The following is a 72089-nucleotide window of genomic DNA, read 5'->3' as shown; positions in this document are numbered from 1 at the left end:
TTCTGTTACAAACATTGGGATGCAGGTGCCCTTTGGATAATTACATTTGTATCTTTGGGGTAAATACCTAGTAGTGTAATTGCTGGGTTGTAGGGTAGCTATGTTTTTAAGTTTGTGAGGAACCTCCATGCTGTTTTCCAGAGTGACTGTACCAGCTTTCATTCTCACCAGCAGTGTAACAGATTTCCCCTTTCTCCACATCCTCACTAATATTTGTTGTTTCCTGACTTAATTTTAGCCATTCTGACTGGTGTAAGGTGGCATCTCATTGTGGTTTTGATTTGCATTTCCCTGATGCCCAGTGATTTGAGCATTTTTTATGTGTCTGTTGGCCATTTGTATGTCTTCTTTGGGGAAATGTCTGTTCATGTCTTCTGTCCATTTCTTGACTGGATTATTTGGTCTTTCGGTGTTGAGTTTGGTAAATTCTTTATGGATTTTGCCAAACTTTATAGATTTTTGGATACTACTTAGCTTTATCTGGTAAAATATTTGCAAATATCTTCTTCCATTCTGTAGGTTGTCTTTTGGTCTTGCCAATTGTTTCTTTTGTTTTGTTTTGCAAAAACTTTTTATCTTGATCAAGTCCCGAAAGTTCATTTTTGCCTTTGTTTTCCTTGGCTTTGTAGATGTGTCTAGCCAGAACCAAAGAGGTTGCTGCCTGTGTTCTCCTCTAGGATTTTGATGGACTCTTGTCTCACATTTAGGTCTTTCATCCATTTTGAGTTTACTTTTGTATATGGTGTAAGAAAATGGTCCAATTTCAATCTTCTCCACGTGGCTGTTCAATTTTCCCAATACCGTCTGGCTGAGGGTTTTTTCAATTTTGTTAATTTTTTTAAAAGAACCAGCTCCTGATTTGTTGATCTTTCCTATTGTTTTGTGTTTTTAGACTCTATTTCACTTATTTCTGTTCTAATCTTTATTATTTCCTTCCTTCTACTGGCTTTGGGTGTTGTTTATGTTTCTTTTTCTAGCTCCTTTATGTGTAAGGTTAGATTGTTTATTTGAATTTTTTCTTGTTTCCCAAGGTAAACCTGTATTGCCATGAACTCTCTTAGAATAGCTATTGCTGTATCTGAAAGATTTTGGACTGTTGTGTTTTTATTTTCACTTGTCTCCATGTATTTTTTAAATTTCTTTTTGATTTCTTGGTTGACACATTTGTTGTTTAGTAGCATGTTATTTAGCTTCTATGTATTTGCATTCTTTCCAGATTTTTTTCTTATGATTGATCTCTAGTTTTTATGCTATTATAATTGGGAAAAAAGGTCTGATATGATTTCTTTTTCTCTTTTAATTTATTGAGACTTGTTTTGTGACCTAACCTGTGATGTATACAGGAAAGTGTTCCATGTGCACTTGAAAAGAATGTGTATTCCACTGTTAACAATGTTCTGTATATATGGTTGGCCCATGTTGTCTAACGTGTCATTCAAAGTAACTGTTTCTTGTAGATTTTCTGTCTAAAGATCTATATATTAATGTAAGAGAGGTGTTAAAGTACCCCACTATTACTGTATTGCTGTTAATTTCTTCCTCCATGTCTGTTAACAGTTGCCTTATGTATTTAGGTGCTCCCATGTCAGGTGCATAGAATTGGCAATTGTTATATCCTCTTCTTGGATTGTTCCCCTTATCATTATGTGGTATTCTTCTTTCTCTCTTGTTACAGACTTTGTTTTCAAGTCTATTTTATCCAATGTAAGTATTGCTACCCCAGTTTTCTTTTCACTTCAATTTGCATAGTACATGTTTTTTCATCCCTTTACTTTCAGTCTGCATGTATGATTAGATTTTTTTAACATCTTCAAGTGTTTTTCAATCAATCTCTATAAGCAAGTAGTTCCTTTAAATTCAGAGACTTTATAATCCAAATTACTTTTTGTTTTAAGAAAGAAGCAAAGATCCATTTTTTTTTTTAGAAAATATGTTGTACTCATACAATAGAGGAAATCTCATTAAAATTTCCAAGAACCTAGGTAATTTTATAAGAGTTTATTGGTGGGTTTCCCCTACTTTATTATGTGATGTTATCTATAATATATTTCTAGTCATATTGTGGATGGGCTTAGGGTTAACTTTAACATATATTATCAAATGGTGGTTAACATATGAAGATTTTCTTCCATATTAATTTGACTCATTTCTGTACATTTTCTGAAAATTCCCTAATACCTTAAAAACAAGGAGAAATTTCGTATCTTAGAATTCACACCAAGATTATAAGGAGGTAAAAAGCTAAAGAAAAACCAGAAGTCATTCCTCTCATTCCATATCCATTCACATTCCAACAGTTAATGTTCATTTATACAATTGTTTTAAAAACAATAAAAGATTTTTGTAATTAATCGAATACCAGTATTTGCTTATTTTTTATATTCCTATATTGCAAATAACAAATTTACATGTATAGCTAATCTCCAAATGTTTAAAAATGTCTTCCACTGATACAAAAGAACCACTACAACTATAAATAGAACATTATAAAAAGCTAAGTAGTTTACTGTTGTAAAGGGATTTTTTAAAATTATGACATCATAAGAAAAACTAACAATATTGAATATAGAGCACAAGATAAGAAGCATTGAGTGTTCTATCAATAATTGGGAACAATTTTAAATGTCATTTGTATCCCAGATGCTTAAAGATCTGAGAATAATCAAGACAAACAAATATAAAAAGAGAAATAGATTCTATGATTGTCACTACTTCAAAAAGTGGGTATTTTCTGCCATCTAATAGAAACCAAATGATTGTAAAAACTAACTTTTCAGTACTTTTATTTGTAATGAGGGCCAGGAGAAACAGATTTGTTCTGTGAAATTGCCAATTATTGAGTTGGATAAAATTTAAGGAGAATTTGATTGTGCATAAGAACATTGTATCAGGATTTGGACAGATTTAAGTTGAGATGCTTATTAGATACTGAAATACTGATCTAGTAGGCACTTTGAAAAATGAGTCTGGAATTCAAGGGAAAGTTTCAGTAAAAATATAATAGAGAATTGTTAATGTATTTAAAGTGTTTAAAGCTTTGAGAATGGATGAGCTAGAAAAGAGGAGAGGGCCTAGAATTGTGCTCTAAGATACTCTAACATTTAGAAATCATAGACATGAGGACAATCTAAGAAGAGAAATGTAAGGAGTAACTAGCGAGGAAGGAAAAATTGAGTATAATGTCTTGAAAACTAGGAAAAACATATGGCTTCAAGAAGGAAAGTGTGACTAACTATATGAAATACTATACAGAGGTGAAGTTATATGAGAAATCAGAAATTATCCATTAAATGTAATAATTTCCGGGTGATTGTTATCCTTGACAAAATCTCATTTTCAATCAACTTTGTGAAAATGGCTCACTGGAGCCATTCATTCCAAAAAGAAAAAGAATATGAGAAAAATAATTATATGGACTTCTCTTTCAGAGATTTTCTTATTAAGAAGTATAGAGAAATAGCTTATTTGCTAAAAAGGACTCTGTTATTGATGTGGTTTTATTTATGTTTTAAGGTAGATAAATTATAGCTTAATGATGCTGTAGATAATAAGATAAAATGCTGAAACAATACCTGTGCAGTTTTCAATACATTTCCTTTACAGTCACTCACAAATCTTGACAATTTTGTTTTAGTATTCTTTTGTAGGTGTAAAGTTTTGAAAAGTTTTGAAGATGGATAAAGCTGACACGTAGAGAAATAAAAATTTCCCCCAAAAGGTACAAAATGGACAAATGATAAAGTTGAGAGAATAGAAAGAATATATCAGTAACTTAGTAAATTGAAAAAAGAGAGATCTCTGTGTGTATGTGTATGTCTCTGCATGTGTGCATGTAAGAGAGAAACTAAAGGGTATGACTGGGTGTCATTAGTAATTAAAATCAAAATGGTAAAAAAAATGGTGACTATAAATAAATGTCTGCACAATTGGATATACAGTTGAATATAAGTGAAATTAAATCACTGTTTTGTATAACATTTTTTAAAAAGAAAAACACTACTAAGATTAAAATTATTTTCAGATTTTTGGGGCACCTGGGTGGGCTCAATCAGTTAACTTTCTGCCTTCAGCTAAAGTTGTGATTTCAGGGTCCTGGGATCAGCCACATATTGGGCTCCCTGCTCAGCAGGGTGTCTGCCTCTCCCTCTCCTTCTGCCCCTGCCCCCCCAGTTCACACTGTCTCTCTCAAGTAAACAAATAAAAAAAATCTTTTAAAAAATTTCACATTTTAATTTTTTTGCAAAAATTAAAATGTGTAAATTTTTGTCTAATGAAACATTTTATTGAATTATTTTTAATTCATATTTCCTTAATGCTTAGGGGAATTTTGCATCCTCTTTATGCCTTTTTTTTTTTTTTTTAAGAGAAGAGTGCACCTGAGTAGGTGCAGAGGGAGAAGGAGAGAGAATCTTAAGCAACTCCATGCTCAGCACAGAGCCCAGGCATGGTTCAGTCTCATGACCCTGAGATCATGACCCTGAAATCAAGAGTAGCCACACTTAACCAAATGAGCTATCTAAGCACACCTACATCCATTTTATGTCTTATAATTTGTGAGTTCGTTACCAAGTCTTTTTACTTTGTTAAACTCTTACAGAATTTATTTATTTTAATGTGGTCAAATTAATTAATTTCACTTTGTGCTTTATGCTTTTTGAGTCTTGTTTAAGAAATAACATGCTGCTGTGATTTCCTGAAGATATTTAAATTTATTTTTTAAACAAATTGTTTAAGATTATGCTTGTGTCATTTAATACTTCAAGATAATTGCAGTGTAATGCTAATTTGATAATCAATATTGTAAATATGGCAAGTAAGGATAACATTTTTGTACATCTGACAGTTCAATTGATGTTTTTCAATTGAAGATTGAATTACAGTTAAGATTACAATTGAAGATTACAATTAAAAGCAATGTACCAATTTCAATATCTGCAAGGCAGAGATTTTTCTAATAAATGGGGGAGTAAAACGGAAGATAAAACAGATATTTATTCCTGTAATCTAGTATTGAAGACAGTACCATCTTCCATTGCAATCATCCCAAATTCTAAAATGTGAATTCCTTTCTTAATGATTTACTTAAATCTGAGTCAGAGATTTTGTCACAAAATTTAATAAGTCCTCAAACTGACTCCTACTCCTTTTTTCTGCATCTTCAGTCCATTAAGTAATAATGTATATTTTTATATGTATATATACATACTTAATATATTTGGACAAAATAAACAAAAATACTTACATGTACATATATCTAGATAATGTATGTGTTCTTCTTGACTATATAACTATGACACTGTTATTTTTAACTGCCTATGTGTTTAGCTCTAGCTAAAATCATGGATGCCAGAAGACTATTTTTTTATTTGTGGTCAGTGCTGCAGTTTGCAGAACCTGGCACTGTGACTGCCTATTAAGCCCCAGGTCAGCTCAAAGCCTGAGTTGAACAAAGCTACCTCCTCTGTTTGTTGCACAGCAGGCTGATCCATGTAATGTCTTCACTAGTTACAACTTTGCTGGGTTGTTGAAGTTCTGTTTGGAACAAGCTTTGAAAACTTGTCTTTGCCTGCTGATTTATATCCTCACTTGGTTCAAAGGGGTGATTGGTGTCTATGGCATAGGCAGTACATTTTTATCCACAGAATCAGAATTGTCAATACGCTTGAGTGAAATATTTTGATTGGACCAGTTAGAGCTTTAGAATGTGTTGGACATATTGATTCATATATACATGCTGTCTGTTACAATATATCTCTTGTATTCTCCTCCTGCATTGTTCACTCGTTCTGTAAATAAGGGAGTTCAGAAATAAGCATTCTTATTTCATTTATGAGAATTGAAATGAATTCCAGTAGCTGGAGTCATCAGCCCTGCTGGCAATTTTTGGATCAGAAAGATTCCTTTGTGTGGTGGACAAATAACGTAACTTCTCTTTACCCAGGTGCTCAATCTGCCAAGTGGATGAAATACGATGTTAATATTAAAGAACAATATTTCTAAAATGGGAGGCACAGGATTCTGACTCATTTTATCTAATGACTTCATTCATTTTGGTGGTTTCATAATCAGATTTTAACTAAGTAGTAATATGTTTGAAAGTACTCACTCCAAAAGTAAAAATTTGGATTTACAAAAAGGACACATAAAATGATTAATGGGAGGTGATTATTTACTACAGGAGCTAGCTATATGATATTTAGATATTATTTTTGACTAGTGTTTTTAAGATATTAATTGGTTTACAAAATTAAAATTGTATAAAGTATGAAAATTATTAAAATAGGTATAAACATCACTAACTTTTAGAAATACATATGTATTAATTTAATTTAGAAAATATTGACAGAGCTTATTGGAACATTAGCAAATATGTATGTTCCTGACAAATAACATATACATAAGGTGAAATTAAATTCTATAAATAGTTGCAAAATTGTGCTATAGTTGATTGCCACAGCTTGAGTAATGCCATACAAAGTTTTTGTGAGCAATATAAGATTTCATGAAGGGCACTGAGTTTTAAACACATTAAAATCTTTATTCTTGGGTGCCTCGTGGCTCAGTGGGTTAAAGCCTCTGCCTTCAGCTCAGGTTAAGATCCCAGAGTCCTGGGATCGAGTCCCGCATCGGGCTCTCTGCTCAGCAGGGAGTCTGCTTCTCCATCTCTCTCTGCCTGCCTCTCTGCCTATTTGTGATCTCTGTCTGTCAAATAGATAAATAAAGTCTTTTAAAAAATGCTTTAAAATCTTTATTCTTGGTGCGTGAATATTTTCTCTTCTCAAACTAGATATTTCAGGCCATTTTATAAAGACCACTGCAATCTCAGTAATATTACACATGATATAAGGTCATGGAAATCTAGGATAATTCAAAATCATCAAATATGATAAAAACATATATTGTGTCATGTTGTCTACTACCCAATGCTAAGGACTGTGCAGAACCAGTAGAGCTGAAACAGTCCATATATTCTAGTTCACCCTTCCAGCCAACATACAGGAAACATATAGGTCAATATATAGGAAAATGTAAGAATCCAGACACATAATCAATAATAAATGAATGCTACTCTCTTTTGAGTCTTCAGATACATCATTTGTAGGGCACTGATATCCTTGGTTATTTTAATTCAAGGTACTGATAGTATTGAGAACTGTGTATATCTTAGCTAACTATGTTTGCACATTTATTTAAAGAGAGATTATTTTCTTGATGACTGACCATAAGCATTGGTAAAATCTGTACCCATGAAAGAGACTTTCAATAATTAACACATATTAAAGTGGAATTAGACATTTCCCTGATGAGCAGGGATCAGATAGTATATTGAACAATCATATATATATATATATATATATATATATATATTCTCTTAGGAAGTAAGTTTATATGTCAAAATCTAACTATTCTCAGAACTGGCAGAAAAGAACGACAATGCCAATTGTTTCACAGTTCACTTCTTTCTTGGGTGCTATAGCTGCATTGCACCTTGTCAACATTTCCAGAATAATTAAGTTGTTTTAAAATTATTGTCTGGTCTTTCTTCTCTCACTAGAAAAGTAAGAACATTGTAGTTAGAGAAAAATAGAGGATTCAAACTGAAACAGGCTTTACACAATACCTATGTAACTGAAGCAATGTATAAATGAGAATTTGAAACAGAAAACCTTAAATTAACTTCTCTGAAGTTACTTGTTAGAACTACTTTGATGTTGCTAGTTAGAAGGGGAGTAAGATCAAATTGCTTTTCACTTTAACTCACTTCAGCAAATGATACAGTGCTCATTCTCTCTTTACTTTTGGTTCACTAGTGCTAAGGATTAGAAAATAAATTCTCAAAAGGTTACATATTGACTTTGTAGGTTTTAACACTGATTTCTTTTTTTTTTTAAGATTTTATTTATTTATTTGACAGACAGAGATTACAAGCAGGCAGAGAGACAGTCAGAGAGAGGAGGAAGCAGACTCCCCACTGAGCAGAGAGCCCGATGTGGGGCTCGATCCCAGGACCCTGGGATCATGACCTGAGCTGAAGGCAGAGGCTTTAACCCACTGAGCCACCCAGGCGCCCCTGATTTCTTGTTTTAAAGTCTATCCCAACCAAAGTTTTTATGAATTCCCATGGAGCGGATGGTTTTGTTTCATAGTTTTTTAAGGCATAAAATTTGGGTATATTTTGTGTGTTTGTACCTTTTCCTGTAGCACATGAATGGATCTCATAAAATTGTCAAAAGAAAAAAATGACCTAAAACATTAAATTTCATAAACGTTTCACTAAAATAAAGTGATAGATACATAACAAAGTTAATATGTATACATATAGGTAGCCAGAATGATTAATATAAAAATTACCTGATTTTTAATAAACATACATGGTAAGATTATATATTTGGATTGTAACTGAAGATGTATTTTTGTTAGTTACTTTATTTTTATGATCATAAGACCTCTACTATTTTTTTTTTTAATTAACCAGGGGTTATAGTACAATTGCTTAGCTTATCATGCAAGTTTCCACCGCAGTTGGCCCTTACCAACTGTTTATTTCCTGGGGCTACTGTAACAAATTAACACAAATTTGATGGCTTAAAATAACAAAAATGTATTCTCTTATAGTTATGGAAGGCTGAAGTCCAAAACTAGTTCCACTTGGCTAAAGTCAAGGTGACAGCAGGGCTCTGCCCTCCTCCTGTCCCCACAGATGCTGTAGAGAATTCATTCCTTGTGTTTTTCACCTTCTGATGGCTATGGCCATTCCTTAGCTTGTGGCTGCAGCACCACAATTTCTACCTTGGTGGCCACATTATCAGCTCCTGTGTGTGTCAAAAAAAAATTTTTTTTTCTCTTTGCCTCCCTCTTTTGACGATATACGTGATTGCATTTAGAGAACACCAAGATTATCTGGTAAAATCTCAAGATCCTTAACTTGATCACATCTGCAAAGACCTTTTTGTCCACATAAGGTAATATTTATAGATTTCAAGAATTAGGGCATACGTATATTTTGGGGTGTCATTATTAAGCCTAATAAACTGACTCTCCTTTGCTAGTATTTACTTTCTCACCAAGAGTACCTTACAGCTCAGCTATAGGCAGGAAACCACTTAGTTTTTCAACACATCAACCTCTCTCCCTCTTCAGTGCCTTTGCACTTGTTATTCCATCTGTCTTCAATGCTTTTCCTTACAGCTCTTGACTTACTTCATTGTTTAATATCCTTCAGTCTAATTCAGGTTAAAATAAACAAACAAACAAACAAAAAAACAAAAACAAAACAACAGCAAAATATTCCTTGCTCTAGCTATAATAGAATTGATTTTGGCCCTTGTTCTCTGTACATATTTTTGTATTTCATAACTTTGTATTTTAGGTGTTTATTTGCTCTGTTTTTCTATATGCACAAAGAATATAAAACTCCCATTTTTTTATCTGGTAGTTCACTTAGTTCCTGACACATAGGAGAGCAATAGATTGCATTGTTGTGTAAATAGAGTTGACTTCATTAGTAGAAACAGTAATTTAAACCAGTGTTCTGTCACTAGGGGAGTAAGCTGAAATGCAATAAGAAAACTGGAATCACTAAATTACCTATTCATAAGGACTGGATTTTCTGTTATTACTATAGGTATTAATAGCAAACTTTTCCAAAATTAAAATGAATAGCATAAAGAGAGTTTAAATGTATTCCATGTTTGGATCATACTATTTTCTAGCTCGTAAAAAGGTATTAATTCCTTATTAGAAAACTGATTATTTAAAATGAAGTCTGTAATATGTCCTAAAGAGGAATAGGCCTTTCATACATTTTTAGAAAAAAAGTTTTTACACGTTCCTTAATCTATGAAAAGCAAAACCTCATAGGGCCATTTTATAGCACTTCATTCTAAAACTGCATAGTAACTGATCAGATGTTTACTTAATTCAATTCATAATCCAGAAAATGTACTCTGGACTAAGTAGTACGCTAGAAAAGGAGGATATACAGAACATACATAAAATGTGATCAGTATGAATAAATTTGAGGGGAAGAAACCAGTTTTAAAATAACAGGCGCTGTGGCCCTTGGGTGGCTCAGTCGGTTAGCAACAGGCTCTTGATTTCGGCTCAGATCATGATTTCAGGGTCATGGGATTGGGTTCCACTTCTGGCTCCTTGTGGGGTGTGGAGCCTGCTTAAGAAGATTCCCTCTCCCTCTCCATCTGTCCAGTCCCCCTGCCAGCTCCCCACCACCCATGTTCATGCTCTCTCGAAAAATAAATAAATAACAGATTGCATGAAGCAATGTTTTTTTTAAAAATAAATGCAGTTTAATCTCATCCTGGCCTATTTGGTAAATAAGATGTAACTAACTAGAATTAACAGAGACAAAGGAATATTGGTGCTTAAATGTTATTTGTTAATATACAATAAAGGCCTCAAAAATACTGCTTTATTTCAAATTAGATCCTATATGAAATGTTGTTTATACTATTAAGGTGCTCAGGAAGCATTTATGTAATGCAACGTAAGTTTCATTACATTATCATGAATTATGCATTTGTGGCTCCAATTACATATGTTTTTACTAAGTAGACGATTGAGGCAGATATGTTAAAGACATCTTAAAATCAAGTTTTGTAAGGAAACATTAATACTAAAGGTTCAGAAATAGGTTCAGGATGATACATTTTACTATAAAAATGTGGAAAAGTTAATAAATTGTAGTAGAACTAATTCTTATTCTTGTTAGCATACAGTATTTCTTAATTTAAATTTTACTGATTTTATTAGCCGGTTCATTAAATGCAAATTTTCACTTGTAACAACCAAAATGAATTAGTAACTTGTTCATTTTTTTATACTGTGAATTCATATAAAATCTCTGCAAAAAATCTGCCTGCTTGGTGCCTTCAGCATTAATATGTCTCATCACAAATACTCAGAATATGCTTTGAGTTTCCACTGGGAAAATAAACATCTCATATTTCAAGATTTTCTATCAAATGCTTGGTGTCCTTACGTTAACAATATATTTAAACCTGATAAGCATTTGACTAATGTATTTCAGTGTAAGATGTATAAAATTTTTAATATGTTTCTACTATTTTGTAACTGAAGTTGAGATGTTTTCTCCAAACCCTAAAAAGATAAAAACCTGCTTTTCCTTTGGAGTTGAAGTACCACAGAGTTGAATTCTCTATGATAAAAGCCAAGACACAAGCTCACATGTGGCTCTCAGACAGCACAAGTTTTTCTTATTTTCTTGTTTATCAGGCTGTGTTCATTTCACTTTAAAATTCTCCAAGCTATGGATCATCTCTCTGCTTTTTCAGGAGACTATTCCACCATCTAATACAGTTCACTAGCTATGTTAAAAGTCCAGCTTTACTGGCTGGAAATCAGAGTAGAGTGGAATTTCCTTCTAACAGAAGGGCCATTTGACTCATTTTATTATTTTTATTACTGAACACCATGGTGAACTAGCCAGTTGACTGTGCATTGAAAGACATGGGCCTGCCCTAAGGACTCACATCTCAGCAAATGATCCCTTTCCTCTGCCTGACTTGCACAGCAAAGGACAGAGAATGCAATCATCTTGATCAATGAACCTGAGTAAAAGCAGAACAGGCAGGACACTAATCAAATAAGTGGATCTGCTGAGGCTAATCCTTCAACCCCAAACTTTGATTCTCAGGGGCCCACAGGAGATAAGCAGAGAAAAGAACGCTAGACAATATGCTGTACTTGCATGCCTCAGATAGGCACTCTGCAGTGACATTTCCATTTAGTCACCTTGAGAATAAAATGTAGTGTCACAAACCTAGAACTGCATATTCGGCTTCGGCTGCACTTCCACATATAATTTTGCTATTGTCTGCAGCCTTTAGGTTTTGAAATATCATACTTGTAGTTACAAGTATCATCATAGGAGAGAAACAAGTAGAAAACCAATTTGAAAATAATCCGTCTTTATACAGTTCCTCCTATATTATTCTGCATAGATTGTTACAATTAAATGCAAAGAATTACTCTGGGCAAAGAATTGGAATTAAGATTCAAAATGGGACACTCAAAGTTATGTCACCTTGAGAAAAAACATTTTACCTCCCAGCACTTCAAATGTAACTGTAAAACAATAATAACTATTTGAATGGATTGTTGTAAAGTATATTTGGAATAATGTACTTAAAAATTCCATAGACTACAGTTAACATACACTGTATTAAAATTTGCTCTGTCACGGCCAGTGCGACAAATCGACCAGGAAAACGTGAGGGTAAGAGGATGGTGAAAAGAAATTAAGAGACAAAGAGATGGGGGCAGGAGGGACACTGAGGATGATGTCCAACAGTGCCGATTTTATTCCACATCTTACAAGCATTTATAAGGCAGATCACAATAGAAGGAGTAACCTCAAGTTCCTATAACAAGTTTTACATTAACTACAAACAAATCTCTGTGATGCCAGGTAGTCACGGCTAATGCCATTAGCTACTATTGATACAAGAAGTTACAATCAACCAGGGAGTGGATTATGGGAGGCACAGGAACAACAAGACCAACTAATACAATCAACCAGGGAGTAGATGTGGGAAGTCAGGTAGGCGAGAGCAGGACACATAGCACAGACCCTTTCTCAGTGCTACTCAACCGGACTTAAAGGGAGACACAAGTCAGGGCCTGGTTTGGTCCTTGTCTCAAGCCTTATCGTGGCCTCCAACATTGCTCTTAACATTAAAAATAATTTCTAAAATTCCAATCCTAATTGGAAGTGTTATGGACTTCTATATAGTGTTTGGAGCACACAAAAAAAATGACTTATTTTGTAAAAATCAAGTAAATTTGCACTTCACTGATGAGGTCATTTTCATGAAAGGCCAGAGTAGGCAAATTATTTAATGGAAAGTGGGGAATATTCTGCCAGATAGTATGAATAGTTTTTAAGTATTAAATATTAAAGCATTTATTTGAAATTCCTTTCCAACACTAGTCTAAACCTTTTTGTTTCATCCTTCTTTTCACTGGTACCAGGTTCTCAGCTTTAAACTAGAAATTGTCTTTTAAAAATGTTTAGTGAAATCACTAGCATATTGAATCCTTAAAATATTAGTGTATTCATGTAAAAGTAAAGAATGGTTCTCATGGGTCAGTTTTATACCTGGAAAGGGAGCTAATGAATGGACCTCAATGATAACACATAATGGGGAATATCTGAGAAGCAAGAGCATGTCAAAGAGAAAGAGAAGTTTGAGAAGTGGAGCCACAACGAGATCTCTTCACAGGAATATGTGCTGAGGTGTCATGTAATTATGTCTAAGGAATACACACACACATACATACAAGTACACATACATACCCCTTCCATGAGATTAAGCATGGGGTGTGTAATGCAGAGGAGTCAGTATTGAGCAGAGAGCTCTAACAGCTAAGGTCAAGAGGAGTACACAAAAGTTCAGTGGCATAGGAAATATTTGTCTCCACTTTCTCTCCTTGCCACCCTCAGGCACTGAAAGAGTCAGTCCTTGAAGGAGAAAGGAAAAATGTATTTTACAGTCAAGATCTCCACCCATCAACTCCATATATTGAGCATGTGTGAGGCCCTCATCTCAAGTACAAAATTTAAGATGAGAGTTAAAAACCTTAATAGTCAACATAAATGATACGTTACTGTACTTTTAATCCTACATTAATTCAAAAAATCATGATGAAGAAAATAAGAAAATTTTAAATGAAGACCCATTCAGTTAGAGTCCCAGATTAAAGGCCATGATGTTGGGGTGGGGATTAAATACATCCAGACTATCCAAAGGTATTGGAGCACATGTAACTGCCATTAATGTACTTTTTAAAGTATTTAATACTAATTAAATACACGTTAAAAAACACTCTGTCAGAGGAAAATACTTTATGATAAATAAAGTTTACTTTAATTTCATTCAATTCAATAGTCCATTGAGCATTTTAGCAAGGAAAGAGGGAAGCAGGGAGGATGGACCTGCTGTCTTAATTTTAGCAGCTTCATTTCTGGAGTTGATCCACAAGACTTCCTTCAATCTCACAAATGAGATTTTCTTTTTGCTCCCTTCTATATTGTCATCTGTTATTTTTATTACCAGTGTGAAGCTGTTTGAGAGGCTATCATCAACATTTTTAAAAGAAATGGTTCTCCTTTTTGCTCATCTAATATTCATACATAATTATATTTTATTTATTTAATAACAGTGCTAGGAGAAAGCTGTTTCATTGTTTTTTTCTACATACTTTAGCCCAGCTGATATCTGTTAAGATTTATTGGCTTAATTAATTATAGCATGGACATCATGAAATTCTTTGGAGTCACAAGGAAGCTTGATTTCCTTTGGAACTCTGATAAGCATGGAAAACTAAATATTATGAGAGTAACATGTGGATGTATGTGTATATATATAAACATAACTAAATATATACCATGTAACTCTATAATGATATATATGGTCAAAAATTCTAAAATATGGCTTATGCCAAAGGCTAAGTTTTTCTTTTTCATTCTAATCAGTTTCTTGCAGAATGTTTGCAATGTGCTAGCAGGTTGTACAAAATACAGATAAAGCTAAGCTCTTTCAAGAACTCCCATCACATGACTCTGTGAAGTCTTTTGTCAGTAAGCCAACCTTCAATTAATCACAATGTCTGAGAGTCCTCTAACACCTGACATATCATTTCCAGGTCTGACAACTGTAAAGACAACCCTGGAGGGCAATTCCCATCCTCTATTTCAATACTTCTGAAGCCCTGACCAAAAAAAGTAGGTGATAGATACAAAGACCTTTCAGGCTAAGGTTCTTGCTCTTCTGCTTCCTGTGCTGGAAAACTATTTTTATATGACTACCAATTAACGTAGATGAGTAGATACTTAATTATCAGGAGTGAAAAGAATGAAATCATCTTCTTTTCCTTAGGGAAAAGAGGACTTTTCTTCCCCAATGCAACAAGTTGTATATGCTTCATTTCTCTGATTTCTGCTAAAAAGATGAGCCATGAATCTTGAATATACTCCCAGTTAAATAAGCAAAACCGTAATTTTAAGTCATGCCTTTCTTTAAAAGGAAGTTTCCAGTTAATATTCTTATTTAACTATAAAGATCCAGAATAGAAGTAGAAGGTAGGACTGTAGTCATCCCACTGGATTCAAGATTTGACCTGACCCATATCTATGAGAAAGCACAAGAATAAGAAAATAAGAATTAGCACTCTTCCTTTCTGTTTTGTTTTGTTTTGTTTTGAGTAAGAAATTTGCAATTATATTAATTTTTAATGGTGATCTTCTGCAACTATATTTCCTTGAGGACGACATTTAATGACAGTGAATTGTATTAAAAATCCCACCAACCGGGCGCCTGGGTGGCTCAGTGGGTTAAGCCGCTGCCTTCGGCTCAGGTCATGATCTCAGGGTCCTGGGATCGAGCCCCACATCGGGCTCTCTGCTCATCAGGGAGCCTGCTTCCTCCTCTCTCTCTCTGCCTGCCTCTCTGCCTGCTTGTGATTTCTCTGTCAAATAAATAAAAATTAAAAAAAAAAAATCCCACCAACCAAGCATACAACTACATTTTATAGTTATTTTATATAAGAAATAAATTTTATGATCTTTGTTCTTCTTAATGTGGTTATGAATCAATTGTAAATAAATGAAAAAAATATAGTAATACACAATCAAGTCATTTCTATGAAAATATAATTCTAAAATAATTTGTAAACCATTTTTCAGTTACTAAAGTAAACAAATGTACGAATGAAAGCAAATTTTTAATTTTTAATTTTTTTTTTTTTTTTTTTTTTTTTTTTTTTTTAGAGAAAGAGCATGGGGAGAGGGGTCAGGTCTCTGGTAGAGAAGGAAGAGGGAGAGGGAGACAGAATTCCAAGCAGTTTCCACACTCATCATGGAAGCCTGATTCAGGGCTCAATCTCACAACTCTAAGATCATGACCTGAACTGAAATCAAGAGTTGTGCACAACTGACTGAGCCATCCAGGTGCTCTGAAAGCAAAATTAAAAAATATATATATATTGGCATCAACATAAAATTACACAATATTCTTGGGACACCTGAGTGGCTCAGTCAGTTAAACATCTGCCTTTGGCTCAGGTCACGATCCCAGAGTCCTGGAATCGAGTTCCAAAGCAGGCTTCTTGCTTAGCAGGGAGCCTGCCTCCCCCTCTGCCTGCTGCTCCCCCTGCTTGTGCTCTCTCTCGGTCCCTTACAAATAAATAAAATCTCTAAGAAAATTACACAACATTCTTATACAAAGACTAATAAAAATAAACCACCATATAACCTAAATTTGACTTATTTTATCATCTCAAAAGTTTTCTAGGAATAGCTAATAAAGCCAGAAAGTTGTTAGATTTATTAAATATATGCATTGCGTTGATAAAATGTATGAGCACTAGTAAGAGAAAAGAAACCTATCCTTAAAACATACATGTGTTTTATGTGTCAGAGAAGATTTTTCTCCATTTCTTATACCAAGTACAACTAAAAACCCTGGATAAATGATATTTTCTCCCTCGATGCCACAAGTTATGTATGCTGCATCTCTCTTGTTTTCTGATTTCTTTCTGCTTCACGCATTCTAGATTTGGAACTGAGGAAACTGACAACCTAGAAATGCCAATGGGTATGCACAATAAAAGCCCCAACAAAAAGCCTATTCTGTCAGACAAAAGACCAGGAAAAACAGCATCTTAGCATGACAGAAAACTTTTAGAAAATAACTGCTCTGTGGCAGCCAAAGCCCAAACCAAAACAAACCTGTGGCTTCTCACTCATCTATACCTGAGAAGGTTAAGTGGTTGCTAGGCTGTAATAAGGTCCCCAACATCCCATCGGAGCAATGTCACAGAAAGCAAGTGAGGACCTGAGGTTTTCATTTCTGGAAACCTTGTTGTCAGAAGATAAAACAGGGGGAGCATGAACTTTTATACCTTACCAGCAATAACAATACACCCCCTCCTTCCACAGTGTGATGGTGTTAGAAGTAGCCACACGTGGAATTCAAATTTTACCATCTCCAGGGCTAGAATGCTGCCCCCACTACAGTGTCACGGAAACTACATGGGAAACTAGAATACCCACCTGCACCAGCCTTAAGGAGGAACAACACCCACCTCAGGTATCAACGAAGGGTAAGTGGGAAAGCTATATTTCTACCTCCATCTGTCAGTAATTGGACAGTATCCCATCCCTTTTCTCACCAGAGTGGTGTCAGAGAAAGCCAATTAAAGAGAAACTATGACTCTAGCTCCCCTGAGTCCAGATACTGCTAACATAATACAAAAATATTCAGGTTTCAATCAGTAATATTTTTCATGCAATAACAAAGAAGACATTATAATAAATACATTTTTAAAAAGATAATCAATAGATGTCATTACTGAGATCAAAGAGATGTCAGAATTATGTGACACAGATTTTAATGTAGCCGTGTTAAAAATGGTCAGCTTCAATGATCAGTTATGAACACAACTGAAACAAATGCGGAAGTAAAAATACCCAACAAAGAAATAGAAGACATAGGGATGAAACAAGTGGACATTTTTGAACTAAAAAAATAAAATAACCAAAACAAACAAACAAAAACGCCTCTGTGAGTGGGCTTGACAACTAAAAAGCAGGACAAAGGAGACAGAGGAAATAATGAACTTAAAAATGTAATGTTAGAGGGGCACCTGGGTGGCTCAGTAGGTTAAAGCCTCTGCCTTCGGCTCAGGTCATGATCCCAGGGTTCTGGGATCGAGCCCTGCATCGGGCTCTCTGCTCAACGGGGAACCTGTTTCCCTTTCTCTCTCTGCCTGCCTCTCTGTCTACTTGTGATCTCTGTCTGTCAAATAAATAAATAAGTAAAATCTTTAAAAAAAAATGTAATGATAGAAATGACCCAATCTGAATGACAAAGAAAAAATAGACTGGAAAATAAAAAATGAACAGAACTTCAGGGACCTGTGGGGCTATGACAAAAGAGCTACATTTGTGTCATGAAGCTCCATGTCTTGGCATTATATTCAGTTTACTCAATTTTGGGTATCTTTATATTCAGGTATTAAGAGCATATTCTATTAGATTCATCAAAACCTCAAAACTCCTAAGAACTACTTTGAAACACCTTTCTCTAAATATAAAGCTTAGCAGAAAAAAAAAATGTTATTTTAGGTTTATACTTTACCAAAGCACACGTCTTGCTTCCTGGTCCAAAAACCTCCCATGAGCCCAACCAATCTATCATGGTAAGAATCATTTACTCAACTTAGTGCAACCAATCTTTATTAAGTACCTGCAGAATCATTTACTCAACTCAGTGCAACCAATCTTTATTAAGTACCTGCAAGAGGCCAGACCTTCTGAATTTCACATCTGTTCTCCCTTCCTGGCATGGATTCCTTTTATCTGGACCACATGGCAAATTCCCATTCTTCCAACAAATTCAGTCCAAATACAGTCATTACAGACTCTCAAAAAGATATGTGAGTTCCTTCAGTTTTACTTCAAATTTGATACATCATACACTGATTTCCGCCTTCCTAACTACATGAAATGCTCTCAGAGGCTAGGAATCTCTCTTTTCATCTTTTTTATTCCAGTTGCATTGAAATGTCTTCTGTCACAAAATTTATTCATAATTATCTGTTGCATAAGTAACTGGATCAATGTATTCATCTATGCATCAGATATTTTTTATTGCCTAATCACTGCTAGTATGCATCACAGTGCCCAGCATATAATTAATTCTCCAGAGATACTGTATTGGGGAAAAAAAAAATTTAAAGAAATTGTCAGCACTTAGTGGTGTCCAAACTTATATTACAATAATCCTTCCTGAATATATGTGTATTTTAAATATACAATGCATGTTTCCTACTACAATAATATATCCAGGACCTTTAAAAAATACAAAAAAAAATTGTAAAGATGGAATAAACAATGTTTATACAATAATTTATAAATATTTTTAAGTAATGATAAATAATTTTAAAGTCTAGGCTTTAGTTTAATTTTTATCAAGACTTACAGTATCTTTTAGAAATATCTTGGTTTTTATTTATTTTTATTTTTTATTTTTATTACTTTTAAAGGTTTTATTTATTTATTTGACAGAGAGAGGCACGGCGAGAGAGGGTACTCAAGCAGAGGGAGTGAGAAAGAGAGAAGCAGGCTTCTTGGGTTGATGTTGATCCCAGGAAATCCCAACACCCTGGAATCATGACCTGAGCCAAAGGCAGACACTTAACGACTGAGCCACCCAGGCGCCCCATATCTTGGTTTTTAAAGAGTAAGAAACAGTACTTTGAACAAATAAGAATTTTATTTTTTTTCTTGTTTTAAAGAGCACAGAGATGAGAAGTCCATAGCTATTGCATCTTTTCAACTATGTTTTCAAGGACCACTATCCTGTCTTCCTATTCTGTTGTTTTCAAAGTGTGACTTTCTTTATGTTCACACAATGGCTGCTACATTTTTCATAGTCATCTGTTATGTAGGCAAGAGGTAAAATCAGGGTGAGGGGCACAAAGGCAAAGATTGAAGAGGCATATCCTCAAATTATTTTCCAGAATAGTTGCTGCTTGTATTTCTATGTTTAAAACTGTGTCACAAGTCAAGTCTAAGAAACAGGTTAGCCTGGGAAAATATTTTGGCTTAATCTCTAGGATAGTGGAGTAAGGAAATGGCTTCTGTCTAAATATGCCACTGTTTCTGGTCTGACTAACATAGCTCAAAGTAGTAGTCACTAACAACTAAAAAAAACCCCAAAAAACAAAAAACAAAAAACAAAAACCACAACAAATTGAAATCAGAGGAATAGACAGTTTACATGCATTTATTAACTATGGAAAGAAAGTCATCATCTTCCCTTAATGTTGTCCTTCTAAAAACTAACTAGAAATACCATTTTTTAAAAATGGGTGCCTGGATGGCTCAGTGGGTTAAAGCCTCTGCCTTTGGCTCAGGTCATGATCTCAGGGTCCTGGGATCAAGCCCCCCATGGGGCTCTCTGCTCAGCAGGGAGCCTGCTTCCCTTCTTCTCTCTCTGCCTGCCTCTCTGCCTACTTGTGATTTCTGTCTGTCAAATAAATAAATAAAATCTTAAAAATTTTTTTTGATATTAGTCTAAAACCAACTGAAACTTTTTTTAAAATTTTTTAAGATTTTATTTATTTATTTGACAGAGAGAGAGATCACAAGTAGGCAGAGAGGCAGGCAGAGAGAGAGGAGGAAGCAGACTCCCTGCTGAACAGAGAGCCCGATTCGGGGCTCGATCCCAGAACCCTGAGATCATGACCTGAGCTGAAGGCAGAGGCTTAACCCACTGAGCCACCCAGGCGCCCCCCAACTGAAACTTTTATTTCAAAAATTTGAAACAAGAAAAAAAATAGTTATAAAATTTCTTATGCAATAGGAGAGTATGTATCGGCAGACATTCCATATAATTATGCCAACATTTGCAAGCCTTTGGTTATGAATGTTCTTTCCTTAGTACAGTAATGAAAATGAACAAAGACTGGTGGCACTATCTTCAAACATTTTACACAGCAAAACTTCCACTATACCCTCAGGATACTAATTTACTGAAGTTGGCAGTTAGTGAGGCAAAGTATATCTATAGGTTAAGTGCTTGAAAAGAGAGTGCTCTTGTTTTTTATAAAGTTGCATATTAATAGAAGCTGAATAGTTCCTTGTTGCATCCTTTTAGACATTTTTGTGCACCTCCTTACTACAAGCAGGTAGTGGACTTTGGAGAACTTTGGTGTAAAATTCTGTAAAATTTTTGAATTTAAAATTTCAGACATATTTTAGAGAGAGCATTATGGTAAATGTTAATTCTAGTTCATGATCATTAATTCTCTTCTATGACAGGAGATAACTAGTTATCTAGGAGATAACTTTCATTGACACTTCATTGAAGGGTGAAAATATTACCATTAGTTTTCAGATTCATAATCTGGTTCCAGGCCCCTACTCTTTTTAAATTTCACTTCCCTTTCCCACTATTCTGTTTTATATGTCTATTTTACCAGCAAATTGTAATTCAAAGAAAATACTCAAATTTTCTCACTTATGGAAAGACTATTTTGAACTGTTCAGTGTCATAGTAGTTTTATGCTTCAACTTGTTCCAACAGGTTATACTTTGAGTGCAAATTCAATATCAAAATGCACTCAATATCAACTACATGCTTACCTTTTCAAAAAAATAAATTTCACATCCTTAGGGTTTTAGATTTACCATGAGATGAGTTTTATTTCTAAGTAACTTTCTATTTTTCTGGCTATATTTCCTCATGCAGTACATTAAATTACCTTTCTAGACATTCACTAGGCAAATCTACATTTTTTTTTAATTTAAGTGCTAATTACACATTTCTACATAAACCTCTGTATTTGTTTCTATCCCCAAATATAATTTTCTTTTCGAAGATGAATTTAACTTGGTAACATTCCTCACTTTTTTATAATTAATAATTAACATAAGTGGTATAATATTCATTTAATTACTACTGTAATTACTGAAGATGTGTTTCTTGCATTTCAGTTTTGCTTGAAACAGAATTATAACCAAGTGACCATTAAAATATAGGTATTTTTTTCAGACGACTGTAACACCTGTCTTGAGAACATGACTACTCTACTTCCTAAGAAGACTACATATATAGTCCTAGTTTCTTACAACAACGCGGACCAAAGTAGAGTAATCTGTACTTATCTGCAGTTTCGCTTTCTGCAGTTTCCCTACCTGCTGTCAGTGTTATCCTCCTTTTGACGAATCATCAGAAGGTCAATAGTAGCCTGACTCTACCTACGTCCCAACGCCTGCGTCATTCCACCTCCGGTTAGTTGACCGCAGGCTTTTATCGTCTCGCATTGTCAGAAGATGGGTAAGTAAAGGACTATATTTTGAAAGAAAGATACAATATTCATGTAACTTTTAGTACTGTATACTGTTATAATTGATTTATTTATTATTAATTATCATTGTTAATCTTTTACTGTGACTAATTTATACATTGACTTTTATCATGGGGGTGGGGGTAACTGGGTGGGTCAGTCAGGTAAGCGTCTGATTTTGGTTCCCACAGTGATTTCCGGGTGCCGGGATTGAGCCCCTCCCGGGGCTCCTTGTTAGTGGGGAGTCTGCTTGTCCCTCTCCCTCTCCCCTTCACCCCTGTTTGTGCTGTCTTGCTTGCTCTCTTGCTCTGCTTTCTCTCAAGTAAGTAAAATCTTAAAAAAAAAAAAAGACATCATCGGTACGTATGTATAGGAAAAATCATAGTATATATAAGGTTCTTTACTATGTGTAGTTTCAGATATACACTGAGGGTCTTGCAACAGACGCCCTGCAAATAAGGCGGTATTATTGTATTAGGCAGGTAGTAAAAACCTATAGTTACTGAACTGAACTAAATTTACATTCAATCTTCTAAAATAATGTTTTATTTTATTCAACAATATTATGTATGAACAATGATCGTATATATATTATAGGTAATAATTAGAAATCAGGGGTGCCAGAGTGGCGCATTCTGTTAAGCGTCCAGCTCTTGATTTCAGCTCAGGTCATGATTGCAGGGTCAGGAGAGCGAGCCTTGCATCCAGCTCTGCATTAGGCATAGAATCTGCTTAAGATTCTCTCTTTCTTCTTCTTCCTCTCCCTCTGTCCCCCTGCCCCACTTGTGCCCTCTGTCTCTCTAACAAAATATTAAAAAAAAAAAAAAAGGAAAAAATAAAAGAAAAATTAAGTTCCATGCCTTTTCAGGTAATATTACCAATAAGGTCTTTAAAACATATTTCATACATAAATAAAAATATCATAATGATATTAATATACCTTTCTTTTAAAATGTTTGTCCGTTTTTAAAAGCATATTTTTTAAAAAAAAAACAGTTTAGGTATCTTCAAACATAAATTTGATACAAAACCTTTGATTTTAGAACTATAATCTTGCAAAGACTTTGTAAATGACCCTCTGTGAGCTCGTTCCTTATTCATAAATCTTGGGTTGAACTTGATCTATGTAGTCAGTAAGACTGACCCTTATGCAATTAAAGCAGATAGTTCATTTATTCATATTAGAATTTAGTTAGCAATAGATCATTCTTGCAAGTTATTTATACATACTAAAGGTTAGTGCTACAAATCACCCTTGCTTTTACTCTGTGTCACTTTTCCTCAAAGAAGAAAGGAGAGACAATTATGAATTTGACTCTATGGTAGCACCCAATATATTAATTATAAGGTTTTTTTTTTCCATAATTCAGGTTCCTGTATCCCATCCTTAAGCATGTGTGTGTAGCCATGGAAGCATGTATTCCAAGAAAAGCTACCCATTGTTTTCTTTTTCCTTTTCTTTCTTTTCCTTTTTCTCTTTCTTTTCTTTCTTTTCCTTCCTGCCTGCCTTCCTTCTTTTCCTTTTTTACCTTGTACTTTAGTCTTTTTCACCTTGAACATAATTCAGTGTAGGAGTGGGTTAATTTATGTGGGATGCAAAGAAGTCTTTAACACAATGGAAATGTCTGCTCTGCCAAGCATTGATCCTGAGGTCAATCCAGTTTGTTTCTATTCCACCGTAAATGAATTAACTAAACAAACAAACAAACAAAACATAACCTACTATGTGCCTAACTAAGTGACCAGATACTAAAAATAAAAAGGAGAATATGAGCAAACTCAGTTCTCAAAAACCTTCTATTGTGTCTCAGTGGCCACTCACCAACATTCTCCATCCTTGACTATGTACTATTACATATTAAACTTCTCTCATTTCATAGGTAATCCTCTTTTAATGAACAAATACCCCCAAATTACTTTCTGATCCATGTCTTAATTGTTAGCTAACATTACTATATATATAGACACTAACAGTCATTAGTTATGTGCTTTACATACATTATTATTTAATCCAAAGAAAAACTCTATAAAGTGGTCTTCTCGATACCCACTTTTTATAAATGACAAAGTTGTGACTTCGGTGGATGGAGAAATTTAGGCAAGGTCCCACAACTAGTATCCTACTCTGTAATCCCATGGACAAAGTCTTCTGACCCCAATGCCAAATTCTGTTACTAAGGCAAAAATTTAATCACAATTTGTATTTTCTTTAAGTAAATTCATATAAATCAAATCTCTTCCCAAACTGTTAACACTAAACATGATATAAAGAAATTGCTCTTTTTCCACTGTCTACGATTATGTATAACCTTATTTCCAACTACTTAATCAGATTGAATTCTTGAGAGCAATCTCGCATGGCAGATATTACTATCCACCATTTTCAAATGGAGAGAATCTGGCTCAGAAACTTCAGGAGGTTTTGTCCAGTATCACACAGCCAAGTGCCCACGCTAAAATTTCAGCCTCCATTTTCTAGCTAATTTCCTCTGTTCTTTCCATGATCCCTGTATAGTTTTTAACACATTTTGGTGAAACATGTTTAAATGTGTCCTGTCTTTAGTCATATAACTTGGTTTATTCTAATAATCTATATAAATAAACTTGGCAAAAAAATAGAAAATGAAATGGGAGTAGTTGTACTTCTGTTTAATCTAACAGCAGAGTAAAGGAGTAGAGTAGGAGAGTGGCCAAATAGCAAGTGAATGAGTGAATTCCTTCTCAAGACCCCTGACTCCATAGTCCAGAGCAAAACAGACGTTTGTTTTTTTGTTTGTTTCTTTGCTCATTTTTAAATCATGTTGGAATTTTTTTAAGGATTTTACTTATTTGATAGAGAGAGCACACATAGAGGGAGCAGCAGGCAGAGGGAGAGGGACAAGCAGGCTCCTCCACTGAACAGGAAGCCCCCGATGTAGGGCTGGATCCTAGGGTGGGATCATTACCTAAGCCGAAGGCAGACTTTTAACCAGCCTAGCCACCTAGGCACCCCCAAAACAGATATTTGAATATCCCTACCTCCAAAGAAAAAGCTGTCTTAACATCATTTATAATCATGTCTGCAAAAGACCTATCTAATTATGATTCAGCACCAGGAAATTATATATATTTAATGTGGCAATAGAATTTATTGAATTATTTTATTACAATGATAAACACTCTACCTTAGATTTTATATAGCATAATCATTGTCTCAGAACTCAAAAGAACTAGTGAAAATTGAGTATTCCATAACAAACTGTCATTTGAAAAAGGAATACTATACATGTGTAGTGTTAAATACATGAAAAATCATGATACACTCTCAAGTTTGATTCAAGTATTCTCTGATTCTGTAGACAAATAAAAATGAAGTTTGATTTTCAAACTCTAATGTGCTTATGAATCCCCTGGGGATCTGGTTAAAATGTAGATTTGGATTCAGTAAGTTTGGGGTGGGGCCTGATTATCTGCCTTTCTAACAAGCTCACCAGGTTTCTTGGAATACATAGAGTTTAAGAGATGTATTGAAGGGATATGTGGATGTGTCTCTAGTAATTAAAAATAATTAATACTGAAGGATTAAGTAGAATAATTCCTCCTTCATACTTACCTCAGTGCCTATTTTGATAGGAGACTTAGCACTTGGAGAGCTTAGGAGCCTCTTTTAAATTAACTAGAAAAACTAGTGCTCAGATAGAAAAAAGATTTCAGGCAGATACATGTAGAAGGCACACTTAAAAAAAAAGATTTATTTATTTATTTATTTATTTATTTATTTATTTGAAAGAGAGAGAGAGGGTACACAGAGGGATGGGGAGAAGCAGACTCCCAACTGATCAGAGAGCCCAGTGTGGGACTCCATCCCAGGACTCTAGGATCCTGATCTGAGCCAAAGGCAGACACTTAACCGACTGAGCCACCCAGGCTCCAAGGGTACACTTTTGAAGTCAAATTGCAATGGGGAGATTCTGGACTTTGGGAAGCAAACCACCTTAGAGCAAGAGAGTGTTGAACTATTTAAGTAGAAAGATATACCAGAAGAGACCACGGGTTCTACCTGGAACCAATAGTTAGAGCTTGTGGTAACCTGAATGTGCCCCTTCTAGATATCCTGATGAAGTGTATATTCTGAGGCATTAGAGAGCCAAAAGTCCCAAAATAAATAAGTACAAAATAAAACTCCTACACATCTCAGCTGTCACCTTCAATCAGTTAAGTAGCAGTTGCTAGAACTTCAAATAGTCAACTAACCAGGTTAGTAATAAGGTTGCAATGAGAACAGTCAGTAATCTTCAAAGGAGAGCTGTCCACCTGCTAGTGAGGAGGAAGTGACATTTGAGTAACAGATAAAAAAAAAATTTGCTTGCTTCTGTAGTTTTGGTCCAAGCAACTATTTTAACAACTAAACAATATAATATATACTGTAAAATATAAAGTAACATTATTATCATTCTGAGATTTACAACATTTTCAGAATATTAAAAGAAGTTAGGTATTTTGGGGATTTGTTTTTAATCTCTTAACTCTAATGTCAGCTCTTTGTGGATGATAGCTGTAGCAATCAGATTTAAGTATGCTAAATGTTTCCATTTGAAATTTTAATGGGGTAAGTAATTATTATAAAATATGTTGATTTCTCATTGTCAGTGAAAATTACAATGCAATGCACAGCAAGCTTTTAACTGAGTGAAAATAGTTTTTATAGTGTCAGTTTATGGCATACCATCAGTAATTGTCTAAGCAACCATTATATTTTTATTGGGGACACATATGGTAAAACAACGGAAATATCCATGTAAAGTCTTTACATTGCTTGTTTTTTTTCATAGTGTGTGTTATATTTAAATACCAGTCTGCCAGGTTCAAATTTACTGCTATAGCGAATTCCTAATGGGAATATTTTAACCCTTCAGGTATGAATATAAAGCAATTATATTGACTCTACAATCCAAAATGCAAAAGTCAGTAATTTTTTTAACAAACATATTTCATTATACTGTCAAATATTTTTTGCAGAATACATTGGCACATTAAAATCTCAGAAATCACTTGAAACATGAAAATGTCCACAAGCTAAAACCACAAATTATAAAACATATCCAATAAATCACATGAAACTTGGAAGAGGATTAGGGAGGCATCTGATGACCAATTCATGGCACTTTAGATTGTAAACTAAAGAAAAGAAAGTCTTGAAAGTCCAAGACCCAAAAGGTGGCAAGATTTTCAGAGCTACAGTGAGACTTGGGATGCTGACTGGCCTTAGTCAAAGTGGATGGTCTCAGTCCTTCCCTAGGTTGGCCACTTTTAATGTGTTCTTGTTCTCATGCTTAGACATTCTGGAGCTCACTTGACCTGCTATGGCCTTCAGCAGGTGCTGGGGAGCCCTGTTAGTATTTCCTATGTCCTGTATCCAAACCCTTGCTATTGGCAGCACAATGGTCACATTATCTTTGTGACCAATATAGTTCACTGGTTATGTCTGAAATTTAAGATACCTTAGTATTTAGAGTGGGGTGTATGTGTCCGTATGTATGAGAGAGAGAGATAATTAATATTAATATAACCCTTGGGATGGTTAGATAATATCTGTAGGACCCTAATTAGGAATATACAATTCAGAGGTGGTTAATTGGCATTTAAAGTCCCTTAATCAGGGATTCACACTTTAGAGCTCCTATATAAGCTTATTACACATTACTAATTTGAAGCAGAAAGCTCATAATTAAAATGATAAACATTAAAAATGTTTTATTTGGGGGAAATAAGTGATGGTTATGACATATAGCTATCTAGGAAGATAGTATAGTACATATACCAAAGTACACATACATTCATTTTCTCTCTCTCTCTCAGTATCTCCTTCTCTCGATCTCTCCATCTTGTTCTTAACCAAAAACTCTAATTCTTGATCCAAGTAGAAGGCTGGCTATCCTCCCATCAGTTTATCATTTTATCTGCCTTAGAGTGAACTGAAAGTTTGAACATACTTATGAGTGCCTAAAAGAGAACAAGTATCAGTGTTATGGAATAAGTTACATAATTATTTTTGTGCATGCTTGGTAACAAATATTTCTGTGTTTATCAGAATCCAGTCTGAGGCTTACTTTCATTGTAGCATGTTTCATGTTGACAATATTGGGAAGTTCTTTGTATCACTCTCATCTTCTGTATGTAGTAGTCAGAAACCACCAATATTTACTAAAAGTGGTTGACTGCATTTTTCTTAGTTAACACTAGTCACTTTGATATCCATTACTATGCATATCTCTGAAATATTTCACTGACCAAAAGTAACATTCAGGGGCGTCTGGGTGGCTCAGTGGGTTAAGCCTCTGCCTTCAGCTCAGGTCATGATCCCAGGGTCCTGGGATCGAGCCCCTCATTGGGCTCCCTGCTCAGCAGTGAGCCTGCTTCCCCCCCTCTCTCTGCCTGCCTCTCTGCCTACTTGTGATCTCTGTCTGTCAAGTAAATAAATAAAACCTTTAAAAAAAAAAGTAACATTCATTTTGTACAGTTTATCATCAAAAGTATTAGCATCCATAGACTATAAGTTCTGTTTAAAGGCAGACAATATAAGGTAACAGTATTTGCAGAAATTCTGAGCCTTAAATTAGAAGTTTCAAATATAAGCATATAAATCTGAATTTTATTTTAGAAAACAATAATTTGTTCTAAATATAATATTAAACAGTACATTAATAAGCATATACCTAACTACTGTTTGATATTAAGAATCACGGGATGGGGTGCCTGAGTAGTGCAGTCAGTTAAATGTCTGACTCTTGGTTTTGGCTCAGGTCATGGTCTCAGGGTCATGAGATCGATCCCTGAGTTGGGCTCCATGCTGAATGTGATGTCTGCTTGGGATTCTCTCTCCTTCTCCCTCTGCTTCTCTCACTTGTGCTCTCTCTATATAAAATAAATAAATCTTTAAAAAAGTAAAAATAATCACTGGGTAATCAAAAATTTTAAGTGGATTTGTAACTCTCAGTGATTATGTAGAATATTTTATGTGCCATTTATTTATTTATTTATTTATTTATTTATTTATGATATCATCATAGAATGCCTGCACATTTGTTGTGGCTGACCCCAGTGGTCTATTGGTTCCTTGCTCAATATCTATCCTATGTCCCTATTTTATAAAAGGTAACATATTGCCCAGTTGAAAAACCACATTCCTTAGAATCCTTTGCAATTTAGTCCAGTCATGAAATAGTTATTTCCAATGAATTTTCTGCTGTTGACATCTGGGAAATTTTGCTTATTTAATACAAGCATCACTTATTTCCATTTGTTTCATATTTATTTCTGTATTTATTGTGGTATTGCAAACACAAAGCCGTAGGTAGAGCACTATCTTGCAACCCCAAGATGACTGTGAAAATAAAAGTCATTTACTAAATACGGTAAAGTGGAAGGAAGGAGTCCAGCAACATTGCTGATACCATGGAACCTTTGCTACAGCTATAGGCTGCTTGCCTTTACATGTTTCCTTAAGTGAAGAGTCAGTGGGTTGGGGAGGGAGGTTACATTTCTATTACATACAGCTAAACATAATCCCAAACTGTTTCAAATTCTGATAATTCACACTTTTCAGTTTTCTTATGAAAACAAGGCCAATAACAATCACTATTTGCTAGGAAGAATGAAATTTTACATATATTTGGTATAGTTTTTTTTTATAAGAAAAGCCAAGCATCCATTAGTATGCAGACAGATTTTAAAAGGAAGCAATTCAAGTTTTGTCCCATGATAATCTGTTAACAGTTTTCAGTAATTTCATAGGTCTTGGGTGGAAAAGAGATCAATCAAAGCTGATTAGACTCAGTCTTAATTTTGAACATCTGTGTTTATTTTGTATGGATAATCCAACTTTGAATATGCTGTTGCTGAGGAATATAAGTGAAATCATACCTAATATTTGGAAACATTGATATAGAATACATAGTGTTTTGACATGTGATCTGACTTTACTTTTAAAATAACTGAATTTGATAAAACATTTACTACCACAATTTTAAAATTAAAAAATTGAGAATAAAAGAAGCCTGCTTCTCCCTCTCCCTTTGTCCCTCCTCCCTGCTTGTGCTCTCTCTCTCTCTCTCTCTGTGTCAAATAAATAAATAAAATCTTAAAAAAAAAAAAAAGAGAGTAGCTCATGTGAGCTGATATCAAAAGAGGTAAAACTAGGTTAAGCATGAAGACTGCAAATAGAGTTAATTTACCCATTTTCTGTCAATGGGTTTTACCTTTACATCATTACAGCAACAAATGCTATAGACATTTTGATGGGTCTGGTCATCTCAAACATTTCGGAAAATGTCAGCTCAGATATTTCACCTTCTCAACTCATATTTAATTTTCTTTATGATGACATATTTGATTTTCTTTATATTCTCACTGAGATCTTTAATCTTGTAACCAAATGATTTTTCTGCCAACCTCTCAGTTCCGTCTTGCCATTGCTTTCTTTCCATGGCCAAAACCTCATGTATTGCTAAAAAGATCCTCAACTTCTTATCCTTTTCTGATACCTAATCCCTAAAAATTCTTATTAATCAGTACAATGCACATTCAGTTTACTCTTCTGCACACTACCCCATCCAATGAAACACTGCCCAGAAAAAAAAAATGTGCAATCAACATACAAATTCTTTTTTTTTTTTAAAGATTTATTTATTTATTTGATAGATCACAAGTAGGCAGAGAGGCAGGCAGAGAGAGAAGGGAAGCAGACTCCCTGCTGAGCAGAGAGCCAGATGCGGGGCTTGATCCTGGGATCCCAGGATCGTGACCTGAGCTGAAGGCAGAGGCTTTAACTCACTGAGCCACCCAGGCACCCCTCAACATACAAATTCTTTGAAACCAGTTCCATTTTATGGTTTTGAGGAATCTCTGGAATTTTAAATGCTGTTTACATGGTTCATTTTGTTTTGTTTTGTTTTCCTTATTAATGTATTGGGTTAACTCCTATTAAAATATTTCCAAACATTCTCCCATTTTAAAGTTCTGAACCCTTTTTTGTACCACTATTCTGCCTATATAACTTTCTGATAATTACTTTTTCTTCATATTTAGAGAAAAAAAAATAAAGACATAGAGATCTAATTGCCTTCCTTGATTGTGTTGGTATAGTCCTTCCCATCCTTATTCCTTTTTTACTTTCTTCAGTGGAAGTGGCATTTCCTTTTTCAGTGTTTTGAACCCATTTCTCTTTATAGCCTCAGGGGTCCCACTCTATTTATGATCCCCTATTCTTTCCTGACATTTATTTTATATATAGGTTTGCTATTTCATTTAAGTATTCATGTGCCTCAGTTTCTCTCTGGAAAAAATATTTCTTGCTTTAAGTTGCTGCTGTGTTTTTATTTTGTAGTCACATGTCAGTTACCACTTCTCATACTTAAAGGAAGTATGATCTGAGTTATTATCATCTCATTGGAATGCTCTAAGATTATTAATGCTATCACACCTTCAAAATCTGTAGAACAATTTTAATTTGTTCTTTCTTCTTTAACACTCAGTAGAATATAGCATAGCTCTTGACTCTCTCCTCTGGACACTCTCTGTTTTCCATGGTTTCTATGATACAGTTCTTTTCACATCCTTCTCACTTCTTTGGTTGCTCTGAAGAGGTAGAAATAAATAAATAAATAAATAAATAAATACTCTTCCACTTTTTGTTGATATAAGTCATTTTTTGCCCTACGTACTTCTGTCACTGATCGTATTTCTGCAATATCTCTCATATGTCTTTCTTTCCTACCAGTAATTTTTTTCACATTATTATAAGGCCATATAAGTCTTATAATAACATCCTAAATGATTCGCTTAGTTTTTTTACCCTTGTTACCTACTTTCTATAACACCATAGATTATTTTTCTGCAAAAGTGATGTGCCATTGCGTATTTAGAGGTAAAATAATAAAAGATGTGTTTAAAAATCTTAATCTGAAGAAGTTCTTTCTGACCTGGCCCTGAGAAATATTTCTAGCACCATTTACAGAAACTTTCCTCCTGAAACTGGTTCTAGCTATGCACAATGACTTGCAATTTTCAAAATGTGCTATGCTCTTGCATATCTATTCAGTAGCATACACTGTTCACTTTCTGGATTGCCCTTCTTCTGCTCTACCAATCAGGTTAATTCTCCTGCCTTTTTCAATAGTCAGTTCACAAATTATTTTTCCTTGGAAGCCTCATATGAAAAAAGAGTTAAGCTCTCCTTCACAGTCCCACAGAGGTTGATATCTACTGTAATTAAATCAATTAATCATACTGCATTGTAATTTTCTAACAGTATTAATAAAAGCTAGCATTTGGGTGCTATTCCATGTGAACATTCATTTATTCATTTTTCCTAGTAACACCCCTGAGAGATAGGTTTATTAACATCCCTGTATTACAGGTAAGGAAACTGAGGCACAGAAAGTGTTAAGCAACTTGAATAAGGTCTCACACAGACTACACAACAGATATAGAGCACAACATATATGAATTTTATTCCATTTTAAGATCTTCAATAAAAAACACAGCATCCAGCTGAATGAATTACTCAAGTTGTTGAATGTTGAATGAGATAGAGAAAATACATGAACAGAAATGAGAGCATGCAAATAATTCAGTTAAGTACTTGAAGTTGCTTCATCATGTCTGCTTAATTACTGTTCACAGGAGAGACATCAAGATTTAACTTTAAATGAGAGTAAAATGTTAACCATTTCTCATTCTCTTCTCTACTTTGTGTGTGTGTGTGTATCCTGGATCAAGAAAAAACACACTTGGGGTGCCTGGGTGGCTCATTGGGTTAAGCCTCTGCCTTCGGCTTGGGTCATGATACCAGGGTCCTGGGATGAAGCCCCACATTGGGCTCTCTGCTCAGCGGGGAGTCTGCTTCCCCCTCTCTCTGCCTGCCTCTCTACCTACTTGTAATCTCTCTCTCTGTCAAATAAATAAAATCTTAAAAAAAAAAACCACACTCATTGGCTCTCAGTGCAAATCCTAGTAAAAGAAGAGGAAGAAGACAGAAGAGGACTCCCACACTCAGATTTTATGTAGAGATCATTACAACATCCTGAACTTTGAGTCCGATATCATGACTGAATGATATCTTGAATAAGGGGAAAGTTTGTCTTGGATGGTATCATCAAATATTTGCTTCTGCTCTGCATCAGGGCTGTCTTTGTGTGAGGATTATACGTCCCACTGAACTCCAGTGAAATGTGACTATGGATAACGTGTGCCACTTCTGAGCAAGAGCCTTAAGAGTCATCATGAAATTTTGTTATTTCTGTAGTTCCATTTGTCATGAGTTTAGATAATCAAAGGCTGCGTCTTTAGCTTGGGTTCAGCAATGAAGTACAAAGCCAAAATTGTCCTGCAAGGGACATGAATGTGATTAAGAAATGTATTTTTATTCTTGTAAGCTAATGAGGCTTTAGATTATTTGTTTCTGCAAAATAGCATAGTCTAAGCTAGATGGTAAAGAAAAAACAGAACACACATAAAACCTAGAGTTTATTAGTGCAGAAAGCCCTTAATTTAATAATTAGAGTAAAAAATATATAATTGCCTTTGAAGAAACTATTACAAAGAAAAATCATAAGGGACTCTGTTAAAGAAGTGTGCACTAGTAATCGATGTCAGAGGAGGTCCTCCTGAGCAGAATTGACCTTAGGGCCTGAGAAAAGTTCTTCCTGCCCAGGCCCCAGACTCAGAGACCCAGGCTATCTTCAACAATTTCCAAGTCCTGTGTTGATACCTGAGACAACTGAGGCTGCCAGTGCCATCTAGGTGGGGCATTTCAAGTCTGGACCTCGATGACCTAGGCCCCAGTCCTTATTTCTCTCCTTTGAAGAAAAATAACTTGATGAGAAGAAAAATTTTATAATAGCACTGGAATCATCATGTCAACATTATATATATCTCAATCCTTCTTATTGAATAGAGTTATAATTTATATTTCACACTTTTTTAAAGATTTTACTTATTTATTTGACACACAGAGAGAGAGAGAGAGGTCACAAATAGGCAGGCAGAAAGAGGGGGAAGCAGGCTCCCTGCTAAGCAGAGAGCCTGATGTGGGCTTGGTCCCATGACCCTGAGATCATGACCTGAGCCGAAGGCAGAAGCTTAACCCACTGAGCCACCCAGGTGCTTCTATTTCACATTTTTAAGTATTAGAAAATTGTTGGAGACAACTTCTATCTATATCAAAATGGTCATCATAGGTAAAGGATACTATCTGTATATAATGTATTACCCTGTAGAGGTCAAAAAAATAAATATATGTATGCAAAAATTGGTAAAATTTAAAAAAGCCATTGTTGAGTGAAAGATGATAAGCATAACAAAATTTTAGTATAATGTAATTTTTTCATGGATATTTTTCAACACATCCTGGTAAATTGACTACAAAGAATAACATTCTTACCGTGGTACTACACACATAGGAACCACATTCCATGGTAATGGGATACTCTGTAACGAATGAACAAGTGAGATCAAAGAATAATACAGGAATTGATATTTTTGGTGCATGTTGCTGTAATATTGCAAAGTGTATGCACAATTTTATAGAGTAGTCCAATATTTTATTTTACTCAAAACTCAAGTCATAAGGTTAACATTAAATTATAAATACATATCTGAAAAATTATTTGGTTAAAATGTTAAGCTTTAAGGGCAAATACTCTGAGTTTGACTTGCTGAAATTCTTTTTTCATTTTTTTTTTCTGGCCCCCCAAAATGGTTTTCATACTAATTTACACATTATAAGGGTATTTTGTAAAAACTCATGTCTCCAAAAAGTTTTTAAACTCTTACAATAACAAGAGCATGTGCCTATAATGTAAATGAGAAGGGATTAAGAGAGTAAGGGGAAAATGATAACAGAAGGAGTATGAATGAATTAAAAAGTTTGATCATCTTTATTCCAAGCTGATTACCAACTTTTAAAAAAAGTTTTCTTATGATTAGGAATATCAGTTATTCCTGCTGTCTATCTCTGATTTTTTAAAAAATTCCTAAAACAGGGGCACCTGGGTGGCTCAGTGGGTTAAAGCCTCTGCCTTCAGCTCAGGTCGTGATCCCAGGGTCCTGGGATCGAGCCCCGTATCGGGCTCTCTGCTCAGTGGGGAGCCTGCTTCCTCCTCTCTCTCTCTCTCTGCCTGCCTCTCCACCTACTTGTGATCTCTCTCTCTCTGTCAAATAAATAAAATCTTAAAAAAAAAAATCCTAAAACATTTAAAGCATTTAAAAACAAATTACTAAAATTAACAAGTCAGGAATGACAGATGTTGGCAAGGTTGCAGAGAAATGGGAACCCTGTTGGTGGGAATGCAAGCTGGTGCACATGGAGTTTCCCCAAAAAGTTAAAAATGGAGCTACTCTATGACCCAGCAATTGCACTACTAGGTTCTTATCCCAAAGATACAAATGAAATGATCCAAAGGGCACCTGCATCCCTGTGCTTATAGCAGAAGTGTCCACGGTAGCCAAACTATGGAAAGGGCCCAGATACCCATAGACAGATGAATGAATAGGGAAGATGTGGAGTGGAATGAATGGAATACTACTCAACCATCAAAAAATGAAATCTTGCCATTTGCAATGATGTGAATGGAACTAGAAGGTATTGTGCTAATAAGCAAAATAAGTCAATCAGAGAAAATTATTATATGATTTCACTCATATGTGGAATTTAAGAAACAAACAGGATCATTGGGGAAGAGAGAAAGATAAAACAAGATGAAATCTGATAAGTAGACAAACCATAAGAGACTCTTAATCTAGGAAACAAACTGAAAGTTGCTGGAGGAGTATGGAATGGGGTAAGTGGGTGATGGATGTTAAAAGGAGGGCTCGTGAGGTAATGAGTACTGGGTATCATATAAGACTACCTCAGATTAATAATACACTACATTCATCAATTTAAATTTTAAAACTGAATTGAAAGAATAAAATAGAATAAAATAGAAACTAAAAAGAAAAGTAAGTGAATTACTTCCAGGGACTTCTTATACTTCCTCATGTAGCTTATAATTACTGCCACCAAATGGGCATGAACTACTCTCTAAAATTTACTGATTACTAGTACTGAACATTTTGAACACTTTTCATTACCACATCTAAACTGGCTCCACTCACATACAACAGTGAGATAGGCAGTTCAGATTTGTTTCCCCGAGTCCCTCATTTCATTAAATAAACCAGTTGTTTTAACATTTTCTTTCCTTATTTCTCTATTGCTTTAGTTTTCTTCTATAACTTCAGAGAGAAAATACTTTGTAGTCAAGTGCTTCTCCTTTCTCCTTTCTTTTTGCTTTAAAGGTCAGATAATTGTTTTCTTAACACATTTCTTAAGATTGTGAAACACGTGTGCTCTCCTGTAGTAAGTAAATAAATTATGGTTCTACAAAAAAATCCACGTTTTAAGGAAATCCTGTTCTTTGCCTCCCAGTGTAAGAAAAACCACCCAGTACAGATCTTTTCATATGTCTAACATCAAAGTCAGGTCTGGATTCCATCTAGTGTGGCCATGGCTTTTTTTTTTTAATTGACTTGTTTTGAAATTCTCTTTTTAGTATCTTCCTTCTCTCTGATGGGTATTATTGTTTTCCCCTTCAACATAGCACTTTAATTTAAAACCCAGTATTGGGGCGCCTTGGTGGCTCAGTGGGTTAAGCCGCTGCCTTCGGCTCAGGTCATGATCTCAGGGTCCTGGGATCGAGCCCCACATTGGGCTCTCTGCTCAGCAGGGAGCCTGCTTCCTCCTCTCTCTCTGCCTGCCTCTCTGCCTGCTTGTGATCTCTGTCTGTCAAATAAATAAATAAATAAAATCTTAAAAAAAAAAAAAATAAAACCCAGTATTACTTAAATGATTTAAATAATATTTCCATACATACATACCCTTTCAAATATGTGCAAATTTGGAATAACCACCTGATATAACTTCCTGAGTCATCATCTTAACGTTTACCCAGTTATGCAGAATATTGAATTCTCTCTGCAGATTTTAGGCATCTGTCAAGAATTTTACATTCTCTGGATTCACCTGAGAAAGATGAAAGACATCCTTACTAACTTTCTGAAATCTCTCTACTTCACTTTTTTAGGTCAAGCTCCCTTTCCTAACCCACTAAGAATTCAAGAAAACCTATTCCCTAGAACTATCCTACCCAAGTAGATATTTGATCTTATTTTATGTTTCTTGCAATACTAGGTTTGCCTCTAAGAATCCCATTTCATTCAGCATTTTTTTTTAATTGAAATTTGCTTTCAGTAGGTTTTCGGCCTCCTGGACTAACCCCTGTCCCCCAAAAAAGAATGCTGCTGATTCCAAAAGAAAGAAATGTGAAAAGTACTGGCTGTTTAACTTCAGTGTACTCTTTATGTATTCATTGATAACATTAACTGTCTCACTATGTTTGATCTCCATCAGGTTCCCAGTTACTTATAACCATTGTTAAAACCTATGCAATGAAAAATCCAGAAATAAGTCAAGGGGTGATAGTTAGAGTAGCGATATGACCAGAATCACAAAGACAAGACACAATAATCCAAGTTATGGTCATTTTTGAGTCATTTTATTTTGGTTTGAAACACTTCTAAATGATTTTAAGAAGCATTTAAGCATTTAAAGAGCAGTCATCCAAAGGTTACCAACCTGTGTCCTAATATTTTATTTTTATTTTTTGTTTTTATTTAAATTCTAGTTATTTAACGTATTGTGTAATATTGGTTTCAGGAGTAGAACACCCAGTGCTCATCACAAGTGCCCTCCTTAATACCCATCATCCATGTAACCCATACCCCCATGTAACTCCCCTCTAGCAATCCTCAGCTTGTTCTATACATTTGAGAGTCTTTAATGGTTTATTTCCGTCTCTTATTTTTTCTTTCCTCCTCATATTCATTGTTCTGTTTCTTAAATTCCATATATGAATAAAATCATATGGTATTTGTATTTCTCTGACTTATTTTGCTTACCATAATACATTCTAGTTCCATATATGTCATTACAAATGGCAAGATCTTGTTCTTTATGATGGCTGAGTATTATTCTATTGTATGTAACTATACCACATCTTCATTGATCAGTCAGTTGACATTTGGGCTCTTTCCATGATTTGGTTATTATTGATAATGCTGCTATAAACATTGGAGTGTGTGTACCTGTTCAAATCAGTAGTTTTGTATCTTTTGGGTAAATGCCTAGTAGTGCAATTGCTGGGTCATAGGGTAGTTCTGTTTTCAACTTTTTGAGGAATCTCCGTACTATTTTTCAGAGTGGCTGCATTAGTTAGTATTCCCATGAACAGTGTGAGAGGGTTCCCCTTTTTTTCACATCCTCACCAGTGTCTGTTGTTTCCTGCGTTAATTTTAGCCATTCTGACAGGTGTGAGGGGTTATCTCATGGTAGTTTTGATTTGTATTTCCCTAATGATTAATGGTGTTGGGTATCTAACATTTCAAAGGACATTAAACCCATAAACAGGTTCTTGTGTCCTCTTAGAACATTCAAAATGATAACACAATCTGAAATACAGATAAATAAGTGCATTCTGCATATTGATGGCCATAAATTCTGTTATTGCTTGATTTGAAATAGGTCTCAGAAGGAAAAATTTTTTATGTATTTTCCTGGAAATCAAATCTAAACCTTAACCAGTGTAAGAGCTGCTGCATCCAAACAAAGCACTTTGTCGTCTTCTGTGGGATATTGACCTCAATTCAGAAATTTCTTTGCATAAAAAATTTGGGGGCCTGTGTAAATATTTAATATCTTCATTGGTGTGTAACACAGAAAATATACCTTGAATATTAGAGAAACGATGTAATCAGTAATAGCTTAACTCTCTGGCTTAGTGAGAAAACTAGATCCATGATGAATACTTCAGAATTAAGGTATTTTTTTATTTTATTAAAATTTTATTTATTTATTTGACAGAAATCACAAGTAGGCAGAGAGGCGGCAGAGAGAGAGGAAGGGAAGCAGGCTCCCTGCTGAGCAGAGAGCAGGGACCCTGGGATCATGGCCTGAGCTGAAGGTACTCTGAAAATACTCTGACAGAACAGATTCAACCAGACTTTAACCTACTGAGCCACCCAGGTGCCTGCAGGATTAAGGTATTTAATATAGGAATTAAACCTTACACAATAATGGGGAGTGCTGAAAAAGTGAAGGTCTGGAGGGGAAATCACAAGATTATAGTCAGAGCCACTGAAGATTCTGCCTGGAAGACTGACAAGTGAAAACATGGAAATTTGGAGAAATTTAAAAACAACAACAACAACAACAAAAATGTTCATCTTCCTGAGGAAAATCATGAAAGAGAAGTTGAAGAAAAGGGACTCTGTGTAGCTAACACGACTGTAGCTCCGCAGTCAAGCATTTGGGGTTATGCAAGGCCACGATTGGTCAACAGGATCAGCAGTTAGGAAGATAAGCTAAATGCAAAACAGTGAATGGCTGGGGTCACATCTGCGTTTGTCACCATATTTGAACATGATGACTTTTGTAGAATAATTGACAATACTTCAGCTTTGCCTTCCAAATCTCAGGCAAAATCTTCTTTTAGCCATTTTTAACTTGAAATCATAGAGGCTCGGAGAGATAATGTGAGAAGTTTTGTTTCCATCTTAACCACATTTAATGTAAGTTAAATACATTCAAATAAAAAAGTTTAGGCTACTCTGACAATCACTTTGTTTTTTATTTTAGTATTACTGAAAGGTAAGCATTTTCTAATCTTTTCATCCTTAACTTTTTCATCCTTAGCCGAGAACAATTTCATAATAGCACCAGGATACTTATGCTGACAAGATTATATTCCTTTCAAGGCTCTTCCTCAAATAGAATTTTAACTTATATTTCCATATTTAAATCAAAGAAATTAAAGTCTGAAATTCATGTTTTCGAAACCAAATTTTAAGTACACAATTCATGTTCAGTGGTATCTGAATATAACCTTTAACCATGAGGTTATGATGACCATTAATTAGTAAATGTATATTATCAGAAATTATATATATTTGTGTCATTTGAGTATAAAATATGTAGGGAATTTGCTCACTTAATCTGTAAATTAACTCATCAGATTTATGTAGGTTCTCATCTGAGTAGAGGCTGTTTTGCCTCACATTTTCCTATGGCTGCATAAAAAATAATAAAATACTCTGACAGAACAGATTCAAACCCAAGGCAAAGTTTGATTTTGTTCCTTATTGGTTTCACTTAAAATTCATGACCACAGACCTCAAATAGGAACTTGATGCTGCCTAGAAATCTAATATATCTCTCCAGTATAATCATTTTCCACTCTAGATACTGTTTTATATCCTGAGCTCTTTCCTCAATATCCAACCGCTATCCCTCTTTCCTCTCAGTTAAAGTCTTCATCTCGGATTGCTTGAAAAAATAAAAGTACTGGGGAAACCTCAAGTTCTTATCTCTAAATCTCAAAGTCAGCCTTTCTCTGAAATCATGATCTTAGTCCTCCCTCCTGTTAAATGGGAGGATTATCCCAACTCCTTCGAAGTCCAAACACTCTACTTGCCTGTGGACTCCAAAGCAGTCCTAATTGCTGCTTTTATCTCTACTTGTCATCTAAAATTGAAAATGACCTCAATGGCAAAAAAGTGATTCTCTCCACACAGCTTTATTAATCTGCCAATTTCCTTGTTCTGAAATTAACATTACTATCCCCTCACTCTTCAGGCCCAAAACTGAGAAGTCATCTTTGAGTTTTCCCTGTAGATCATCCAGCCCACCAGTAAATTCTGACAGAGCTTTAAAGTATATGCCAAGTTTATCAATTTCTCTCTATACCCATTGCTACTACTCTGGCCAAGTCTCAGTCAGCTCTTACCTCAACTTTTGCCATAATCTTTTGATAGATCTACCTCAGTACACCCTGCTTGGATATTCCTCATGGCTAAAACCCTGCTAATTTATTTGATTGTTCATTGGAGCGAAGGGAATATGAAGAGTTTTCTGACATGCTTTCTTAAGAAGCATGAGATCTACTATGGAATGACATAACCTCTTTGTTTTTAAGCCACATCACTTCATGATCTTTTCATACCCTTCTGGTAATGGTGCCCCTAGAAAACCCCTTACAGGGACGCCTGGGTGGCTCAGTTGGTTAAGCAGCTCCCTTCGGCTCAGGTCATGATCCCGGCATCCTGGGATTGAGTCCCGCATCGGGCTCCTTGCTCGGGGGGGGGGGGGGGGGGGGGGGGGGGGGGGGGGGGGGGGGGGCCTGCTTCTCTCACTGCCTCTGCCTGCCACTCTGTCTGCCTGTGCTTGCTCTCTCTCTCTCTCTCTGACAAATAAATAAACAAAATCTTTAAAAAAGAAAGAAAGAAAGAAAGAAAGAAAGAAAGAAAGAAAGAAAACCCCTTACAGATGTCCCTATAACCATAGTTGACTACAAAATCCGTGATATGGTGTATCCTATAAACTTAATGGTGTAAGGGCCTATTCAGCCAGAGCAGCCCCACCCTGGTTGAACTGCTATTTTGTTGTAAAACTTAAATTGACTTTGCCCCCCGGGGTAAAACTTAAATTGACTTTGCCCCCCCCTCCCCCCGGGAACTTATTTAAAAACAAGTCCTGGAAACCAGTCTCAGGTAACAAAGTACAAGTACAAGGGTGGGTCAGGCCAGATGGAGGTATTCAATCAGTGGAGGCGCATACTGTCTCCTAGCTACCAAGGAGTATGGGCCCTGCCCTTTGGGCACCTTTTGGGCCAATTCTGAACAAGGTGATAGGCTGGTTCAAATGTCTACTAGGGTAAATTGTAATTCAGTTGGTCACCTAGCATGACTGTGCAGCTTTCTCTGTGTGTTACAATTTCATTGGCCACCTGTGTGTGGCCAGGCCCAACCACATGGCCTTTGCTCTATAAAAGTTAGTCTGGAAAGCAGGGAGGGGTCGTCCTCTCTGTAAGGGGCGGCCCCAACCAGTCTGTTTGATGGTCGGTTTGATTCTTGATGCTTGGCACGAAATAAAGCTTTGCTTGACTTTCGCTTTGTATCAGTCTCACTCCTTTAATCACGGACCCATTATTGGGGTACCCATTTTTGGGGGGACCCAACAATGGGACACATGTCAAGCACCCTACTCTTCTATACTCTTGTGTGAGAAAGAAAATCAAAAGATTGGCATTCCATAATCTTAGGCTAAGAGAAAAGTCTCCCAAGAATGCTCTTACAAAACTGTACTGGGCACAGCACAAAGATGGATTCTGTAGTTGAATAATTATGTATCAGTCAATTGTTATAAGAATAGGCCATATACATGAGGATTTTTCTAGGAGAACTACCACTTGATGAAATATAAGGAAGACCCCCTCTTTCCTTTTAGAACTTCTCTAGACATAGATGGTACATGGTTTGTTTCTGAAATTTTTTCCCCATATAACTACTGGAAAGCTGAGTGCCCTAACTACTGGTAGTTAATCAGCAACTATATGAGCTAAAAATATGGTGTTGATTTGAGATTCTAAGTCCTGTTTTTATTAGTTCCAGTGTTGAGACAAGAGAAATCCTTTTAAACATTTGTGTGCTGATTGTATATTATTGTTCATTAAAAGTGTAAATGCCATATAAGCTGGGTATATCTGTGTTGTCTAGCATTGTATTTGTTATTTATTAAGGCAGTGAGTGGATACATTTGCTAAATGAGTACTTGTAAAATGAATGGTGGGTGAATGAATATTGAATGAATTACACAGGAAATTACTCTAGTAAAATGTGAGTTAATGAATGGCTGGGATCCTGTCTGTTGGATTACCAGTTCTTCTTCCTGGTATCTGCATTACACATCCAGGCTTTAATAGGAAGATCTAGTTTAAATTGCAGACTACATATATTGACTTGGAAATTACATGTCAGATGTATTTGTGTTTGCTATCCTGGAATGGAGGGTGGGGGTGTGTAAAATAATAAATAGGTCAAAATAGAAATCTCCAGATAACACTGGAAGCAACTAGTATTTATTGAGTGTCTGCTTTGTGTTAGGCATTGTGACAAGTGATTTTCATGAGTGACCTCATTTATTCTCAATATTACAGGTGAAAAATTAAAGATTAGGGAGGTTAAGTGGCATCCCCAGAGTTATTTCTAGTTGTGGATGTGAAAATATGGACCATAGGAAGCTTGAATTTACAGAGCTCACCTTCTTAATTAAAATATACTTCTGTTTTTCTCAGAAAGAAATGGGCAAAGGAAGAGAAAAAAGAGTTCAATAAACAGGATAAAATCGGTAAAATTTAGTATCAGGTACTTGCCCCTTTCTTTATTTTGGACAATTCTTTTTAGTTACTTCGCTGAGTTCCCTGTTTCCTCTTCAGTGGTGGAGTATGGCTCTGAAAATTATTCAGTGGTTTGGGTCCAGTTGTATTCATTTATTTTTGCTAGGTCTCTTCACTGAAAATTAGACTTGTCTCATAATGTAGTGAAATTTTTAGTTATTAATATTCATAGATTATGAATCTATATGATAATAACTGACTCCTGAGGAATCACCTGATTAGAAATCTGAGCTACCCATTGCCAGAATTATTATCTAGATTTATCCATCTTCTGGTGGACAATTACAGGATTGCCTCAAGCGTTCAATTCTAGAAAATGCTCCTCTTCTTTTTATCTACTTCATTGTGACTGTTTGTTTGTTACTAAGGGAAAAAGACTTATAGCCCCTCTCCAGTTCACAGGACCCCTAGATAGCCAAATTGTACCAATCAGTCCCTTCCTGGAAATGTTGGAAAATAGAACTAGAGAATAAATGTAGTATTTTTTATGTAGCTGAAACCCTTATGTATAAAAACAAGAAACTCTCAATATCCAGCTTTGGCCAGGTGAAACAGAAAAGAGATTATAGGTTTTGAAAACAGAAGGAAATTAATGAGTATTCTCACAAAGACAACCAGAAACAATAGAAGGAATGAGAGACCTGATGACGTATGAATTCCTGACTTCAACTCTTTTCCGAGATCAGCAGGATTCCTATTGTTGAGTTCTATGAGAGGCCCCATATATTACAAGATACTTCTCTTTAAACTCAGACCAGCTCAACTTTCAGTTGCTTACATTCAGCAGAATGCTAACTATTCCATGTTCCTTAGATATTCCCTGAGTTGCATTTCTGGAGTTCAAGTCTGCAGTTTCTTTTGTTCCTGGGCACAATTTTGGTCTCGTGTCAGAATGAAATAAATTTTCCTCCCTTGCCTCCTCTGTGTTTTAGTGAAAAAAGAAAAAAAAAAAACAACAACGTCATTTCTTATACTGGAATCTATTGCACTATTTGTCATGGCCTGTTATATTGTAGTCGCATATGTGTGTTTATCTTTTGTAAGACTATAAGCCCTTTTCCTGGGGTACAAGGCAACATTTTATCCTTCATTCTATCACAGCTAGTACCTAGAATAGTGCTTGACACATGGGTGGATTAAAAATAAAATAAAATAAAATAAAATAAATAAAATAAAATATTTATATAAAAATAAAATATTTATTAAATTATGTGTTACATTTTGAATATATCACTCTAATTATAAATATATTGATGGGTGAAATGTTGATATTACTTCATTTAACCCAATAAAGTTTATGATATGTTCACTGAACAATATAATATTAGTTTCCAGAAAATGACTTATTTATCCTGATCAGGTCACTGCTAAATGGTTTAAGAAGCTATCTATTAATATAACTGCAATTTATGATTTTAAAAATAAATTTGAATGTGACTTTAACTACAGGCTACATTCCAGATCTCATTGTAAGAGAGTGATTCATGCATGTTGTGCTTTGTAATAACTTTCTTCAATTATTGGATGACTCTGCTTTACAGTTTATCATGTGACCACGAAGTTCATAAATTCCCCAGTTACTGGAAAATTATTCAATCTATATATTAATTCAACAGATTTCCATAATAGAATCTTTAAAATGTAAATCATGTTAAACTATTTTTCACCAATATAGAGCAGTAATTAAATTATATTCAGCTCACATTAATGCTTCTTTTTTGGTGTTGTGGTTTGTTAGCCCTTAGATTATGAACATTAACATAGTTTTGACAGCAAGATATGCGATCAGAATAAACAAGAGAAATTCTTGATAGAAATCTAAGATATCCAACAATTTGGACTGTGGGAGAACTGAGAAGTTGGAATTAAGACACATGTGGAGTTAGGAAAATCAGCAAAGCAATCAAAAGCAAGAAAAAGTCAAGTAAATAATAACAAATAGTTGTAATCATGTTAAACCAGCCAAAAACTAACTGTAATATTTCAGCACCTGGTAGGTAAACAATTTAAAGGCATGAGAAAAATATTAGAGAACAAGGTAAGGTGGATGATTAAAACAGGTAATAATCAGAAATCAGGCATTCTCATCAAGAGTCCAGACCACCTGTGTACTATTTCTCCTTTTGCTCTCTACATCTCATGTATGAGAGAGCCAGAAGGGCAAAAAACCAAAACAATAGACTAAGACAACTGTAGAAAGGAGAACAGAAGACAGCAGTCATCTGCATACAGGATATTTTAGTACCTTATAGAACATGGAAAGCAGCTTATAGTATCTATTTGTCTTGTTTATCTGCTTGCCTTCATTGCCTTCGGTAGTCTATTCAGGAGAAAAACAAACGGGGAAAACACTACCATATTAAACTCAATTCAGTGAGAAATTCAGGAGGATCTTTGTAGTTTTTCACCAAGCCATGCTGCTCAGCTATCTGTCTTCCTGCTTAAAAAATAGGGGTATTTTTTAATCTCATGGTTGTTCCACGTCAGCCAACTCAAAAAAGGGGACTAGACAGTCCTCCATTTAATTTTTTTTTTTTAAATTTATGGGACCATAAGCAAATGAAGGAAAAAAAAAATCAGTCTCTACAGGCATATGCGGGTTTGGCTACAGACCATTGCAATAAAGTGAATATTACAATAAAGCATATCAAATTAAGTTGTTAGTTTCCCATGCATATAAAAATTAGATTTATACTATACTGTTGTCTACTAAGTGTGCAATAGAATTCTGTCTAAAAAGATTATTAAAAAATACTTTACTCCTGGGGTGTCTGGGTGGTACAGTTGGTTGAGTGGCTCACTCTTGGTTTTGGCTCAGGTGGTGATGTCAGGGATGAGATTGAGCCCCACTTAGGTTTCTGCATTCATTGCAGAGTCTGCTTAAGAATCCTCTCTCCCTCTTCCTCTGTCCCTCCCCCATCCTCACTTGCTGTCTCTCTCTTTCTCTCTCTCCCTCCCTCTCTCTCTAAAATAAATAAATAAATCGTTAAAACAAATACTTTACTTCTGGGGTGCCTGGGTGGCTCAGAGGTTAACCCTCTGCCTTCAGCTCAGGTCATGGTCTCAGGGTCCTGGGATCCAGCCCCATGTTAGGCTCTCTGCTCAGTAGGGAGCCTGTTTCTCCCTCTCTCTCTTCCTGCCTTTCTGCCTACTTGTGATCTCTTTCTCCCTATATCAAATAAATAAATAAAATCTTTAAAAAAATACTTCTAAAAATGCTAACCATCATCTGAACTTTCAGTGAGTTGTAATCACTGATCACAGATGACCATAACAAATATAATAATAATGAAAAAGTTTGAAATATTGTGAGAAAAATATGAAAATGTGACATAGATACATAGGGTGAGCAAATGCTATTGGAAAAGTAGCTTGATAACAGGGTTTTCTCATACCTTCACTTTAAAAAAAAATACAGTATCTCGAAAGAGCAGTAAAGCAAAACACAATAAAATAAGGTATGCCTATAACTTTAAAGGAGAGCTTGCATTCTGATCATTTGTCTAACCATTAATCTTACCTTGTCCTTTAATATTTTGTCTTCCTAGTTCCTTTTTTCATGTATATCTTAACACTAATTTCTGAGCTATTGGTACTGGTCTCTTTCTTTGTTTCTCAAATACCATACCTTAAAACTCTGTATAGCAAGCCAAATCCCTTGTATCACCAGCATGTTGGGAGAAAGTGTGGGAGGAAAAGATTTTGGTTCTTTTGTAGTTTGGTGTTATGTAGAAGATTTTGACATTAGAGGCTGGGCTGTCATTGAAGATTGCCATTTGTAACAGATGACAGTTGTGTCTTCAGAGTACTTCATACCATTTATCTCTAATTTTTAAATTGTTAGCAAGAAGAGATATGCAATACCCTTGGAGAGAATGGTTGTAATCACCATAAATGAAATTAACAGCAATTATTTCTGAGAAATGGAATGGGTTATAGAGAGCAGTATATTTTATTTTCCATTTTATGTTCATCAAACCAGTTTGACTTGTGTGTTATACATATAAGGCAAAGGCATGCTGTATATTGATAATTAAACATGAAAAAAGATTTAACTAAATATTAGCATTGGGCAGGCTGACAAAACCTATTACGAAGGCAACAAGGTCTTTAGTAAATGCAAAGACAAGAAATCAGAATAGATGGCACTCCATCTATTCTGGATTGGGGGGCATTAGTAGCTGACATCATTTTCTTTGGCCTGAAGACTTTTATGTGGCCATCACTGAGGTAGCACTATAAGAATGGATGACTGTAATTGGCAAATAAAAGCAAAATTTGAAGGACTAGTTTGACAGGGCAAAAGGAAGTAAAATTTTCTGGTAGGATGGTATGGAAAATTCCTCATGGTATTTTGTACTTCCACATAACTTTTGGGACGTTTTCTCAGTTTCACATGTGTGTGCTTATAGCTGAAGTCAGAAAGATGTGTGTTCCAGTTGTCTTCAAATTTGGCCTCACCAGTTACTGTCTATGTGAAGTTAGGTGTGCTGTTTCATCTCTGGTATCAATTTCCTCATTGGAAAAATCAGAATGAGAACAGCATTTAGCTTATATATTAGGTAAATTACGTAAGATATCTTATGCTTATAACCAAAGATGTACACATAGTCCAGACTTCCTCTATCAACCTTACTCTAAGGAGAGATACTAGAATTTCATTTAAATAATAACTCAGATATATTACCTAAGAAAATGAGTAGATACAAAGTATCAACTTCTGGTGAACCATTTTGTGATACAAATTCCAATGCAGGTTTACTTCCTTTATAAAATATTAAATCAGGAAACTGTTGCAGAAGTAGTGGATTTAACTCATTCTCCACCAGGTGGTTTCACGTACGTTGATTTGCATCTGATTTGCAGCACAAAAAAAGTGTGCTATTTTTGTGATAAGGAAAATGAAAAACAGAGCAGTATTATCACACAGTTAATAATTAGAAAGATGTGAATTAAAACCAAGTTGGTTTTAATCCCAAACTCATGATTCCATAATATTTATTATAATAACTGTAATGCACATTGTCCCTCAGTAGGAAATGGGAAAGGGGAAAAGAGAAGCAAATCCCTTGACCCTTACCTTTATACTCAGATTATTATCCATTTTTAAATCAAAGTCCCTCAGTTTAATATTATATGACCTCCTGCTGAGCAGAACTTATTTTTTACACCCTCTGCTTCTTTGGAATTTGTTGGCAGTTTGAAAGTTGGTGTGCCTTACCTCTTATCCTAGGTGATGAACTCTCTGCTTCCCATTTGCAGTGAACATAACTGTGACAATAGCATAGTCACAAAACACTACAGCACTTTCTTAGAATGCATATCACACATGTGGTATCTTACAGGCATATGTAGTAAAAGGAGATTAATCATGGATATATGATGGTGTATACGTAGGAATTGTTTGAAAAGAATGCCTTTACAAAGTATCATCTGTTGCAGTAAAAAAAATGTAGTAGTTTAGATATTACTCCAAATTATTTTCTTTACAAATTATTTTCTTTACTTTTTAAAAAAAAAATATTTATTTGAGAGAGACCATGAGAGAGAACGTGAGCAGGGGGAGGGGCAGACTGAGAAGCAGATTCCCTGCTGAGCTGAGAGCCCAGTTTGGGGCTGGATCCCAGGACCCTGGGTTCCTGACCTGAGCTAAAGACAGAAGCTTAACCTCCTGAACTCCCAGGTGGCCCCAAAGACTCTTAACTATAGGAAATAAACTGAGATTTGCTGGAGAAGAGGCAGAGTGGTGGGGTAACTGGGTGATGGGCATTAAGGAAGACACTTGATATAATGAGCACTGGGTATAATATGCAACTGATTATTCACTAAATTCTATTCCTGAAACTAATGATACTATATGTTAACTAAACTGAATTTAAATAATTTTTAATTAATAGATTGATCATCACCATTAATTCAAAAGATGAAGTTTTTTTAAAGACAATAATAGTATCATTTTGTTTTCAAGTGCATCACCAAATTGTTTCATTAACTTCACTCCTTTTTTGAATCTCATGTAGTAACACTACATTTGGCTATGACTATTTATTGCTTTGTGTTTTAATTATAGACATCTTTTGGTAAATAAATATTTCAGGTTTTAAGCATTACTTTTCATCATTCAAATCATGGAGATAATATACTTTTTAATAAACAATAAATATTTTGGTAAAAGACTTTATTTCTATAAAAATAGTTATGATCTAAACATATTCTGCCAGAATGCCTCCAAAGATACATTAGAAAAAAGACAATGCCATTTAAAATTTTAATATGTTTTTAAATTTTATGTAAATCTTGAATGAGGAAAATCTATGTGTGTCAGTGTTTTAAAATTTAAAGCTAAAGTTACTTTTAAAAAAATCCCGAAAAACACAATTATGAATTTTATGAATTTGCTAAAATGTTAGTGGGTAAATATAATTCAGTTTATAAAAGTGGCATCACCTACACGTATTTTCTACATGATTTTCTCTCTGTTGTTTGTCTCTAAATTGGATAATTATTGCACTTTTGCCTTGACATAAAGAGTTAACATCATTTTTTTCCCCAAAAATATTTTACTTAGGAAATGTCATTATGCTAAAATAAATAAATAAATAAAACCCTAAACATCCTTGGAACAAGAGATGAAAAGAAAAACATGAAGCAGAAACAATGCCAATGCTAAATCAACAACAAATACTCTCTAAAATATAACTACACAAATTTTTGTTTTCAACAAATTTGTTTATTTTATAATATACTAATGACTTTTCTGTAAGTCTGATTTATACAAAAACTCTGATAAACTCTGTTAAACTCATTTGTTGATGTTATCACATATTTAAAACTTTTGGTAGTCAAAGAAAACATTTGTTAACAGAAATATTTGGCATGTTAAACCAAAAATAATGTATAATAAAGGTTTTCAGGTTAGTGGAGGGGCAGCTAAATTTGCTTAGTGAAACTTAAGAGACCATATAGAATTAACCTATATTAAAGATCGATATAAATAACTGTTAAGAAATTTCATCAGTTTTAGATCATATAAAGAAAGGGGGAAGTTTTGTTGGTGTGGTGTCTGTGCTCATGCATGAGTGTGTTTCTTTTACATCTCTAGGAGGGTTACTGTTACTGACTTTGGTAAACAATGATGAGAAAAAAGAAAAGAAAAATTATTCTGTGCCAAAATTGACATTACTGTTGAGAAGATTTTATAAGCCCTGTAGTACTTCATTGTGCCTAGGTAAGATGAAATTGACAAGCTAGCAGGTGGTGGGTTGATGAAGAATGCATGCTTTTATTAATCTGTAAAAATATTCCAAAGAATCCTTGCTGGGTACTATAATGGTAAATAAAGTTAAATCTTATAAATTATAGTATAAGTCCTAAGGGAAGGGAGATAGGTGTGTATGTAGAACAGGCAGGAACATAACTGCCATGAGTAGTATTACATAGTGAAGGAAAATAAGAATCAAGAATATTACTTTATTTTTAAACATTATCCTGTGGGCAAACAATGGCCATTCAAATAACCCATTAATAAAAGGTTATCTGATAACATACAATGATAACATAACATATTAAATAAAATACTTATTTGACTTAATGTTAAATTAAATATATGATTATTCTGTGAACCACAATATGTCATCTAAATATATGTGATATAAATAAATGTTTAGAAGGGGTGCCTGTGTGTCTTAGTTGGTTTAAGTGCCTGCCTTGGGCTCAGGTCATGATCCCAGGGCTCTGGCCTCATGATGGGTTGCCTGTTCAGTGGGGAGCCTGCTTCTCGCTCCCCCTCAGCTCCTCCCCTTGCTTGTGCTCTTTTGTGCTCTCTTTCTGTCAAAGAAATAAAATATTTAAAAATAAAAAGTAAATAAAAATAAATGTTTCAGAAAGATTCAGATTTAACATGCAAGCTGTTTTTAAAACTCATATTCTGAACTTTCCAGTAAACTGCTTAGGTTCGTTTTGTGTGTGTGTGTGTGTGTGTGTGTGTGTGTGTGTGTGTGTATGTGTAGTATTGATTATATAATAATGATAAAAAACAAAATAATGGAAACAGTGATAGCATTTGTGTAAATTGTTTAAAAACCACACAGTTTCTACATATTGCTTTGTATATGCAAATATGCAACTGCACAGATAGAAAAGACAGGATACACTGTAGCTTGTAAGAGTCATTATCAGGTTCACTTTTAAGTACAATTAGAAACTTGTAATTGAAACTCTGTCCTTCTATAGACTTTTACATTTTCTCAAAAGGAAAAAATATAGTTTTAGATAGCTGCATTTTAATTTCTCTTGTCACTAAGCTATTCACAACTATAGGTAATTCTTATAACCCAGGGTCTCTTACGTATAATGAGCTGAATTGTTATCTACAGTAATCAAGACTTACTCAGAAGTATCTTGGAATTTCCAAATTGGAACGTGTGGATTAGTACTCTTATTTAATTAATGTGTCATGCATACCTCCAATAAGTGAACTTTAACCTTCTCAGAATTTAAATGCAATGTATATATGAGATAAAATAGAATATGTTTCATGTGAGCATATTGCCAGTAGGAAAGAAAAAAATGCCTATACTTTGAAAACTTTCCGAAGAATGTATCAAAAAATACTGTTCACATTTTTAAAATATGCAGAGGTTTATAACTTAATTCATCTGTTACTGACTCAATTTTGCTAGATAAATTTAAACATATCTGAACTTATTTTATACATTAAACAATGAAAATTGATGGATGGTTATAATCCTTTAAAAATTACAAAGAGCCCAATTAAACTAGTAAGAATACCAGAAGTTATGTAATGTTTTATTAAAAGTATTTAAGTCATCTTTATTTGTTTCTTAAGCCATACACTAGTCCAATTTCTGGCTATTATTTTACTTTTTGCCATTTTTCAATTACTTTGAAAAGATCGCTAGAGAAATAGACATCACATCCTGAAACCACTGCAAGTCTAAACTAAACAAGAAGCAGAATTCATCTGGAGAGCTCCATTTAACCCATACTCACCACTCAGACAATTGGTTTTATATATATATATAAAACAATATTATGTATAATATTACATATATTATATTATAAACATATAATATGAGATATAATATATGTAACTATATAATATATGACTATATATAATATATAGCTACATAAACTATATATTATATAAATATATGTTATATATTTATATAATATATAAATAATAATATTTATACTTGACCATCAAACTAAAATTTAGCATAATGACCACTTCCATTAGAGCAGACCATAAATTTATTTTGTATAGTAGATTCAGCTGACAGGATTTATGTGATGTCTATTATGTGATTTCTATGTGATGTCTATTTTAAGGGACAAAACAGTTTTAAAGAGACAAAAACAAAATTAATGAAAATAATGAAAAACAGTGTCTTAAATACAGAGAAGAAGCTGGTAGTTTCTAGAGGGGAAGTGGATTGAAATAGAAATTAAGAGCACATTTATCATGATGATGAGCACTGTGTGATGTATGGAATTATTGAATCATTATATTGTAAAGCTGATTTTTTTTTTCATTTCTTCCTTTCCTTTGGTAGATAAAATTTTACTGGACTTATTGCATAAACAATGAATCTTGGAACACTGAAAAAAATAAAATAAAGGTTAAATTAAAAAAAAAAAAGCTTGAGAAAACACTTTGTATTTTGCCTTATGCCTCCAGAGATATTTATGTAATAATGGGAAAGGAGAAATTAGTAACTTTCAGCATGATGTAATTTAAAAGCCAAAGTCTCATTATTAAAATATTGCTCTCTGAACCAAATATAATTTCTCAGCAGTTATCAGGCAGGCACAAAGAAGCAGAGCTCCATGATGTTGTACTGTACACTATATAGCTACCAAAGCCAGATGATGCTGCAGCAGCTAATTTTGGCATTCACATTTTCAAGCTATTACATATCATACTTAAACTTACCCAGATACTCTTCTTTAGAGATAATGAGTGATTATAGTCCTTATTTTTTTATTTTATTTTTTCAGTGTTCTAAGATTTACTGTTTATGCACCACACCCAAGTGCTCCATGCAATACATGTCCTCCTTAATACCCACCACCAGGCTCACCCATCTCCCCACCCCCTCCCCTCCAAAACCTTCAGTTTGTTTCTTAGAGTCACAGTCTCTCATGCTTTGTTTCCCCCTCCAATTTACCCCAATTCTCTTTTCCTCTGCTTCTCCTAATGTCCTCCATGTTATTCCTTATGCTCCACAAGTAAGTGAAACCGTATGATAATTGACTTTCTCTGCTTGACTTATTTCACTCAGCATAATCTCCTCCAGTCCCATCCATGTTGATACAAAAGTTGGGTATTCATCCTTTCTGATGGCTGTGTAATATTCCATGGACCATATATTCTTTATCCATTCGTCTGTTGAAGGGCATCTTGGCTCTTTCCACAATTTGGTGATTGTGGCCATTGCTGCTATGAACATTGGGGTGCATGTGGCCCTTCTTTTCGTTACATCTGTATCTTTGGGGTAAATACCCAGTAGTGCAATTGCAGGGTCATAGGGTAACTCTATTTTTAATTTTTTGAGGTACCTCCACACTGTTTTCCAAAGTGGTTGCACCAACTTTCATTCCCTCAAACAGTGTAAGAGGGTTCCCTTTGTCCACATCCTCTTCAACCCTTCTTGTTTCCTCTCCTGTTAATTTTGGCCATTCTACCTGGTGTAAGGTGGCATCTCAATGTGGTTTTGATTTGAATCTTCCTGATGGCTAATGATGATGAACATTTTTTCATGTGTCTGTTAGCCATTTGTATGTCTTCTTTGGAGAAGTGTCTGTTCATGTCTTCTGCCCATTTTTTGACATGATTATCTGTTTTGTGTGTGTTGAGTGTGAGGAGTTCTTTATAGATCTTGGATATTAACCCTTTGTAGTGTCATTTGTAAATATCTTCTCCCATTCCATGGGTTGCCTCCTTGTTTTGATGATTATAGTACTTATTGATACTGCTTTTGAAAAATTAAGAGAAGAAAATTGAGAGAACATGCAACTTTTTGTGTAGTCTAGAATCAGATATCAAAGAACCAGTTGGAACTTGGAAGGAGTATTTCAGTGATAGAAAATCAGTTCACTGTCTATAAGAAAAATAGTGTCATAGTCTCATGTCTGAAAAGCCACAGTAGGGAGCACAGGATAAAGTTACTTGGGGAAAAAATGATGACATTTCTTAATCTAGGGCTTTCAAAAAAACTATCTTATGTCAAAATATTATCTCTTTATCATAAGTTTAGTGTTTTAAATATAATTTTAAAATAATTGTTACAAAAATAACATAGTATGTAAGTAGTAATTATAATTTGGAGCAAATTGGAAGTATTAGCATACTCAAAATGTGATAAAAATGTACGGTTTCAAAATCTAGAAGTCAGTGAAAATACATAGCACATTTTTGGTACAAATACTTACAACACAAAGGAAAGTAGATCTGCATTATTTAAAATCACTTTAGCCAAATATTTATTTTGTAATGTATTGACTTAATAAAGTTAAAGTATGTCACCTGATAACAATTTTAAAAGTATTACACTACAGTAAACAAAATTTAATTATCTTTCTTAATGTATTATAAAAATTAAGGCATTAGTTTTGTCATCAAATGAGGAATAAATTTATGTGCAAAATTTTCAGAAGGCTATAAAAGTTTTTAGTTTTTTTTCCATTAAAAGTTTTAGTGTGATATAACTTAACATTTTGTAAAATTTACCCACTTAAACGTATAATTCAGTAATTTTAGAACCTTTCCATTATAGTGAAAAAAAATCATATGCTTAATTAACTGTTACTCCTCTTTTTACTCCCCTAGCCCATGGCTACCAATAATCTACTTTCTGTCTCTAGAAACTTGCCCATTATGGATATTTTAGATAAATGTAATCATATAATATGTATGTAACTGGCTACTTACACTTTGCATGCAGTTCTAACTGCTTGCTTACATTTAGCTAGTTTTTTTTCATTAAATTATTTTAATTCCAGTGTAGTTAACATACAGTGTTATATTAGTTTCAGTTGTGAAATACAGTGATTCAGCACTTCCACACATCACCAGTGAACTCCTTAATTCCTGCTCCTATTTCAACCATCCCCCAACCTACCTCCCCTCTAGTAATCATCAGTTTGTTCTCTATAATTAAGAGTCCGTTTCTTGTTTTTTTTCTCTCTGTCTTTTTTCCCTTTGCTCATTTGTTTTGTTTCTTATATTCCACATATGAGTGGAATCATATGGTATTTGTCTTTCTCTGACTGACTTATTTCACTTAGCATTATATTCTCTAGCTGCATCCATGTTGTTGCAAATGGCAATATTTCATTTTTTTAATGGCTGAATAATACGTGTGTGTGTGTGTGTGTGTGTGTGTGTGTATCTCATCTCTTCTCTATCCATTCATCTGTTGAGGGGCACTTGGGATGCTTCCATAATTTGCCTATTGTAAATAATGATTCTATAAGCATAGGGATGCATGTATCTCTCTCTTCTTCTTCTGGATTCTCTGTAATGCAAATGTTATTTGAATCCTTGTAATGCAAATATTATTTGATGGAGTCATCTTAGTTCCCCAAACTACTCTAAATTTGTGTAATTTTTTTCCTCTCATTTGCTTAGCTTAGTTCCTTTCCATTACTCTGTCTTTCCATTTTATTAATTTGTTTCTCTGCTTTATCTAACCTGCTATTTATTTCATCAACTGTATTTTGAATTTCATTTATTGTGTGTGTTCTTTATCTCTGGTTGATTCCTTTTTACCTCTTTGGTAATTGTCTCACTAACATCCTCCACTCCTTTCTCAAGTTCAGTGAGTGTGTTTATAATCATTATTTTAAATTCTGTATCTGACATACTACTTTTATCTGTTTCACTTAGGTCTCTTGTTGTGGTTTGTTCCTGTTCTTCATTTGGGATGTATTTTTCTGTCTACGTATTTTTTCTAACTCTCTGAATCTGTTTCTCTGCATTAGGAAAGTCGACTACCCCTCCTGTTCTTGAAGGTAATGCCCTTATGAAGATGTCCTTAAATGCTCTGCAGTGCAGTGTCCCCTATTCCTCAGGACCTGTCACTTCAGAGAATGTCTCCTGTGTGTGTTATGTATGCCTTTTGTGTTCTTGCCTCTTTTCCATTTAGTTCAGTTGTCTGCAGTGGCTCTCTGTGCCTGTTGTGGGCATGTTTGGTCCCTGCCAGGTGTGGGGTGCATTTTAACAAAGTACACACTGGTCTGCTTACTAATTGAGAGCTGGAGCTACTGCTGTAGGAATCAACCAGCCTAAGCCAATATGCAGAGGGCATGTGGGTGAGTTCTGCACTTCTGCAAGATATACCTCAGACTTCGCAGAGCCTGCTACAGCCACGGCCACTGCAAGACCAAGGCACTGCAAAAAGTATGGGGTCAGGAGACATGGTACTGGCAAGGTTTGCACAGGTCTTCTGGGGAAAGAGGCCTGCAGTGCTGAGACTGAGGTGAGCACGACTGGAAAGGGTGAATTCTTAGAAGCGTGGGAGTGGGGGGTGTTGGTACAAGCGAGTTAGGTAATGATTGTTGGCATTGTGTGGCTCCTGGAGAGGCCTCCCATGATCCCTGTCTCTCCAGGCCATGTTCTGTGATCACTCTCCCTCCTGTATGCCCCTAGTGTTTTTCAAACTGCTGGTTCTATGCTGTATCCCCTCAGGTTGCTTGTCCTGCTACCTCTTAAATGTGGGGTACAGAATTCTCTCAAAGCCCAGGAGGCTGATTTTAAGAATCCCCTTAGCTGTAAGAACTCAGCCCCTCATTCTTTTAAAGCCAGGTATTATGGGGGTTCATCTTCCCCATGCAGGGTCCCTGATGTGATCATCTTTTTCTTGTCCTTCATCACACTCCCTGCTTCCTCATGTTCAGGAATAGCCATGATCCCTTTAGGTATCAACTTACATCTCTGCCCCTTGATGTGGCCTCTTATCTACTTTTGTTGTGTGGTTTGTTCTGCCAGTTTTCAGGTCTTTTTTTAATTTTTTCTGGAATACATAAGCTGATGTGTTACCTAGTTGTATTTGTAAGAAGGCGCAATTTTAGGGTCCTCCTACTCTGTCATCTTCCCAGCCTGCCTTAGCTCGGTGTTTTCAGGAGTTTTCCATATCATACCATTAATCAGTCCTTTATTCCTTTGGGTTTTCATATAATATTTTACTGTATGAGTATATCTCATCCTTTCATCAGTTGATGGACATGTGAGTTGTTGCCACATTTGGCTGTTATGAGTAATGCTGCTATGAATATTCATACATAATTTTTGGCATGGACATATCTTTTCAATTCTTTCTGCTATACCAACAATTAAATTGCTGGGTTATATGGCAACTCTATATTTAACAATTTACATGTTTTCCAAAGCGATTGTAGCATATTAGATTTCAGCAAAATATGAGGGTTCCGATTTCTCTGTAGGTTCAACAACTCTTGTTATTGCCTTGTTTTTTGTTTTTTTTTTTTAATAGCTATCCTAGTGGATCTAAAGTGGTGTTTTATCATGGTTTTAATTTGCAGTTTCTTGATGGCTAATTACACTGAACATCTTTTTATGTCTGTCTTTGCCATTTTATATATTCTTTGAAGAAGTGTCTATTCAAATCCTTTGCCTGTTTTTTAAAATTTGAATATTTGTCTTTTTATTATTGAGTTGTAAGTTATTTATACATTATGGCTAAAAATCCCTTATCAGATAGATGATTTGCAAATATTTTCTCCACTGCTTTGGGTTGAATAGTCTTGTTTGAAGCAATATTTTTCCTAAGATTTATGAGGAGATCATTATGAGCCACCCCAATACTCTATCTTCAAATAATCTCTTCTCTCATTGATAATCTGAGAACTTTTTGAAGAACTAAATTTTTTTGAAGCAACAACGATATTTTTGATAGTCACCTGCAGTTTTTGTTTCAAAGAAATCATTTCCATGCTTTATCTATTTCATAAAAAATCCATCTTTATAGGTGATGATTACCGTGCAGAAGTTACTAGTGTCAATTTCAGTATTTTTATATTCATATTCCCCTTGCTCAGAAAGTCATTGATCTAGGTCATGACTTCTTGAAATAGACACTTTGACATTTTTTTATTTCTTCCCCTTTTAAAAACTATAAATATATAGAAGAAAGTTCTTACAGAAATTTGATGTAGCATAAGGTTCTCCAGGTCTAGAAAAGTTCTGTTCATCTTTAGCAAAAATTGAATTATTGACTTTTTAGTATCAACATCAGAATATGTGATTTATATTTCAGATCTTTATTGTATATTTATTTCAGTACTTTAAAAGATCTACTGAAGGATTGCCCTCCCTGGATTTCACTGCTTCCTTTGACTTTAATCCTGTACAACCAACCTATATCCTTTAAACTGGTAAATGATAAATCTATTCTGACTGGGAAAGATGGTGTTAGAGAAACATGAAGTAATGGGAGAGGCTGGGACATCTTGATAGTTTTAAGGTGAGCTTCAGAGAGTGGGTTAGAAAAAGGAATAGGAAAGAAAAGGAAAGACGGGAGAGAGAAAAGAAAAAAGAAGAGGTAAATAATTTGAGATACTCAAGTGAAACAAATAGACACCACCATGATGAACCGAAGTTTATGACCTATAGGTCAAAAAATTTTCTACTGTGAATTTTCAGAGGCTGCAATAAAATGATAAAATAACATGTTTTCACACATTTACACCATTACATTTATACATCATTCTGCTAAAGAAAAGAAAGCATATTTTATATAGGTCTTATTTAATAGGAAAGTTCAAGGGGCGCCTGGGTGGCTCAGTGGGTTAAAGCCTCTGCCTTCGGCCCAGGTCATGATCCCGGGGTCCTGGGATCGAGCCCCACATTGGGCTCTCTGCTCAGCAGGGAGCCGGCTTCCTCCTCTCTCTCTCTCTGCCTGCCTCTCTGCCTGCTTGTGATCTCTATCTATCAAATAAATAAATAAAATCTTAAAAAAAAAAATAATAATAGGAAAGTTCAAGAGTCACTTGTGATCACAAACTGTCTTTGACCCAAAAGGGAACATTAACCTCAACAAAGTAGATCTGTCTTCATTGATGTTAAGTGACTTAGTGTATAATAAACTGCAAATTTGATTTTAAAAAATGTATAAACAGTTAGAAAAGAAAGTATTTTCTTACTTTTAGGGTATAAAATATATCAACTATTTTTTTTAATAATTAGCATCTATAATTTCTGTTAATAGTATATCTAGAAATATTTATAATCATTAGTTATAATATACTTTCATTCATCTCCTAAGAAAGCCTAAATGCATTAATAAATAACTGTCTCCTTAAATCATCTGTTATTTGTAGTGGTTAGAGAAAATAGTAGTATCTGTAGTTTTATTAAAGGATTTGAAAAATGCAGCTAAAAAGCTGATTGAATTGATTTGATTTGTAGCACATTGTGTAAATGAATGTGTATGATTTGGAAAAGTTGAATAATTTATCATTACTTCACTTTTTTAAGCTATTAAACTTAGCCAGTAATTACCATACATATTAGGTTCCAACTTTATTAATAAGCTTGCATATACATACATATTTCAAATAAATAAATATAGGATGGTTCATAATTTCCCACCTATTTGTCCTACCTGGTCTTCTTCTGGTATATCTTCTGCCAGTAATTTTTTCATCATTTATCTAGTTCGTCAGTCTATAAACTGGAGACCATAATTGACTCTTCCTTTGTATTCCATCCCATATAAGATATCACCCAGTTTTGATAAATTTCCTTTTTTAATAACTCTAGAATATTTTCTTTTATATCCTTCTCCACTAACACCATTTTAATGAGAATTATTCTCACCATTCCTTTAGATAAATGCAATCAGTAATACTCACCAAAATCCATACATCCATCCTCAACCCATTCACCCACTCCATATTTGAAATTAATTTTCAAAATGTAAATCTGATCTTGTCACTTACTTCATTCCTTCAGTGGTTTAATGTTTTCCTTAGAATATAGTCCTAACTTACTTTTTTTTTTAAGATTTTATTTATTTATTTGAGAGAGATCAGAAGTAGGCAGAGAGGCAGGCAGAGAGGGAGGGGGGAAGCGGGCTCCCTGCTGAGCAGAGAACCTGATGAGGGACTTGATCCCAGGACCCTGAGATCATGACCTGAGCCGAAGGCAGAGGCTTTAACCCATGAACCACCCAGGCACCCCTAACTTCCTAACCTTACGTTTAAAGCCCATCCATTGTCTCCTTTCTCTTGTCTTTCTTGACATCTTCATTTGTGTGTGTTTCTTTGTTTCTTCAAAATGTCAGGATACCTTATGCATTGGATAGTATTGGGTTACTCTGCCTGGAACACTCTTCTCTTTCCTCTTTACATAGTTAACACTCTCAGCTTCGTATTTCATTTCTTCAAGAAAGCTTTTAATGAACACCCTCTATTGAGACTGATACACATATGTCCACATTTGACACTTATTAGAGTTAACAGTTTTCCAGTGAACCATGAACTTTTTTCTTTCCCTTTTTTTCCAAAGAAAACAGAACATTCCTGTTTTGTACATCATACATTCTAATTCCTACTGGTAGAGTGAACATAAGTTAGGAACTCACATATTTTTAATGAATGCGTACATTTTAGCTTGAGTGTATGTTGAAATAGACCTGCACTTCATTTAATGTTTATTGTGTGTATATTAGTTTTTTTTCCAGCCACAAATATTCAACAAACTTCAAACTCTGTGTACTTGCCAACTTCTTAATCTTATAGTTTACAGTAGCATAATATATATGCATATATGCAGTTCATTGGTTCCTTTTTTCATACTATTCAATATAACAAGAAATTCATTTTTCTTAGTTAACCTTTTAATCATATGTAATATCTATGGAATGAATTTCTATAAGAAATCAAGACAGATTTAGTTGTAAACATGAATACTTAGGTGTTTCTGTCTTTATCAACAGTGTCATTGAAAATAATTTCTAGAACATTCAAAGTTACTGATTTCTTTATCAAAAATCTGTGTAGAGGGGAAGAAAATCAATGGAATATGAAAGAACTAAGAAGAAGTTACTGTTACTTTCTTTATCATGCAGGTGAGATATCAAAATTTTAAAGCCTATCTTATTCTCTGGCAAACAGTAAGTACTAAATTGGAATATTGTCAACTCTTTGAAATATTTTTTATTGCTTAACTTCTCCTTGTGTTCCTCATTGGCATCAAATAAAGTGTTCAGGAGTACAGTTGATCAATGAGTTGTCAATGTTAGATAGTTTGATTATTCCAGATACAAGTATTAAAGTTTAATATATCCATTACAAAACTACAGAATAGTAAGGACACTAAGAAAATTGATGCTCATAAATATTGTTCTTAAGTGAAAGTTTTAATTAAAAGTTTAAGGACAAATTTAGGACACTTAAAAAGTCCCAGATGCTTTAGGTTTAGATTTTGATAATTGTTCATGCATTTTAGCATTTTAGAAGAAATTCCCTATAATAATTTTAAAAATTGTCTTCCTACAAAATGTTATTTTATGAAAACAAATCTTTTAATTAAATAATTTTAATGCGTTATTAGACCAAAGGATTAATCATTTTAAAATTAAAAAAAAACATTTTTCACAGACATAACAGAAGTATTTCTTCAAAATCTAAACAAAATATATTGTTACTGTGTAAGTTTTCTTCCCAAATATTTTGAAATTCATTTTCAGCATATTCTTGTCTCCAGTTCCTTGATTTCTCTATTTCTTGATCACTTTTTTCTTGATTTTTTAATATAAACTTTAAGAAAGCTGCAAAAGATGGACTTTGCTTCCAAATGTACTATATTTATAGCTTCTTTGTCTTTTAATCAAGTGACCCTTGGTAATTTATTGTCCCTCTCTGTTCTTCATTGTTCGTGTCAATGAAATAGGGCAAGTGATAGTACCTAACATAGAGTTATAAACAGCATTAACTAAATTAAAACAGTAACAGTGCCTAGAACTTAGTTAACACTCAATTCTTAGCATTTATTGCTGTTCTTATTTCATTACATTGCTGAAGGAAATGGAAAATACAATAAGTAATACAAAATAAAAGATATAATTAATACGTTTGCAAATAACTTTTTAAAAAAAAGATTTTATTTATTTATTTGACAGAGAGAGAGAGAGATCACAAGAAGGCAGAGAGGCAGGCAGAGAGAGAGAGGGAAACAGGCTCCCTGCCGAGCAGAGAGCCCATTGCGGGACTCAATCCCAGGACCCTGAGATCATGACCTGAGCTGAAGTCAGAGGCTTAACCCACTGAGCCACCCAGGCACCCTGCAAATAACTTCTTAACCAAGTTTAGGCTATTGCTCAGTACTGGATACTCATTCTTCATCAGGCATAACTATAATGAACACAAAGCCAACTAAGTTGAATAGTAGCATTAATATCTTATAAAATGCAAATAGACTATGACTTTATTCTAAAAATACATGGAACATTTTTTTTTAATTTTTAATGTCATTCTTATTAAAGCCAGTCATTCATTTAATAACAAGTAGAAAGGAGGTATAGGATTTGAAGATAAACAGAAAGAGAACATGGGGGATGCCTGGGTGGCTCAGTTGGTTGAGCTGCTGCCTTCTGGCTCGGGTCATGATCCCAGCATCCTGGGATCGAGTCCCACATCAGGCTCCTTGCTCGGCAGGGAGCCTGCTTCTCCCTCTGCCTCTGCCTCTGCCTGCTGCTCTGTCTGCCCATGCTCACACGTGTGCTCTCTCTCTCTCTCTCTGACAAATAAATTAATAAAGTCTTAAAAAAAAAAAAAGAAAGAAAACATGGGTAAGTGGTTCAGAGTGCTACCTCTAAAATCAAATGGCTTGGGTTAAGCAGCCCATTTCTGCCACTTGTAGTTGTATGTTCTTGGCTTCTGCTTTCTCACCTGTGAATTATGAATAAACAGAGTTAATACTTTATGTAATTATTAAGAAAATATGTCCTTATGTAAGTACAAATTAATGTTCACTATTATTAGAATTATTGCATGTTAATGATGAAAACCACAAAATGGGAATCACCACAATAGACCACCAAAATATAATGGTTTTGATTTCTTAGTTGAAGTGTTTTTCAAATTCTAGAGATTGATCTGTTTAGTATAAACAGCTAAAGCAAACGTGATAGATAAAATAATTCAGTTTTTAAGTGTTCTTATCACAAAAAACAACAAAAACAGAGAGGTAAGAGGGAACATTTGGAAGTGATGGATATGTTTATTACATTGTTTGTCATGATGGTTTCATTGTTGTATGCATATCTCCAAACTCATCAAATTGTATACATTAAATATGTTCCTTTTTGTAATTTATTGTACCTCAGAGCAGTTTAAAAAATAGATTTCTCTGACTTGATGATATGACTTGCTTAAATAAGTATAAAATTTCCACTTTGCTTGACTCTGTATTTCCACATACTATGAATGTAGGAAAGAATGATTCTTTATTAAGGTATGCTGTTTTCTACTTTGGTAGGTTTAACTAAAGTAAAAGTTTGAATTTTGAATGGTAGGTGGTAAGCTGGCCTAATAGTACTATGGAATCCGTTCTATGAATAAGAATTGTTCCCCATACGTTTGAAAATAAGTGAGGCACCTGGGTGGCTTAGTCAGGTAAGACACCAATTCTTGATTTCAGCTTAAGTCATGATCTCAGGGTTATGAGATCAAGCCCCAGATGGAGCCCTAATTTGGGCTCTGTACTAGGTGTGGAGTTTTCTTAAGATTCTATCTCCCTCTCCCTCTGCCCCTTCCCTGAACACATGCTTGCTCTCTCTCTCTCACACATGAAAAAATAAAGGAAAAAAAAAAGAAAAAGAATATAAGTAAATTGAGAAAATTACCTGGTGATAATGTAGGTAAATTAGTAAAAATGACATCAAAGGAACTAATAATGAACTGACTATAAATTCTCCAAATGTGGACAGATAGTCCATTGATTGAGCTTTGTGAATTTAGGAGAGATTTATATTAGCACTTCTGTGAGTTAGAGTTTGCAGGAAATAATCTTTGGTTGGTAAGAGATACTGACATTAACCTTGCTTTTCTAGAGATAATTTTTTATTTTTAGAAAAAGTAGGATTAACATTGTCTGATCCTTACTTTGAGACAAGTGCATTCTAGATAGAATATGGCATCCCCACAGAAGGAACAGTCACATATGCATTGCCACTTAAAAATGACTGTGTTTCTTGCTACAGACCTAACCATTTGTGCCTGTTATCTAACATAAAGACCTGGAAAACAACATGTAAATAAGCTCCCTAAAATGCACCAATACGTATTACTTCTGGGGTGTGTTACCTATAAGGAAACTTACCATCAGAATAAGGAGCAACAAATCCAGACTAACAGGAAGAAATGATTTCCTAAGTTTAGTACTAGTTGTCATAGCATTACTGTGAAGTCAACATTATTACCAAACCAATGGAAAATTTGAAGTACAAAGATTGTCTAATGACACGTATCATTACTAACTGAAGAGAAAAGAAAACCTCACTGGCTCTCATAACTAATAAATTAAAGGAGAACTACTGAGTACTTTCTTTCTTTGACATATCTATTGCAATTAAATAGCATTAGTTAATGCTATTCTTCCATATTGCAAAACTTAAACATTTTTGAAAGCCTTGTCATTCAGAAAATTGAGTGTTTGGTATTATTTGAAGGTACAGCTTGCAAAGTAGTCCTCGGCAAATTACTCTTCACCAATGAGCTAGGGAAAATAGTAGAATAGACTCAAAATACTGCTTTTACAGTCCTTTTTCAAGGGCCCTTCATCTTCCAGTACACAGTTCCAGTAGAAGCCAGATTGCTATGCATAGTATGTACTTCAAGCTTAAGGCAAGACTTATATCTACTCATAAATACAAAATGTAGTTCCAAAGAATAAGTTTTTCCAAGGAAGGAAAGTTAACAGTATGACAAGGCAAGTCCAGACCAGCTCATCTAACCTTGTTACATTGAGAAGAGAATAGTAATAGGTCACCCTGACTCTTCTAGATCTAAAAGAAGAAAGGAAGAGATCAAGAAAGAAAGAGAACAAGAGGAGAGAAATCATGTGAGGTTAAATTATGCATTGAAAAGTGAATGGGGGGACTTGATGTCTTTTAGTGACATAGGAAGAAAATCATTTATATGGAAATCACGTTGTCTTAGGAATCTCTAAAATCACCTGTAGGCTCAATGAATCACCTGAAATCCGAAGACTCAAAATACTATTGTAATCATGGTTATATTTTATTATAGTGAAAGAATACAGATTAAAATCAGCAAAGGGAGTAGGTAGAGGTACATGGGTTGAAGGTCCGTAGAAAGGCGAGCTTTCTAGTGTCCTCTCCCAGGAGAGTCACATAGACATGGGCTCAATTTTCTATCAACTATGAATGGCAAAATGTATGAAGTAATGCCAACCAAGTAAATTTTCCTGAGCCTTGTTGTCCAGGATTTTTGTTTGTTTGTTTGTTTGTTTGTTTGTTTTAAGGGATTTAGCCTTGAAATTGACTGAAATTAATACAATTTATGTCTAAGCCTTCCCTGCAAGTTGTATGCCAATAGATTCTAGAGTTCCAAAGTAATTACATCATACCTGTTACCCTCTAGGTGGAGAATATTCTTGATGCTTCCTATTCTATTTTCCAGAATCCTCTATCCTCATATTTTCACTTAGTCTTCTCACTTCTTACAGATTTGACTCTCCCTGTACACAAACAATAGTTACTTATTGGTATGATATCAGATTTTTTAAAATGATGAATATATGTGTCAAGACGATTCTATTCTTCAGAGTTAATTTGCTCTGTTCATTTTTCTTCATAACACGATTTTTAAAAATATTCTCTTATTATTGATGCTAGAGAGACTGCTACAGTGTTTGAAGTTATTGAAGAAAAGCACATTAGAGTGACAAGGAGTGGCATACACCAAAGTGAAGTTGTCAAATAGAAAGTCAAAAGCCAACCTTAAGTAAATAAAGAATGAGAAACAAAGTTATAACCAGCTTTAGATACATCCAAAAAAAGAAGAGACCAAAATCAAAGAATTGAAAACAATGTTTTTGCTTTTGCTGTTGAAAATGCTATCATCTTCACACAAACATTCAATTAACAGCATGATGACAGCAGTTGAGGGGTATCTAAGTCTGGAAATAGAAACTGAAGTTCTGTGTGTTCAGTTTAATAAGACTTTCAGAGTTTTAAAATAATATTTCAAAGATAATATAGTTAACAGAAGAATCAAGTTATGCAAACAGGGCTCACTCTCTCAAACTGAATTATTTTTCAGTTTTTTTTTTTTTTTTTTACCTAAAAACTTTCAATGTATGTTGGTAGTAATTTTCACACATGAGGAAGAAGAAGATAACTTTAAAGGGAAAGATGATATTAATTATTTCATAATAGTTAACATATTTGACAGTTATTTTCCTTGAAGAATGTAAAACAGAAGTCAATAGATAAAATTATAGAATTGTCTCAAAGTTAAATAATGTAGCAAGGAACATAACATGAAATTTTAAACAAGAATTTCTTTTTCTTTCCCACTCTATATATGTATGTGTATATGTATATATTTATATATACCTGTATCAGATAATCAGATATATAATAATAATGTAATTGGGATATTTACATTCATTTTCTTGGTGTATCACTTGAAAACAGGAAACATGGGTTGTAGGTACTGATAACTCTTTGTTAAAATCTTGATTCTGACACTTACTATGCATGTGACATTTGATGATTACTTAAGTTTTAATCTTCTGTCTCCTCTAATGAAAAGGAGAAAATAATGTCAACCTTTCAAAGTTACTAAAATGATAAAAATAGGCAATCTATGTAAAGTGGTTATTAAAGTACCTAGCTTATGGGAATTTCTCAAAAAATAGCAGATGTAATAGAACTCATTTACTGATTACATGAAATGTACTAAAGAGTAATCCAGGTAATTCACAGAAATTAACTCACTTAATCATCACGATAACCTAGAACTTCTGACATTTCACTGCTTTCTGAATGTTATCTGAAGTGAAAATAAAAACCATCAACTCTTGCACAAAACGAAGGGTATTCATACATTTTAGTCATCTAGTTGGTAATCACTGATCTCTGCAAGAGTGGCAGTTATAGATTCTGGAACCAGTGTGTCTCAGTTCAAATTCTGGCACAAATACTCATTCAATGAAGCTTAATTTAACCTCTTCTCATAAATTATGTGTAACAGAGTGATGGGTTAATATAGTCACAGTTCCTGAACATTTTCTTATGCCTTGTAGGTACTCAATAAGTGGTATTGATTGCTCTAATTATTATTACCAGTGGATGCTAGGATCTGAGTTTATTTGTCAGCATGTTAACATAAGGATATCTAATCTGGTAGGGCAAAGTAAGTATATTAGCAAATAATGCTACAAGTTGATATGGAAAAGGATGTGTGAGACACGTGGAAAATACAGATAAAAGAATGGGAAGTTCTACTGAAGGAGTCAGGGTTAGGAATTAGGATATCAGAACAATTTTAGAAGCAAGAAAAATCACAAGGCTTGACAGAATCTGAAGTTACTGGAGAACTATGTAGCTGGGAATAAAATAGTAGAATGGACATTTGGCAAGATACAAAGCTTATAAATACAGCAAAGAGCTGAATCTTGGGAATTTCTATAGGGTATAGTGAATACTCTCTTTCTAGGCATTTATATGTCATTGATGCATTTTTATGTAGGAAATTACATAATCAATACTTATGTTTTCAAAGCTTTATGTCTGTGAAATGTAAAAAGGTACATTTCCAGAAAGGTGAATGGAGGGAGGAAGACTAATAATAGAAGCAGAGGGAAAGTTTGACTGATTAGGAGATAAGACCTGGAGTTTACCAGTGAAAGTGGTAATAGAAAAAAATGGAAAATATATTTTAAATGGGGTGGCAGTAGAGTTGAAAGTTCTTGGCCAATAATTGATGGCTGTGTAATGGTGAGGAGGAGTTTTCTAAAATGGTCCCTAAATTCCTCATGTTGATGGGTGAAAGCAGGCTGTATCACACAACACTTAAGTGATTTGGGAGAAGTGGGTTAGAGGATAAATTCGTGCTTTGACGTACAGGTGTGGAAGTAGCTAGTTACAGGCTATGTGCCTATAGCTCAGGGGAACAGTCTGGCCTGGAAATAGAGTTTTTTGAGTCATCTGCCAAAAGAAAAGCCATGAAAGATGATACAGTCTTGCGTAAAGATGAGAAGAGAGGAAAGATAATTTACAATAGCTGTGTGATGCTGGGATAGTGCTAAAATGCCATTGAAGTTCATCCAAACTTAAATCTCCTGAATGAAGCATTCCCTTGCTTATGCTCTTGGACTGTACCTTTCTTAAATCTAGCTGGCTTAAGAAAGTGCAGCTAATATTTAGAAAAATAAATGGAATAGTTTCCTTTTTTAAAAAAATTTGCCACTGGTGGGGTGCCCGGGTGGCTCAGTAGGTTAAGCCTCTGCCTAGGGTCCTGGGATTGAGGAGCTCCCCTGCTCAGCGGGGAGCCTGCTTCCCTCTCTCTGCCTGCCTGCCTCTCTGCCTGCTTGTGATCTCTGTCTCTCTCTGTCAAATAAATAAATAAAATCTTAAAAAAAAAATTTGCCACTGGCATTTAACATTTTGGCTTTAAATTTGAGCTTTATACAAAAAGTGTTTTTGTACTGTCTGTATAACATTGGTATGAAAGTGAAATATATTTTAATATAATTTCCAAGTATATTTTAACACTTAAGTATATCTGAAAAGCAAGTTAATACAGCTTCCCCAATGACTTTCATTTGGACCCCAGATTGAAAGAATCAACTCTTAGAGTCAAGAGCAAGAAAAAAGAAAATTTGGGAACATTTGGGTAATCTAGAAATAAATCATGAAAAAAGTGATGAATAGCAATCTGCTCACTTTCTTTTTAAAACCAATTTAGATAGAAGCTGCTGAGGTCAGGTCTATTTTCCCCAATCAAATTGATGAGCTATTTTAAGCACACTTCTCATGGTTCATTCATATTCTTACTGCATTCACATTCACAATTGCTAGGTGATTGATCACCTGTGGATATATAATAATAAAGTTAAGTGTTCCAGAACTTGAAGATGTATATCTGCTCTAGGCTACACACTGCTGCCAGAAATTGTTTCTAAATCAAGCAAGTGTCTTAAAATGCCATATATATCCCATTAAGTGATGATGATAGATTATCATCTGTCACTTGTGAAGCCCTACTATGTACACTGTACCATGTGTATACCATTCTTACAACAATTTTATCACATTTGTTTTACACATATTACAGATGTAAAGTGTGAGAGGTGAAATTGAAGTTTCTTAGTACTCCCGTATGGTAGTGTTCCTGTTTGGTAAGAACCAGACCAAAATATAAGCCCTGTTTCCAAAGTCAAAAATATTTTCATTATGCCTTTTATATACTTAAGATGTAAATTATCTAAAATAAACTTCATCCTTCTCAGTAGACTAAATAAAAGACCCTGTTACCCACCCAATTATCGATCAGAAATCTGAGGCAGCCTTGATACTTGCTTTTCTCTATAGTCTCCAATCCACTTTATGAACAAGTCATGGTATTTTACCATCTAGAATATGAGTTGTTTCCTTCCATCCTTTTCAGACTTCCTTTTTGGGGGCTAAAAGAGGGGCCTTATGTCGTCTTTGTTTTATTCCTATCCTAATTGCTTTCTCTCCCTCTAATAAGACACTATTATACTCCTGTCTTCATCCTATATTAAAATAATCTTTAGGGACGCTTGGATGGCTCAGTGGGTTAAGCTGCTGCCTTCAGCTCAGGTCGTGATCCCAGGGTCCTGGGATTGAGTCCTGCATCAGGCTCCTTGCTCAGTGGGGAGCCTGCTTCTCTCTCTGCCTCTGCCTGCTTGTGCTCTCTCTGTCTCTCTCTCTCTCTCTGACAAATAAATAAATAAATAAATAAATAAATAAAATCTTTTTAAAAAATAAAATAAAATAATCTTTATAAGGCACCTGGTTGGCAGAGTTGGTTAAGCATCTGCCTTCAACTCAGGTCATAATTCCAGAGTCCTGGGATCCAGTCCTGCTTAGGGCTTTCTGCTGGGTGGGGAGCCTGCATCTCTCTCTACCCCTCCATGCTGCTTGTGCTCTCTCTCTCTCTCTCTTTCATGCTTTCTCAAATAAATAAATAAAGTCTTCAAAAAATAAAATAATCTTTATTAAAAATTCTTTATGAAAAATACTTCATTTCTTAAAATCAAGTGTTTGTGTCTATTGCCTTGATGATGAAGTCAGAATACTTTAACATGATGTTCAAATTCCACCATTTCTAGTCCTGACACACACTCTCACCTATGTCCTGACTCCCAAACTTACATGACCCAGTTTCACTAACTACTTAGTTTATATTATAGTTTCATGACTTGAAGGTTTTGTTTATGCTGTTCCATTTACCCAGAGATGATTCCTCATTCCTCCTACTTGCACACATCTACTTGCATTTCAACATTGAGGCAAAGTGTTCTACCATCTATGAAACTTCCCTTGCCTCATACTTGGCCTCTTATTTGCCTTGTAAATATTCTAACATTCTCTATAAAAGATTTATATTTTAATATCTGTCTTGACACAATTGATTATACATTTCTTGAAAAGAGATTTTTTTCTGACCACCTAGCATAATCTTTGGCTGTGGAATATAGTTATTAGATGTTATTGAATGAACAAACGAAGGTATCTTCATTCCAGATTAACCTCACTTTCATTATTCTTTCTATGGGAATACTTACCAGAATTATCTCTATTTCTTTGGGAAATATGTACATAGAATAATTATTGCAAAATTATTTTTTATGTTATCAGAAGGAACATCAAGATAAAGGTGTCTTGGATCCTTTTTCAACAATTTTATGATATGTGAAGGTTTAGATATGTCTATTACAAAATATAATATAACAAAACAAGACTAGTATACCTAGTAGATAGATAAAATTATCAGTAGTAAAAATAATAAATGTAGATTATATGGTAGTAGACAGGTAGAAATGAAAGTATATTTGTTGGAGGTGTTACTATAACATTGTCTTGTAAAAAAACATTGTCTTGAAAAAACAGATTAGCCAGTTGGATATATAAGGGGAATAATATTGATCCAGGGATAAAGATAAAAAAATCAGAACCAGGCAAGGAAAACAGGAAGTGGAAAAAGATCTAGTAAATTGCATGAGTGTCCAATGCAGTGAAGTAGAAGATAAGTTTAAAAAACTTATAGGGTTAATTTTGGAAAATCTTGCATTGTAGGCTGGGGCAGTTTTGACTTAACCTTGTACATATTTAGAAGTCATCAGTGGTATTGGATCAAAACAGTGAAAAGACTATGTTTTTGTTTTGGAATTAAGAAATTTCGTAACACTGAGTAGAGAAAATGGAGAGAAGAGAAACAGGAGGTGGAGTGATCTGTTGGTTAATTATTACAGTAGACTAGGCAAGGATTGTTGGGACTTAAATGGCATAGCAAGAATGGTAATAAGCAGCAAGATGATTGTAGGCAATTATTGAAATTGAATTGATGTTTTAAATATATATTGAATATGAAAAGTGAGAAAAAGTGAAGATGCAGTGCTTTTTAGTTGGTCCAACAATTAATTATTGATCATATAAGCTGTTAACTCAGAGAAATATAGATGGTGCTACTTAATAAAGCCAGACATATAAAAAGAATGATGAGTTGAAATGAATGATAAACTGAGATTTTAGTATTTTGAGTTGTAGTTTCAACAGGATGATCATGTCAAGTAAAAAATTAAAAAGTTAGGTCATAGATGTTCAATTTACATCCAGCACATTT

The 72089-nt window shown here is 34.6% G+C and overlaps 1 long non-coding RNA gene across 1 annotated transcript; it reads left to right on the top strand.

Moving 5' to 3' along the window:
- The first annotated feature begins 21832 nt into the window (after positions 1-21832).
- On the top strand, positions 21833-70810 carry LOC125094743 (uncharacterized). The gene is made up of 3 exons (XR_007125676.1): positions 21833-21884; positions 26706-26789; positions 70701-70810. It is a non-coding gene; the product is annotated as an uncharacterized LOC125094743 (long non-coding RNA).
- Positions 70811-72089: the final 1279 nt, after the last annotated feature.

The sequence above is a fragment of the Lutra lutra genome, chromosome 3 (genome assembly GCF_902655055.1).
Source record: "Lutra lutra chromosome 3, mLutLut1.2, whole genome shotgun sequence".
In the NCBI taxonomy this organism is placed as follows: Eukaryota; Metazoa; Chordata; class Mammalia; order Carnivora; family Mustelidae; genus Lutra; species Lutra lutra.
This window is presented reverse-complemented; position numbering and strand designations above follow the sequence as displayed.